Source organism: Chlorocebus sabaeus, chromosome 20 (assembly GCF_047675955.1).
Source record: "Chlorocebus sabaeus isolate Y175 chromosome 20, mChlSab1.0.hap1, whole genome shotgun sequence".
NCBI lineage: Eukaryota > Metazoa > Chordata > Mammalia > Primates > Cercopithecidae > Chlorocebus > Chlorocebus sabaeus.
Genome location: NC_132923.1, coordinates 127,858,519 through 127,929,648, shown reverse-complemented (window position 1 = coordinate 127,929,648; position 71,130 = coordinate 127,858,519). Strand labels below are relative to the sequence as shown.

The 71,130-nt window shown below is 47.2% G+C and overlaps 1 protein-coding gene and 1 pseudogene across 2 annotated transcripts; both read left to right on the top strand.

Annotated features, from left to right (window-relative positions):
- LOC140709326 (large ribosomal subunit protein uL11-like) overlaps positions 1 to 54 on the top strand; it is a 9,642-nt pseudogene extending 9,588 nt beyond the window's left edge.
- A 31,133-nt stretch (positions 55 to 31,187) lies between these two features.
- On the top strand, positions 31,188 to 70,219 carry CA6 (carbonic anhydrase 6). Of its 2 annotated transcripts, XM_007980656.3 has the most exons (10): positions 31,188 to 31,395; positions 37,587 to 37,727; positions 41,009 to 41,188; positions 50,670 to 50,818; positions 52,429 to 52,521; positions 56,722 to 56,791; positions 61,713 to 61,870; positions 65,243 to 65,357; positions 69,469 to 69,652; positions 69,742 to 70,219. In XM_007980656.3, the coding sequence occupies exons 2-9, from the start codon at positions 37,637 to 37,639 to the stop codon at positions 69,621 to 69,623; spliced, it is 1,011 nt and encodes a 336-aa protein (XP_007978847.2). In that variant the 5' UTR covers positions 31,188 to 31,395; positions 37,587 to 37,636; the 3' UTR covers positions 69,624 to 69,652; positions 69,742 to 70,219. The 2 variants fall into 2 exon arrangements, with proteins under 2 accessions (XP_007978847.2, XP_007978848.2); XM_007980657.3 differs by lacking the exon at positions 69,469 to 69,652.
- The last annotated feature ends 911 nt before the right edge of the window (positions 70,220 to 71,130 follow it).

The following is a 71,130-nucleotide window of genomic DNA, read 5'->3' as shown; positions in this document are numbered from 1 at the left end:
CTGTCTCTACTAAAAATACAAAAATTAGATGGGCGTGGTGGTGCACGCCTATAGTCCTAGCTACTTGGTAGGCTGAGACATGAGAATCACTTGAACCCGGGAGGCAGAGGTTGCAGTGAGCTGAGATCGTGCCACTGCACTCCAGCCTGGAGTGAGGCTCTGTCTCAAAAAAAAAAAAAGGATTTTTTTAACAACTAAAAAGAAGAAAAGATAAAAAAATATATATATATATATAGGCTCCAGGCTCCAGGCTTCAGACACATTTCTCTAGGTGCTTCTCACCGTTTCTGGTGCTGCTCACGTGGGCTGGGTCTGTATTACCTCCTGCCTGTGTCAGCATGATCGCTTGCTAACTTACCACCCTGCTTCTGTCCTCGGCCCCCACAGCCTGTTCTGTGCACAGACTGCCCAGCTTAGTGACACCATCAGATCACTGTCTTCTTCTGCTCAAAATCTGCCAATAACTTCCGGAGAAAATCCAAGCATCCTACCATGGTCGATAAGGCCCTCCAGTATCTGCACCTCCAGCCACACCCTGACCTAATTTCTTCTTCTTATCTTCTCATTGTCTCTAATGTTGACATATTTGAGGAACAGGAGAAAGGGCAGTGTGGCTGGTCCAAGTGAGTGAGTGAGTGGGAGAGAGGTGCAGGGAAGGGTTACACACGGAAGCGTGTCTTGTGGACCTCCCTCTGAGAAAGAACTGGCCATTCAGCTGGTAATTACAGTTAACTGGTGGACTACAGGTTTTCATCTTTCTTTGTCTTGTTTTTTTGAGACAGGATCTCATTCTGTACCCTGCAGTGGTACAATCGTGGCTAACCGCAACCTCTGTCTACTGGGCTCAAGTGATCCTCCTGCCTCAGCCTCCTGAGTAGCTAGGATTACAGGCACCTGCCACCATGTTTGGCTGATTTTTAAGAAGTTTTTTTTTTTTTTTTTTTTTTTTTTTTTGGTGGAGAAAGAAAATAAAATGTTGCCCAGGCTGGTCTGAAATTCCAGGGCTCAAACAATCTTCATGCCTTGGCCTCCTAAAGTGCTGGAATTGCAGACGTGAGCCACTGCACCCACCAGGCCTCGAGTTTTTGAGCCAAGGCCATGCTCTGTCGGGGCAGCCCCGAGACAGTGACTAAGTGTGCTGGGGTACCAGGCCTGGTCATCTCTGCCCAACAGGGCTGTCCTGATGGCCCCTATTTGCTCCAAAGCTTCCCATTGGGTTAGCCAAGATGGTTCTGCATCATCATCTGAGACTCTCCCTGATAAATCCCGCTCCCTCCAGCTGCTACCCCCAATACACCCTTTTATTTTAATAGTTTTTGGGGAACAGGTGGTTTTTTGGTTACATGGATAAATTCTTTAATGGTGATTTCTGAGATTTTGGTACCCGTGTCACCCAGGCAGCCCACACCATACCCAACATGAAGCCCCAATACACCTTTTTTTTCTTTTTTTTTTTTTTTAAGATAGAGTCTTGCTCTGTTGCCCAGGCTGGAGTGCAGTGGTGTGATCTTGGCTCACTGCAACCTCCACCTCATGTCCAAGCGTTTCTCCTGCCTCAGGCTCCCGAGTAGCTGGGACTACAGGAGAGCACCACCACGCCCAGCTAATTTTTGTATTTTTAGTAGAGATCGGGTTTCATCATGTTGGCCAGGCTGGTCTCGAACTCTTGACCTCGTGATCCACCCACCTTGGCCTCCCAAAGTGCGGGGATTACAGGTGTGAGCCACCACTGCCCGCTCCAATACACTCTTGCATTCCTGAGTCCACCTGAGTGCTCACTTCCTGGAGGACCCCACTGACTCAACCATCTGGAGAGGAGAGGTGGACGGGTATTGGATCCTATAGGGCCTTGTGGGCCATGGTAAGGGGTTTGAATTCTGTTCTGGTTCTAATGGGAAACCACTGCATAGTTTTAAGGAGAGAAGGGCAATGGGTTCACTTCTTTTTTTTTTTTTTTGAGACAGAGTCTCGCTCTGTCTGTCCCCCAGGCTGGAGTGCCGTGGTTCGATCTCTGCTCACTGCAACCTCTACCTCCTGGGTTCAAGCGAGTCTCCTGTTTCACCTTCCTGTGTAGCTGGGATTACAGGCATGCACCACTACGCCTGGCCTGGATTCACCTTTAGAATGCTTTCCCTGGACTGTAGAAAATAGGAGTGAACACAAGAACCTGGTGGTGATCTTTCAGGAGAAAGATCCTGCTTGGACTAGAGTTGCAGCAGCTAAAGTGCGAAGCGATAGTTGGATTCAGGACATGTTTGGAGGGAGAGCCAGCAGGCTTACTGATGCGTGGGATGACTAGTATGAGCTACTGGTGGTAGCATTTGCTGAGATGGGGAAGACGAGGAAGGGAATGGAGCTGGAGAATGAGGACGGTGGCAGGTTGGAGATGCCTGGTAGACCTCGGTGGAGGCTGAGAAGGTGGTTGGGATTACAAGTCTTGGAAGTGGGAGAAGAGGTCAGGCTGGAGACAGACATCTGGGAGGTGATATTTAAAGCAGCAGAGCTGGCTGAGACTGAGGAGAGAATGTGCCACCATTGAGCACAGAAGGAAATGGGCGATTTCCTCATCGATACTCTATTATGGTACATGCAAAATACTGAGTGTATTTCAACAATTAAAACAATGAGGTTTGACAAGTGTGGTGGGGAAGGTAGAGGGGGTGCGGCAGGGATCACTTTCATTCAGCAGTTCGAGACCAACCTGGGCAACCTGGCAAAACCCCGTCTCTACAAAAATACAAAACTTAGCTGGGTGGGCTTGGTGGCATGCCTGTAGTCCCAGCTACTCTGGAGGCCGAGGTGGGAGGATCGCTTGAACCCAGGAGGAAGAGGTTGTAGTGAGCTGAGATCATACCACTGCACTCCAGCCTGGATGTCAGAGCCAGACTCTGTCTCAAAACAAAACAAAACAAAACAAAACAAAACAAAACACAACACAACACCAATGAGGTTGATCTACAGTACAACATGGAAAAGTGTCCATAATACAGAAAGTGAAAAAATCAAACCTCTGAACCATGTGTGTAATAACCCAACTGCATGTGTGCGTGACTTTGTGCATCTGGAGGCTACAGAAGGGCATGACCACGTGGTTAGCAGGTCAACAGCGGTTCCCTCTGCAGAGGGAGCTGGAGGAAGGACAGGAAATGGAGGGATTTGCTTTTGCTTCTCTACACATTGCTTGGATATTTTATTTATTCCTTCATTTTATTTCATTTCATTTTGCTTTGTTTTTTACAAAAGGCATGTATTCCTTGTAGTGTACAATTTCCGGAACCCACACCTGTTTGCCTGTAGCTGGGACTCAGCTCAGATACAGTAAAGGGTGGCCAGGCAAGAGGCAGTGACATCCTGTGTTCCCTGGGGCAGATACCAGAAGGGGACCATGGGGAGCAGGAAGGTGGGGACTGAGCGGCTAGTGGTACATCTGGGTTTTCCTCTTCAGTTCCTCCCTCCTCCGCCTATGAACTACAATCTAGGTAGACCCCCTACAGGGGCCAGGAGGGTCCACTCTTCTTTCCCTTTTTTAAGGGGAAGGGTTTGTTTTGGGAGGAGTTCTCTCCTTAGGCAGAGTGGCCCCAGGGCTCCGGAGGTAAATACAAGTACTCCACTCTCTTCAGTCTCTTTTTACGTTGTCTTCCCCAGTGGGTGTTAAGGGCTGGCCAGGGCATGCTTCCAAAAGTTCCTTTGATTATTTGGAAAAAGCCTTACATAATTCAACCCGAAGGACTCCAGAGGTGAATCGAGTGTTCAGGAATCAAGTGGACAGTGGCTGAACAGAAAGTTCCAATTTTGTGAATAGTGTTGTTTTGATTAATTAATCATCTCCGTCTCCCGGTGAGGGGTCTCTAAAGACTGGGTGGTAAAAAAAGCAAACAAAAATAACAAAAACCTCCCAAAACTGTGCAGTAATGTCTCTGCCTGTCCTGGAGGGCCCCTCGGGTAGGTTTTACATGAGCTCGGGTGTCTTGAGTGAGTCCACAATCTGGGAGGCAGGCAGTGTCAACTCAGGGGACCACAGTGAGTGGGAGACTGGGTCGGGGTGACCCTCAGGGGACCCTGGTCCACCGGTTGGCCAACTTTGTTGTTGTCATCTCTGAGGTTCGGTTGATTGAAAGTGGCCCAAAGACACATGGTGATTAAGGTCTCTAGAAGGTTCTTGCTATTCTCACTGAGTATTTTAAAATTACATTTTATCAGGTGGGAAACTCCTCAGAAATCATCCCAGTGTTCTTCTTTCTTCTTCTTCTTCTTCTTTTTTTTTTTTTTTTTTGAGACTGAGTCTCACTCTGTCACCCAGGCTAAAGTCCAGGGGCGTGATCTCGGCTTACTCCAACCTCCGTCTCCCAGGTTCAAATGATTCTCCTACCTCAGCCTCCTGAGTAGCTGGGACTACAGGTGTGCGCCACCACACCTGGCTAATTTTTGTATGTTTAAAAAAATTACAAAAATTAGATGGGGTTTCACCATGTTGGCCAGGCTGGTCTCGACCTCCTGGCCTCAAGTGATCTGCCATCCTTGGCCTTCCAAAGTGCTGGGATTACAGGTGTGAGCCACTGTGCCCGGCCATCCCAGTGTTATTCTTATTGATTGCCCTGTGTGTGTGTATGTGTTGGGGTGGGTGGGTGTGGGTGTGTTTTCTTTAAAGAGTTTCTAAAATTTGAATCAGAGTCTTGCTCTATTGTCCAGGCTGTAGTGCAGTGGCATAATCATGGCTCATGGCAGCCTCAAACTCTTGGCCTCAAGCAATCCTCCCATCAGTCTCCCCAAATCCTGGAATTTTTTTTTTTTTTTTTTTTTTTTTTTTTTTTTTTTTTTTTTTGAGACAGAGTCTCGCTTTGTGGCCCAGGCTGGAGTGCAGTGGCTGGATCTCAGCTCACTGCAAGCTCCGCCTCCCGGGTTCACACCATTCTCCTGCCTCAGCCTCCCGAGTAGCTGGGACTACAGGCGCCCGTCACCTCGCCCGGCTAGTTTTTTGTATTTTTTAGTAGAGACGGGGTTTCACCGTGTTAGCCAGGATGGTCTCGATCTCCTGACCTCGTGATCCGCCCGTCTCGGCCTCCCAAAGTGCTGGGATTACAGGCTTGAGCCACCGCGCCCGGCTCAAATCCTGGAATTTAACAGGTTGGCCAAGAGCAGTGAGCCATTGCACCGGGCTGTGTGCATGTTTTCTAAAAAGTGCAGATAACTTACTCCCTGGTTTGTTTTCTTAGTGAGCTCATATTGTCTACCTTCTAAAGACCAAAGCGTCAGGACTGCAGAGCCCCATTCTGGCTTTGGCAAACACGTGGAGTGAGATTGGTTTCCACCTGAGAAATAAACCTGGTTTCCCTCCGGACATGCTCCTTTCCTGCGTGTTAGCTACATGGTAGGGAGATGGTGTTGCAGACTGCAGAGGCTCACCCCCTAGAGGGAGAACTTCCTAAACTGAGCTGAGTCCTGGTGTCCTGTGTTCCCTTGAAACACTCTACAGAGGCTGCCTTGGGGTGTCTCTCTCAGAAAAGACTCCTCCAGGCAGTGAGGAAGGCAGGACCTGGCAGAGGGAGAACCCAGTGTTGCTGGAACTGAAGCCGATTCTGCAATGAAGCTCTGGTCCCAAATTGAGACATGAGGTCTGGGCCTTTGCATCCCTGTTTCTTTTTACTTTTACTTTTAATTTTAATTTTCTTTTTTCTTTTTCTTTTTGAAATGGAGTCTCACTCAGTCACCCAGGCTGGAGTGCAGTGGCTTGATCTCAGCACACTGCAACCTCTGCCACCCGGGTTCAAGTGATTCTCCTGACTCAAGCCTCCCGAGTAGCTGGGATTACAGGCGCGGGCCACCACGCCTGGCTATTTTTTGTATTTTTAGTAGAGACAGGGTTTCACCATGTTGGCCAGGATGGTCTCGATCTCTTGACCTTGTGATCCACCCACCTTGGCCTCCCAAAGTGCTGGGATTACAGGTGTGAGTCATTGCGCCTGGCTTTTTTTTCTTCTTTCTTTCTTTTGAGACGGAGTTTCGCTCTTGTTGCCCAGGCTGGAGTGCAATGGCGCCATCTCGGCTCGCTGCAACCTCTGCCTCCCAGGTTCGAGCGATTCTCTTGCCTCAGTCTCCTGAGTAGCTGGGATTACAGGCATGCGCCACCACACCCGGCTAATTTTGTGTTTTTAGTTTTTCCATGTTGTATTTTTAGTAGAGACTGGGTTTCTCCATGTTGTCAGGCTGGTCTCCAACTCCTGACCTCAGGTGATCCACCCACCTTGGTCTCCCAAAGTGCTGGGATTACAAGCGTGAGCCACCGGGCCCAGCTCTTTTTACTTTTCAAAACCATTGCTACTTGAAAATTAAAATGACATCCGGGCTCACTGGATTCGCTCATACAAAGGTAGGGGCATCTAGACCGTAGACAGTAATCTGTGCTGGTTCAATGGCCTTGAACACTACTCATTTCATCAATGAAAAAATCATTCTTAGATCTCATTGTGCTAATTAACAAACCATCTGGTGTGGATTGGAGATAGAGCTAGAGTGGCTTTTGTTGAGTCTTTCAAATGTAGGTTCTAATCACCCCTGGAATTTTGCGCTCCCAATTCCGCAGCACTGACTGCCCCTAGAAAGCAGATTAAAGCTAAGTGACACGTACAGCTCGTGCTGAAGGGTTTTGAAGTAAATTACAGGCACCATAACACCCTTTTCAAGCTCTGAGCTCTTGAGAAGACCACTGAGCTCAAAGTTAGTCCAACAAATAATGTTCATCACACACAGCATCTTCTGTTTAAGGCGGCAGGACATTGGCCGGGTACAGTGGTTCATACCTATAGTCCTAGGACTTTGGGAGGCTGAGGCTGGCAGATCACTTGAAGTCAGTAGTTCCAGATCAGCCTGGCCCACGTGGTGAAACCCTGTCTTTACTAAAAATACAAAAAATTAGCCAGGCATGACGGTGTGTGCCTATAGTCTCAGCTACTCGGGAGGCTGAGGTATGAGAATTGCTTAAACCCGGGAGGCGGACATTGCAGTAGCTGAGATCATGCCACTGCCCTCCAGCCTGGGCAGCAGAGCGAGACTGTATCAAAACAATCAAGTAAAAATGTTTGTTATCAACATGGCAGGTAACATATAAACCAAACAAACCAGGAAATTGAGCACTCGGTTTTAGAAAATTTTTCATCCAAAATGGTTAACAGATTTATAATGAGAGTTTAAAGGGGTCATCTCGAGTTTTCTAGAACGTTCATTTATGCCAAGCAGCTCCTTCTCCACTGATGTCAAAGATATTTTACTGTAGACAGCACCAAATACACCCCTTCATTATTTTCTCCTTTTAAAGAAAACAGGACAAATTAGTGACCTGGAAGGTTTGGATAAAAAACACATCAGAGAAATCATTGTTTTGAGAGTTCTTTTCAGCTTAATTAATTCACATTGGCTGCTCAAATTCATTTTAGGTCTGGAGGCGATTTTCAAACAAAATGTTATGACAGAGATCATAACAAAGATTTGGAGCAAAGATTTCTGTTTGTTGAGCTGTCACTCAAGCTAAACAGATAGCAACAGGGACTCTTTAGGCAAATTAACTTTCCCCTGAATGGGTTCTTTTATCCCGTCCATCTGCATTCATTCCCGTGGGTACTTGGAGACCGAACTAACAAGTCAGATATACATAATAAAGAAAATTGCTCAAGGGAAAAAAAAATCAACTGTTCATTTGGGAAAATGCGGTGCTAGTCTAAATAAAAATCTCTATTAATTTCAAGGGATCTAAAAATCTATCACCAGTTCTTCAAAAAGTTAAACAGACTTATCCTATCGCTTAGCAGTTACATTCGTAGGTATGCACCCCGAAGAACCGAAAACAGGTAGTCAAACAAATACTTGCACACAAATGTTCATTGAAATACTATTCTCAGCAGCCAAAAAGTGGAAATTACTCAAAATTCCATCAACAGATGAATGGGTAAACAAAATGTGGTGAAGACGTATACGACAGAATATCATCCAGCCATGAAAACAAATTAACTACTGATGTGTGATATAATGTAGATGAACCTCAGAAACATGACGCTAAGTGTTAGAAGCCAGACAAAGGTCATGATCCCATTTATATGAAATAGATGAATGATCCCATTTATATGAAATATTCAGAATAGGTGAATTTATCAAGACAGAAAGCAGATTAGTGGTTGTCAAGGGATGGCGAGGGGGGAATTAGGAATGACTGCTAATGAGTACGGGATTTTATTTGGGGTGATGAAAATGTTTTGGAACAAGATAGAGGAACTGGTACACAGCATCTGTGAATGTACTAAATGTCACTGAAGTGTACTTTTAAAAAAGGTTAATAGCTGGGCGTGGTGGCTCATGTCTGTAATCCCAGCACTTTGGGAGGCCAAGGCAGCGGATCACGAGGTCAGGATATCGAGACCATCCTGGCTAACACGGTGAAACCCCGTCTCTACTAAAAATACAAAACATTAGCCGGGCATGGCGGTGGGTGCGTGTAATCCCAGCCACTCAGGAGGCTGAGGCAGGAGAATGGCGTGAACCCAGGAGGCGGAGCTTGCAGTGAGCCGAGATCATGCCAATGCACTCCAGCCTGGGAGACAGAGTGAGAATCCGTCTCAAAAAAAAAAAAAAAAAAAAAAAAAATGTTAATGTGGCGAGATGCGGTAGCTCACACCTGTAATCCCAGCACTTTGGGAGGCTGAGGTGAGAGGATCACCTGAGGTCAGGAGTTGGAGACCAGCCTGGCCAACATGGTGAAACTCCATCTTTGCTAAAAATACAAAAAAATTAGCCAAGTGCGGTGGCAGGTGCCTGTAATCCCAGCTACTCAGGAGACTGAGGCAGGAGAATCACTTGAACCCAGGAGGCAGAGGTTGCAGTGACCCAAGATCTCGCCATTGCACTCCAGCCTGGGCAACAACAGTGAAACTCTGTCTCAAAAGAAAAAAAAAAAAAAAAAAAAAAAAAAAGTGGTGAATGTGTCCAGGCACAGTAGGTCAAACCTGTAATCTCAGCATGTTGGGAGGCCAAGGTGGCAGGATCGCTTGAGCCCAGGAGTTCAAGACCAGTCTGGCCCACAGGATGAAACCCTGTCTCTAATAAAAATACAAAAATTAGCCGGGCATCGTGGCACACGCCTGTATTCCCAGCTACTTGGGAATGTGGGGCAGGAGAATCACTTGAACCTGGGTGGCAGAGGTTGCAGTGACCTGAGATTACACCATTGCACTCCAGCCTGGGATACAGAGCGAGACTATGTCTCAAAAAGAAGAAGAAGAAGAAAAAAAAAAAGTCCTGGCATGGTGGCTCACGCTTGTAATCCCAGCACTTTGGTAGGTCAAGGCAGGCAGATCACGAGGTTAGCAGTCTGAGGCCATCCTGGCCAACATGGTGAAACCCCGTCTCTACTAAAAATACAAAAATTAGCTGGGTGTGGTGGCGCGTGCCTGTAATCCCAGCTACTCGGGAGGCCAAGGTAGGAGAATCACTTGAACCAGGGAGTTGGAGGTTGCAGTGAGGCGAGATCACACCACTGCACTCCAGCCTGGCGACAGAGTGAGACTCCATCTCAAGAAAAAAAAAAAAAAAAAAAAAAAGTGGCTCATGCCTGTAATCGTAGCACTTTAGGATGCTGAGACGGGAGGATTGCTTGAGCCCAGTAGTTCAAGATCAGCCTGGGCAACATAGCAAGACCCTGTCTCTATAAAGCAGGAAAAAAAAAGTTAATGTTATATTATATTACTTTTATTTTACCCCAATACAAGTTTGTAAACGAATCAAATTCTCTGTAAACAAGTATTTGATGGTCTGGAAAATGGGATTTCCTCAATATCCAAACAACCATTTCTGGGTGGCTTCCTGACCATCTGGTAGGTTTCTTGGTCCAGCCCTGAGTCTCCTTGGCAATGCAGCAGGGAGTCACCAGGCTCATTCCTCTTTCCTTGTGGTCTTGTATCTTTCCATCCCTCAGCCCTCCACAGACCCAGCTGTTTGCAGTCACACCCTGGATCTTGTATGAAGCAAAACCCAAAAAACAGGGTCAGGAGTGGTGGCTCATGCCTGTAATGCCAGCATTTTGGGGGGCTGAGGTGGGCAGATCACTTGAGGTCAGGAGTTCAAGACCAGCCTGACCAACATGGTGATACCCGACTCTACTAAAAATACAAACATTAGCCAGGCACAATGGCTCACGCCTGTAATCCCAGTACTCTGAGAGGCCAAGGTGGGTGGATGACCTGAGGTCAGGAGTTTGAGGCCAGACTGACCAACATGGTGAAACCCTGTCTCTACTGAAAATACAAAAATTAGCCGGGCATGGTGGTGTGCACCTGTAATCCCAGCTACTTGGGAGGCTGAGGCTGGAGGATGGCTTGAACCTGGGAGGCAGAGGTTGCAGTGAGCCGAGATCACCCCACTGCACTTCAGCCTGGGTGACAGAGCAAGACTCTGAAAAACAAAAACAAAAACACAACAAAAATTCTGCATGGTATTTTTCTGACCACTGGGTGTCATGAGCGTACAATAAATGCTTCAGCTGGAAAAACTGCATATTTACAGGACTGCCTTCAATATGGTGGTGGTTCTCCTGACTGCAGGGGATGTGGCCTTCAATAATAATAAGCCCTTCAAAAGTTGCTTTGTTTTTGCAAGCATGACATTGAGAAGCAAAGAAAATGTAGACAATTGAAGATAAGCAAAAATACAGCACTGGCTGCTTTTTTGTGTTTTCCATAATATTTCAGTGGAGCAGCTGTTATGGGAGGAATATAAAAATCTAAAGTAAGGCTGGGAGCAGTGGCTCACCACTGTAATCTCAACACTTTGGGAGGCTGAGGCAGGAGGATTGCTTGAGGTCAGGAGTTCGAGACTAACCTGGGCAATATAGCAAGACTCTGTCTCTATCAAAGCAAAAAAGAAAAAAAAAAAATCTAAAATAAAGTATTCTTAGGGACACCTCTCAGGAATTGTAACTAAGAGATGGGCAAGGTGGTACATGCCTGTAGTTTCAGCTACTGAGTTTCAGGTTGCAGTGTGCTAGGATCACACTTGTGAATAGCCACTGCTCTTCAGTCTCGGCAGCATAGCAAGACCCTGTCTTTAAAAAAAACAGTTCTGAAAGAAAAATGAGCAACCTTGAACCCTTTGGCCTCAGACAGTACAGGGCTTGTTCACCTAGAAAGTTAAAATAAAGAAAGCAGGCTGGGCACAGTGGCTCACACCTGTAATTCCAGCATTTTGGGAGGCCGAGGCGGGTGGATCATCTGAGGTCAGGAGTTCAAGATCAGCCTGACCAACATGGTGAAACCCTGTCTCTACTGAAAATACAAAATTAGCCAGGCATGGTGACACGCGCTTGTAATCCCAGCTACTCAGGAGGCTGAGAGAGGAGAATCGTTTGAATCTGGGAGGTGAAGGTTGCAGTGAGCTGAAATTGCGCCACTGCACTCCAGCCTGGGCATCAAGAGCAAAACTCCTTCTCAAAAAAAAAAAAAAAAAAAAAGAAAAAGAAAAAAAAAGCAAGCAAGCGGTTGCTCATCTATATCCCAATGACTGGTCTTTTAATTTTATTAGAGAGCAACTTCCTTGTCAATCGCCCTGAACAGAGTTGATCTCACTTCAGAGCGGTATGATTATGAATTTTCAGCGATACCAAGTTTTGGCACCAGCACTTCCTCATTGATAAAAGTACTCTTGGTTTCTTCTCTTAGCTGGGGTAGCTCAGAGAGGCCTGAACGTGCAAACCGATACCTTTATTTATTCTTCTTGGCTGTGAAAAATCATCCATTATAAGAACATTGTTAACATTTTTTTGTGGGGGGCGTGGGGTCAGAGTCTTGCTCTGTTGTCCAGGTTGGAGTTCAGTGGCACGATCTCAGTTCACTGCAACCTCCACCTCCCAGGTTCAAGTGGTCTCCTGCCTCAGGCTCCTGAGTAGCTGGCATTCCAGGTGTCTGCCACCAGGCACAGCTAATTTTTGTATTTTTAGTTTAGACGGGGTTTCACCATATTGACTAGGCTGTTCTCAAACTCCTGACCTCAAATTATCTGTCCGCCTCAGCCTCCCAAAATGCTGGCATCACAGGCGTGAGCCACCGTGCCCGGTAACATTTTTTTATATAATGTGTTTTTTTGAGATGGAGTCAAGGCTGTCGCCCAGGCTGGGGTACAGTGGCCCAATCTTGATTCACTGCAACCTCTGCCTCCAGGGTTCAAGTGATTCTTGTGCCTCAACCTCAGCCTCCTGAGTAGCTGGGATTACAGGCATGTGCCACCATGCCCAGCTAATTTTGTATTTTTAATAGAGATGAGGTTTTGCCATGTTGGCCAGGCTGGTCTCAAACTCCTGGCCTCAAGTGATCTGCCTGCCTTGGCCTCCCAAAGTGCTGGGATTACAGGTGTGAGCCACAGTGCCCTGCCAACTTTTTTTGTTTTGTTTTTTTTAATTAGGAAGGAAGATCAACAAGTTAAGTCAGAAGTAAATCGGGGCTCTTGGTAGGTTAAATCTAACACTTCCAAGGACACCAGGGTCATTTATACCCATGGGGTCTGCCTACAAGTTATAAGGATTCTAATGTATTTTATGTTAGATATGGGGTCTCGCTAAGTTGTCCAGGCTATATTTGAACTCCTGGATTCAAGGAATGCTCCTGCCTCAGCCTCCCAAATAGCTGGGACTACATGCGTGTGCCACTGGGCCCAGCTTAATTGTTCTTAAAAGCCTATCTATGTTCATGAAGATCAAAGTGTTGAAATCTGGCTGTACAGGGTGGCTCACATCTGTAATCCTAGCACTTTTGGAGGCTAGGGTGGGTGGATCACTTGAGGCCAGGTGTTTGAGACCAGCCTGGCCAACATGGCAAAACCTCATCTCTACTAAAAATACAAAAAATTAGCTGGGCATGGTGGTGTGCTCCTGTAATCCCAGCTGCTTGGGAGGCTAAAGCAGGAGAATCTCTTGAACCTGGAAGAAGGAGGTTGCAGTGAGCTGAGATCATGCCACTGTTCTCCAGTCTGGGTGACAGAGTGAGACTCTGTCTCAAAAAACAAAAAACAGGCCGGGAGTGGTGGCTCACGCCTCTAATCCCAGTACTTTGGGAGGCCAAGGTGGGCCAATCACCTGAGGTCAGTGTTAGAGACCAAGTTACCCCTCCCTTCCCCTATAAGCCTCACAAACAGCTCTTGCAACTCCTCTATGAGGCTGCTAAACTGCTATAACTTCCTCCTTAGACTGCCCCCATCACCCGTCTTCTTTGTTCTATGCCAGTAATCGTTTTTGCAAAATTTTAAGAGGCCTGGCAAACAGACCCAGGATGTGGTCACACCTAGAAAATTCCCAAGCCTTTCCCCCTCTATCAACCCCCCACTTTGTTAGCCTGGGGCTGCCTTCTCTGACTGTAAAGGAGCAGCCCGGGAGGTTAATAAACTTGCTGGCCTGACTTTGGGTCTATTTGTCTTACATTTTAGTGCCGAAACCCGGGAAGGGGATAGGCTCTGGCTGGGCATCCTTAAAGGACTCTCCCTCTCTTTCTCTCTACTCCCCACTGCCATCTCCCCCTCTCCCGGCTGACCTTCCCTTCCCAAACCTGCCAAAGACCTGAAGGATCTCCTAGACTCTTCCATTGCTGGCAACTGCATCCACCATCAGGGCCTCCACAGGGGTGAGTAAGAGAGACCCTTGCCATTTACCTGGAACCCTTGACCAACTATTTCTTGCCTGAAAGACCTAACGCTGGACCAAGGGCTTCCTCCAGCCTCCAGGCCTTTGGTTCCTCCATCTCGGGGATGCCTGATTTGGGGGTTACCTCCCTTCTCCCAGCACGATCGGCAGGACAGGGACGCCTTCTCCCGCCGTTCTTGTCATTGGCAGTCTCTTCTTCCTCTACCCTCTCCTTCCCTTCACTATGGGAGCCTCTCAGTCTACCCCTTCCAAGACTATCCCCCTTGGGTGTCTCCTGCACAATCTCCATGCTCTCTGCCTCTGCTCAGAGGTCCGTCCTAAAAGGCTTATCTTTTATTGTAACACCACATAGCCTCAATATAAATTACACAGTGGTTCCCAATGGCCCGAAAACGGCACTTTTGATTTCAGTGTACTCAGGGACTTAGACAACTTTTGCCACCGCAATGGAAGCTGGTCTCAGATTCCTTATGTCCAGGCTTTTTTCACCCTCAGTTGCTACCCTTCTCTTTGCCAGTCCTGTTCAACCTTCCAAATCCTCCTTGCCTGCTCCAAGCTCGACTCATCTTCTGCTTCCCTCCTGTCAGCTCCAACTGACAACTCCTCTTCTTTTGACCCTGCTGACTTTTCTATTCCCCAACTGTACCCTAATCCTCCTCCCCATCACCCCGATCCTTCACCATGTGCCCCAGCTCCAGCTCTGTCCCCTTCTCCTCCTCTCTCAAACCACCTGGCTTCAGACTCTAAGTCCTCTCTGTCTCCACTTCTTACCTGCTCCCAGACCCAGCATGCCCAATAGCCAGCTTCCTTACTCCCACTCTGAGAGGTCGCAAGAGCTGAAGGAATTGTCCATATCCACGTTTCTTTCTCTGTTACTGATCTTTCCCAAATCAAAAAGCATCTTAGGTCCTTCTCCTCTGATCCAGATACTTATATCAAAGAATTTAAATATCTCACCCAGTCTTATAAACTTACTTAGTATAATCTCTATATTATTCTCTTTTCTACACTCCTTCGGGAAGAGAAGGAAAGAGTGTGGCTCTCAGCCCAGGCACATGCTGATGACCTCCATTGGCAAGATCCTACTAAGCCAGTAGGGGCTGCAGCAGTACCCCAGGAAGAGCCTTCCTGGGAATACCAACCCACAGACCCTGGCCAAGTGTCCCATAACCATATGGTTACTTGCCTCATTGTAAGCCTTAATAAAGCTGCTCATAAAGCTGTAAACTTTAAAAAACTCAAAGAAATTTCCCAAAGGGCAGATGAAAACCCTGCTGAGTTTCTTTCCCACCTTACAGAGGCTCTCCAAAAATATACCCATGTCGATCCTACCCCCTGTAAAAGGACTATTGTCCTCAATACTCATTTTATTTCCCAATCAGTCCCAGACATTTGGCGCATACTTAAAAAGGCTGAGGATAGCCCTCAAACCCCACAGCAAGACCTCCTTAACCTGACTTTCAAAGTCTTTCATAACAGGGTTGAGCAAAATAAATTAAATAAAGCCCAAAGAGATTGTGCTAAATACCAGCTTCTAGCAACGGCTATCCATCAGCCTAGGCATAGTACCCAAGGGCACAAAAGATCCCATAGCAGCATCCCTCCCAGGCCTCGTTTCAAGTGCGGCAAGGAAGGCCACTGGGCTGGGGCACGTCCTAGTTCACGAGGGCCAAAGAGCCCTTGCCCGGTTTGTCAACAGACAGGTCACTGGAAATCTGACTGTCCCCTCAACAAGCAGACAAGCCTGTCCCTCCAGACTTCCACCTCTTCAGCAACACAAAGGACGAAGAGCCGCTTGCACTCCCACAGCAACTTGACCTGGCTGCTAAAGATTGACAAGGCCCAGGGCCCCAGGCCCCATCTGCCATCACTGCATCGGAGCCCAGGGTAACTCTACTAGTGACAGGTAAGCCGATCTCTTTTTAATTGATACTGGGGCCACCTACTTGGCTTTGCCTGAATTTTCAGGACCCACTCGTCCCTTCCATGTCTCAGTTGTAGGGGCTGATGGACTAATTTCTCGTCCACATGTCACCAGGCCTCTCACCTGTTCCCTGTTTGAAACTGTCTTCTCACACTCTTTCCTTATCATGCCTCGCTGCTCAATCCCTATTTTAGGACGAGATCTTTTAGTCAAATTCAAAGCGTCTATCACTTTCTCCAGTCTCCTTCCACTAGAGTCTCTCCTGCTTCTCGCTGCTACTTCAGCCCCTGATCCCTCTCCCCAATACCCACTGCCTGCCTCCCTCGTTTATCCAATTGCGAAGGACACTACCACCCCTTCCCTAGTCACCCACCATGACCCCATCAAGATTTGGCTCAAAGACCCTTCCAAATTTCCCAGTGTCCCCCAGTACCCTATTTCTCTGAGTCACCAAAGAGGCCCACAACCCATCATAAACAAGCTCCATGCATGTGGTTTTCTTCAACCAACACATTCCCCATATAACACCCCCATTCTCCCTGTTAAAAAATCAGATGGCTCATACTGACTCGTCCAGGAACTTGGAGCCATCAATCAAGCTGAACTCCCTATTCATCCCATAGTTCCCAACCCATATACGCTTCTCTCTCTTGTCCCCTCTGACACTACCCATTACATTGCTATTAACCTAAAGGATGCCTTTTTTTTTTTTTTTTTTTTTGAGACAGAATCTTGTTCTTTCTCCAGGCTGGAATGCAGTGGCATGATCTCGGTTCACTGCAACCTCTGCCTCCCAGGTTCAAGTGATTCTCCTGCCTCAGCCTCCCGAGTAGCTGGGACTATAGGTGCCTGCCACTACATCCAGCTAATTTTTGTATTTTTAGTAGAGACGGGTTTTCACCATCCTGGCCAGGCTGGTCTGGAACTCCTGACCTCATGATCCACCCGCCTGGGCCTCCCAAAGTGCTGGGATTACAGGCATGAGCCACCACACCCGGCCAAGGATGCCTTCTTCACCATTCCTTTATACCTGGATTCCCAAGACCTCTTTGCTTTCACCTGGACTGACCCTGACATCCTCCAGTCACAACAACTCACATGGACTGTCCATCCTCAAGGCTTCAGGGATAGTCCTCATTTATTCAGACAAGCTTTAGCCCAGGACCTCACCTCCTTAGACCTCTCTCCTAGCCATCTCCTTCAATATGTGGATGACCTTCTCCTTTGCAGCCCTTCTCTAAAAGACTCTCAAACTCACACAGTCACTCTTTTAAACTTTCTTGCTGCCAAAGAGTATAGAGTTTCCCCTTCCAAGGCTCAGCTCTCCACCCCCAAAGTGACTTGCTTAGGAGTTCAACTTTCTCCTGGGGCCCGGGCTATGACCTCAGCCTGAGCAGCACTCATAAACAATCTGTTCCCGCCATCCTCCAAAAGCAAAGTCCTTTCCTTTCTAGGGCTGGCATGCTTTTTTAGAATATAGATTCCCAACTTTGCCCTTCTGGCTCACCCCCTCTATGAAGCAGCCAAAGGCCCCCTCAACAAACCCCTAAACCCCTCATATACTCCTCAATTTCCACAAACTCCAAACCATTCTTGTCACTGCACTGGCTCTGTCCTTATCTGATATCACCCAGCTTTTCACTCTCTATACTGCCAAGAACCGAGAAAGAGCCCTCGGTGTACTAGGGTAAGAGAAAAGAAATCCTCCTTCCTTTGCCCCTGTAGCCTACCTTTCTAAACAACTCGATAACACAATCAAAGGATGGCCTGCTTGTCTTAGGGCTTTAGCAGCAGCAGCCATTCTAGCTCTAGAAAGCAGTAAACTAACATTCAGCCAAAACACCACCATCCACAATCCTCATAATCTATAAGATCTCCTCTCTTCCCAAGCATTAAGCTCCGTTCCTCCTTCCCGGATTCAATCACTCCATGCTCTTTATCAAAAATATCGAATTCAGCCTTGCCAAGAGTGCTACCCTCAACCCAGCATCCTTCCTGGGAATACCTTACTCCCTGTATCCTCTTCTCCTCCTACTCATTCTTGCACTGACATCCTAGACCGGTAGCCACATTTCCCAAACATTTCCTCCGAGCTTCTCAGCGACCCTGATGACCAGCTATTGATAGATGGCTCCTCTTCTGGGTCCACTGGCTCCCGCAAAATTGCTGGATATGCAGTTGTTTCTCTTGACTGAGTAATTGAAGCCAAACCCCTACTGCCAGGAACCTCCTCCCAAAAGACAGAACTTACAGCTTTCACCGGAGCCCTAACCCTTTCCAAAGGCAAATGAGTCAACATTTATACAGACTCCAAATATGCCTATCACATCCTTCATTCCCATGCCACCATCTGGCAAGAGAGGGGATTCCTTACTGCCAAAAGGACCCCCATCACTAACAGCCCCCTTATTTACCAACTCCTTCAGGCTGCACACCTCCCAACTCAAGCAGGAGTTATACACTGTCAAGGACACCAAACAGGATCAGATAACATTTCAAGAGGGAACAGAAAAGTTGATGAGGCAGCAAAAGAAGCCTCCCTTTCATCTGCCCCTGCGTCTCTCCTCCTCATTGTCCCTGCAATCCAAGCCCAGTATTCCCTCACTGAGAGAGCTTCACTACTACAACAAGGGGCTCTGCCTTTATAGACAAAGCCCTCACCCTCACTGGAAACTATCCTACTGCCTTAGCTAACAGAGCTACCAACTGCCAACTACGACTGCTCCAAGCTCCCTCACCCTGCCATTCAGGGTCCCATAACCCTCGACACCACTAGAATTGGCCAAGTCCCCTTATGTATCTCTTCTTCCAACAGACACATACATATAGGCACCATCCCTCCTTCCACCTGTAATTCAACCCAAACCACCTCTCACCCTTCTTCCCACACCTCATTCCGAGTAGGTTGTTCAGTCTTTCCTGAAGCCAATGGTCTCTTCACTCAGCCCCTTTGCATCACCTCTCTCCCTGCCTCTCAGACACAGAAACCCCTTCCCCAAACAGGGGTTCTCAAAGGGGTCTTTCTCTCCTCCTCACTCTGGGTTGCTGAAGCCAAGCCTAGTCCCTCTAAATGAGGAATGTACATGCTACAGCATCTGTTCTCAATTCACTTGTGTGTTTGTATCAATACCTCGGGCATCTTTTTCCTCTGTGGATGCACAACCTACTTCTGTCTCCCTACTACCTGGACAGGTACCTGCACCTTAATTTACCTTACCCCTGATATTAATCTCGTTCCCTCAGACCAAGAACTCCCTATTCCCGCCATAGTCCATGCCTATTCAAAGAAGGCAATACAATTTATTCCTTTATTAGCAGCCCTCGGGGTCAGAGCAGGTGTTGGACTAGGAGCTGGAAGCTTAGCAACTTCATTCTCATATTTTCAGTCACTCTCCAAAGACTTTCAAGCATCATTAGAAGAGACTGCAGATTCTATCACTCACCTCCAAAATCAATTAGGCTCTCTAGCAGCAGTTACCCTACAGAACCGCAGAGGCATTGATCTTCTTACAGCCAAAAAGTGGGGGTCTCTGTGTCTTTTTAGATGAACAATGTTGTTTCTATCTCAACCAATCTGGGTTAGTATGAGACGCGGTGAAAAAACTCAAATACCGAGCACAAAAATTAAGGGACAGTCAATCCACATCGCCCCAGTGGTTCAGTAACTCCTGGGCTCCCTGGCTTCTGCCCCTCCTAGGTCCTGCCATAACCTTCTTTTTCCTTTTAGCATTTGGCCCCTGCCTCTTACGTCTCCTTACCCAGTTTTTACAGAACCATATCACAGCATTCACCCATGGAACAATAGAAGACATGACGCTGCTCCAAGGCTACCAACGGTTCCAAACCCAACCTCCACCATCCGGCCTTTCCCTTTAACCAGCGACCCTCTTCAGCTTGAAGTAGCCAAATGAGAACGGCGCCCCTCTTGTCTTATCTATTATTTATTAAAAGGCTGAAATGTTTGAGACAAAGCTACCCCTCCTTTTCCCCATAAGCCTCACAAACAGCTCTTGTAACTCCTCTGTGAGGCTGCTAAACTGCTATAACTTCCTCCTTAGACTGCCCCCATTACCCGTCTTATTTGTTCTATGCCAGTAATCGTTTTTGCAAAATTTCAAGAGGCCTGGCAAACAGACCCAGGATATGGTCGCACCTAGAAAATTCCCAAGCCTTTCCCCCTCTATCAACCCCCTGCTTTGCTGGCTCAGGGCTGCCTCCTCTGACTATAAAGGAGCAGCCCATCAGGTTAATACACTTGCTGGCCTGACTTTGGATCTACTTGTCTTTTCTCTTGGCAACACTTACAGTCAGGAGTTTGAGATCAGCCTGACCAACATGGTGAAACCCTGTCTCTGCTGAAAATACAAAAATTAGCCAGGTGTGGTGGCAGGTGCCTGTAGTCTCAGCTACTTGGGAGGCTGAGTTGGGAGGATCCCTTGAACCCAGGAGGCGGAGGTTACACTCCAGCCTGGTTGATACCGTGAGACTCCATCACACACACAAAAAAAAAAGAAAGAAAAGAAAAAAGAAAGTAACCTGGAGTTCATGCTAGGTTTAAGAAAACACTTCTAACCAGGGTTATTTACACCCATGGGTGGGTCCATCTGTAAGTCTTAAGGATTTTAATGATTCTTAAAAACTACTCCCAGCTGGGTGTAGTAGTACGTGCCTGTATCCCCGGCTACTCAGGAAGCTGAGGCAGGAGCATCAGTTGAGCTCAGGAGCTTGAGAGCAGCCTGGGCAACACAGTGAGACTCTGTTTCTTTAAAAAAAAAAAAGCCGATTCATGTTCATGAAGGTGGGAATATTGAAATCCCAGGCCCAATCCATTAACAGACCCTAACAGGTCTACCTTCAATGTATTTTCTAAGTTATGCTTAGAAAATATACACTGAAACAGTGTATATCTGAGGATGTATCACTTAGGAATGCTTTTGGATGCAAGTAACAGAACATCCAACTACCAGTGACCCAATAAAAGAGGAGTGGCCGGGCACAGTGGCTCAGCACTTTGGGAGGCCAAGGCAGGTGGATCACTAGGTCGGGAGTTCAAGACCAACCTGGCCAAGATGGTGAAACCCCATCTCTACTAAAAATGCAAAAATTAGCCAAGTGTTGTGGTGCATGTCTGTAGTCCCAGCTACTCGGGAGGCTGAGGCAGAGAATTGCTTGAACCTGGGAGATGGAGGTTGCAGTGAGCCGAGATTGCACCACTGTGTTCCAGCCTGGGTGGCAGAGCAAGACTCTGTCTAAAAAAAAAAAAAAAAAAAAAAAAAAAGAGGAGTAATTTTTCTTGGAATACAAGACATCTGGTGGCAATTGCTGGCACTGCTTCAGGTGCCCTATGAAGCTTTTGAGGACCCAAGCTCTTCTTCTCCTTTGCTCCACTGTCATCAGCATGCTGGCTTTTTATCTTCATGGTTGCAAGATAGCTGCCACAGCTCCAGGCATCAGACCTAATTTTAGAACCAAAGAAGGGAGAAGAAGCAATGTTGTCAGGCTCCCCTGCTCTCCTCTGGCTTGTTTTTTGTTGTTCTTTTTTTGAGACAGGGTCTGGTTCTGTTGCCCAGGCTAGACTGCAGTGTCACAATCACAGTTCACTGTAGCCTCTACCTCCTGGGCTCAGGTGATCCTCCTATCTCAGCCTCCCCAATAACTGGGACCACAGGTGTATGCCACCACATCTGGCTAATTTTTTTTTTTTTTTTTTTTTTTTGAGACAGAGTCTTGCTCTGTCACCCAGGTTGGAGTACAGTGGTATGATCCCAGCACACTGAAACCTCCGCTTCCTGGGTTCTAGTGATCCTTCCACCTTAGCCTCCTGAGTAGCTGGGACTACAGGCACATGCCATCACAACTGACTAATTTTTGTATTTTTAGTACAGATGGGGTTTTACCATGTTGCCCAGGTTGGTCTTGAACTCCTGACCTCAAGTAATCAACCAGCCTTGACTTCCCAAAGTGATGGGACTACAGGCATGAAATGAGCCACTGCACCTAGCATGCCTGGCTAATTTTTTACATTTTTTTTTTTTTTTTTTAGAGATGGAGTCTCACTTTATTGCCCAGGCTGGTCTCAAACTCCCAGTCTCAAGTGATCCTCCTGCCTCAGTCTCCTAAAGTGCTGGGATTACAAGCATAAGCCACCGTGCCCAGTTGCCTATCTTTATAAGAAAGCAAAACCTTGCCCAAAAGTGTCTCCAGCACCCTGTAGGTCTCATTAGCTAAAAGTGAATGACATGTCTACCCTTAGCCACAAGAGGGGCTGGGAAGGGGGCAAGGGAAGGGGATTGGTGTCTGCCACAGTTGAGTAAATGGAAGAGATTGATCAATAAAAGATGACACTTATATAAGGGACCAAAAAAGCCCAGCAAATATAGACTGAAAACTACAAAAGTCTTGGGAAGATCATTCAGCCATTTATTCATTCATTCCTGCTATTCAATCCTGTTAGGATTTTTACATCTAAGTTCATGAATGGCACTGGCTTATAACTGTTTTTCATGCTGTTCTTGTTAGATTTTGGTGCCAAGGATATATGAGCCTCACAAAATGAGCTGGAGAGAGTTCTCTGTTTTTGGCAAACTTTTCCTGTAAAGGGCCAGATGGTAAACATGTTGCATTTTCCAGGCCCTGTGTCTCTGTTGTGACTGCTTGAAGCAGCCGTTAGAGTGTGAGAGTAGCCACAGACGATACGTAAAAGCCAAATTGGGCCCACAAGCTGTGGTTTACCTAGCCCTGTCTAAGCTATGTTTTATGTAATTTTGGAATTGTTTGTTTCTTCAATGTTTGGGAAAACTTGCCCGTAATATGTTATGGGCTTGTTTTTGATTCATGAGAATAGTTTTCCACTGTTGGTTCAATTTATTTAATAAATACAGAATTATTCTGGTTGTCTCCTCTTAAACATTGTTAAGTTATATTCTTGTAGGAATTTGTCTATTTGATCTACGTTCTCAAATTAATGGATGAAGAACTTTTCATTATTCACTTTTTAAAATCATGGTAAAATATACCCAACATAACATTTACCATCCTAAACTTTTTTTTTTTTTTCTCCTCCGAGACGGAATCTTGCTCTTGTCGCCCAGGCTGGGGTGCAATGGCACGATCTCGGCTCACTATAACCTCCGCCTCCTGGGTTCAAGCAATTCTCCTGCTTCAGCCTCCCGAGTAGCTGGGATTACAGGCACCCACCACCACACCAAGCTAAGTTTTGTATTTAGTAGAGATGGGGTTTTACCATGTTGGCAGACTGGTCCCAAACTCCTGACCTCAAGTGATCTGCCCACCTCGGCCTCCCAAAGTGCTGAGATTACAGGCATGAGCCTCTGTGTCCAGCCTGTCCTAATCATCTAATCATTTTGATGTGTACAGTTCAGTTATGCACGTTCACATTGTGGTGAAACCAATCTCCAGAACTCTTCATCTTGTAAAACTAAACATTGAAGCCACTTATTTATTTGTTTATTTTTTGAGACCAAGTCTCACTCTGTCACCCAGGCTGGAGTGCAATGGCATAATTTCAGCTCAATGCAACCAATGCCTTCCTGGTTCAAGCGATTCTCCTGACTCAGCCTGCCACGTAGCTGGGATTATAGGCACCCACCGTCACACCCGCCTAATTTTTTGTATTTTTAGTAGAGACAGGGTTTCACCATGTTGGACAGGCTGGTGTCGAACTTCTGACTTCAAATGCTCCACCTGTCTTGGCCTCCAAAACTCCTGGGATTACAAGTGTGAGCCACTGCACCCGGCCTTATGCCACTTTTAAGCGTACAATTTGACGGCATTAAGTCCAGTCACTATGTTGTGCAGCCATCACTGCTATCTAGTTCTAGAACTTTTTCATCATCCCAATCTGAAACCCTGTATCCATCAAAAAATAACTCCCCATTCCCCTCTGTCTCCAGCCCCTGTTAACCACTATTCCACTTCCTGCCTCTATGAATGTACCCATTCCAGGTACCTCATATAAGTGGAATTATATAACGTCTGTTCTTTTGTGCCTGTCTTATTTCACTTAGCGTAATATTTCCAACTTTCGTCTTCATCATGGCATGCACCTCTCAGAATCCCATTAGCTCAAAGTGCATGACATGTCTACCTTTAGCCACAGAGGGGCTGGGAAGTGGGTGACCACTTTATTTTTTATTTTATGTTTATTTATTTATTTTTTGAGATGGAGTCTCCCTCTGTACCTCAGGCTGGAGTGCAATGGCACGATCTCAGCTCACTGCAACCTCCACCTCCCAAGTTCAAGCGATTCTCTTGCCTCAGCCTCCCAAGTAGTTGTGATCATAGGCACCCGCCACCATGCCTGGCAAATTTTTTTGTATTTTTAGTAGAGACGGGGTTTCACCATGTTGGCCAGGCTGGTCTTGAACTCTTGACCTCAGGTAATAAACCTGCCTCGGCCTCCCAAAGTGTGGGATTACAGGTGAGAGCCACCATGCTCTGCCATGAGCATTCTTTTTTTTTTTTTTTTCTTGAGACAGAGTCTCGCTCTGTTGCCCAGGCTGGAGTGCAGTGGCCGGATCTCCGCTCACTGCAAGCTCTGCCTCCCGGGTTTATGCCATTCTCCTGCCTCAGCCTCCTGAGTAGCTGGGACTACAGGTGCCTGCCACCTCGCCTGGCTGGTTTTTTTTGTATTTTTTAGTAGAGACAGGGTTTCACCGTGTTAGCCAGGATGGTCTCGATCTCCTGACCTCGTGATCCGCCTGTCTCGGCCTCCCAAAGTGCTGGGATTACAGGCTTGAGCCACCGCGCTCAGCCGAGCATTCTTATACATGTCTGTTGGCACCCAAATGTACAGATTCCTGTTGGATATATACCTATGAGCAGAACTGTTAGGTCATAGGATTTGGATGTATCAACTTTAGCAGATAGTGTTTTCCGAAGTGGCTGAACCTATTTCCTGCACCCTCACTAGCAATGTATGAGAGTTTGCATTGCTTTGCAATCTTGCTCACATTTGGTATTGTCAGTGTATTAGTCCATTTTCACACTGCTAATAGACATACCCGAGACTGGGTAATTTATACACGAAAGAGGTTTAATGGACTCACAGTTCCACCTGGCTGGGGTGGTCTCAAAATCATGGTGGAAGGCAAGGAAGAGCAAGTCATGTTTTACATGGATGGCAGCAGGCAAAGAGAGTTTGTGCAGGGGAACCCCCTCTTATAAAACCATCAGATCTCGTGAGACTTATTCACTCTCATGAGAACAGCACAGGAAAGACCCTCCTTCATGATCAATTCCCTTCCACTTGGTCCCTCCCACAACACATGGGAATTGTGGGAGCTACAATTCAAGATGAAATTTGAATGGGGACACAGCCAAACCATTATCAGGTAGTTTTTTAAATTTTTGCCTGCAGGGTGAGGGTGACTTTGTAGTGGTGTCACTATGGTTTTAATTTTCATTTCTCTTGTCACTAAAGAGGTTGAACCTCTTCAGATGTTAATTGGCCATCTGGAAATCCTCTTTTGAAAGGTACTATGAGTCTTGGCCTATTTGACTATGAGCTGGATTTTTTTTTTCTCATTTATTTGTAAATGTTCTTTATATGTTCTGGATATGGGTCTTTTGTTGGTTATATGTACTGAAAATATCTTCTCCTGCTATGGGGCTTGACATCTCACTTGGTATGATATGTTTTGATGAACTAAAGGTTTTAGTTTTTCTTTTTTGGGGGGTAGAGTTGGGGTCTTGCTATGTTGTCCAGGCTGATCTTGAATTCCTGGCATCAAGTGACCTACCTTGGCCTCCCAAAGTGCTGGGTACAGACAAGAGCTACCATGCCCCGCGAGTTTTTAACTTCTGTGTTGCTCATATAATCTCTCTCTTTTTTTTTTTTTTTTTAAGACAGAGTCTTGCTCTGTCGCCCAGGCTGGAGTACAGTGGCACGATTTCGGCTCACTGCAAGCTCCACCTCCATGGTTCACACCATTCTCCCGCCTCAGCCTCCTGAGAAGCTGGGACTACAGGCGCCTGCCACCACACCTGGCTAATGTTTTGTATTTTTATTAGAGACAGTTAGCCAGGATGGTCTCAATCTCCCAACTTCATGATCCACTGCCTTGGCCTCCCAAAGTGCAGGGATTACAGGCATGAACCACCATGCCCGGCTCATAATCTCTTTTTTTAATATCCTATTTAAGAAATTCTTTTTTTTTTTTTTTTTTTTTTTTTGATAGAGTCTTATTCTGTCTCCCGGGCTGGAGTGCAATGGCATGATTTTGGCTAACTGCAACCTCTGTCTCCTGGGTTCAAGCAGTTCTCCTGTCTCAGCCTCCCAAGTAGCTGAGGTTATAGGCATGCACCACCACACCCAGCTAATTTTTGTATTTTTAGTAGAGATGGGGTTTTGCCATGCTGGCTAGCTTGATCTCAAACTCCTGACTGCAGGTGAGCTGCCCCCTTGGCCCCCTAAAGCTCTGGGATTACAGATGTGAGCCACTGCACCCAACTCTGTTTAAGAAATTCTTTTTTCTTTTTTTTTTTTTTGAGACGGAGTCTCACTCTGTCACCCAGGATAGAGTGCAGTGGCACAATCTCAGCTCACTGCAACCTCTGCCTCCTGGGTTCAAGCGATTCTCCTGCATCAGCCTCCAAGTAGCTGGGACTACAGGTGCGTGCCACCACACCCTAATTTTTGTATTTTTAGTAGAGACGGGGTTTCACCGTGTTAGCCAGGATGGTCTCGATCTCCTGACCTTGTGATCTGCCCGCCTTGGCCTCCCAAAGTGTGCTGGGATTACAAGCATGAGCCACTGTGCCCACCCAAGAAATTCTCTAAAAAAAAAAAGAAATTCTTTAGTAGCACAGAGACTGAAGAAAAAAGTTCTTGCCAATTTCCTCATTTATTCAGGTATTGAATTTCTCTCAATAATCTTTGGCCAGGTGTGGTGGCTCACACCTGTAATTTCACACTTTGGGAGGCTAAGACAGGCAGATCACTTGAGCGCAGAAGTTCCAGACCAGTCTGAGCAACATGACAAAAACCCATTTGTACAAAAAATGCCAAAAAATTAGCTGGGTGTGGTGATGCACAACCATAATCCCAGCTTCTCAGGAGGCTGAGGATTGCTCGAGCCGAGGAAGTAGAGGCTGCAGTGAGCCAAGATCATGCTGCTGTACTCCAGCCTGGGCGATAGAGTCAGACCCTAAAAATAATAATAATCTTTTATTAGTTATTCATGGGCATCTGATATTTTCTGATGCCATTGTAAAATGGTAGAAGTTTTTAAAGAGAGACTTAATTTTAGTATAGTTTTAGATTTACAGAAAAGTTACAAAGACCGTACAGAGTTCCTGTAGTGGTATAATTTTTAAAATTAAAAAACTTTACATTTCATTTTCTAATTGTTGCCGTTTTGTAGAAATACAATTGTATTTTGTATATTGACTTTTTTTTTTTTTTGAGACAGAGTCTCTCTCCCTGTTACATCTTTTTTATTTTTAGATCAATATAGTGAAAGTTTGCTGGGTGCAGTGGCTCAGGCCTGTAATCTCAGCACTTTGGGAGGCCAAGGCAGGATGATCACTTGATCTCAGGAGTTTGGAACTAGACTGGGTAGCATAGCGAGACCCCATTTCTACAAACAATTAAAAATTAGTTGGGGATGGTGGTGCAAACCTGCAGTTCCAGCTACTTGGGAGGCTGAGGCAGGAGGATCACTTCAACTTGAGATTTTGAGGCTACAGTGAGCTTTGATTGTACCACTGTACTCCAGCGTGGTTGACAGAGGAAGACTCTGTCTCTAAGAAAAAAAAGTATGGGGCCAGGCACGGTGGCTCATGCCTGTAATTCCAGCACTTTGGGAGACTGAGGCAGGCGGATCACGAGGTCAGGAGTTCAAGACCAGCCTCGCAAACATAGTGAAATCTCGTCTCTACTAAAAATACAAAAAATTAGCCTGGTGTGGTGGCGAGTGCCTGTAATCCCAGTCATTTGGGAGGCTGAGGCAGGAGAGTCGCTTCAACCGGGAGGTGGAGGTTGCAGTGAGCCAAGATCACGCTACTACACTCCAGCCCTGGTGACAGTGCAAGGCTCTGTCCCCAAAATAAATAAATAAATAAATAAAAGAAAAAAATATGGTAGAAGTTTATGTGGGCACTAAGTAAAAGACTGCATATTTCTTTTTTCTTTTCTTTTCTTTTTTTCTTCTTTTTTTTTTTTTTCTCTTGAGACAGAGTCTCACTCTGTTGCCCAGGCTGGAGTGCAGTGGTATGATCTCGGCTTACTGCAGCCTCTGCCTCCCAGGTTCCAGTGATTCTACTGCCTCAGCCTCCCGAGTAGCCGGGATTACAGGCGCACACCTGGCTAATTTTTGTATTTTCAGTAGAAACGGGGTTTCACCACGTTGGCCAGGTTGGTCTTGAACTCCTGACCTCAGGTGATTCGCCCGCCTCGGCCTCCCAAAGTGCTGGGATTATAGGCCTGAGCCACCGCGCCCGGCCACAAGACTGTATATTTCTGATGTGGAGCTTCCCTCTACATGCCAAACTGTGATTCAGCCGAAAGTTGACTCTTGTATCTTGGGTGAGGGAGGCCACATTCAAGGAGTGCTGGTCCCACTAGCTCCTGGCAGGCTGACCACATTGGGCCTTTTTTTTTTCCTTTTTTTTTTTTTTTTGAGACAAGGTCTCACTCTGGTGCCCACGCTAGAGTGCAGTGGCGTGATCTTAGCTCACTGCAACCTCTGCCTCCTGGGTTCAAGCAATTCTCCCACCTCAGCCCCACAAGTAGCTGGGACTACAGGTGCAAACCACCACACTTGGCTAGTTTTGTTTGTTTGGTTGGTTGGTTGTTTTTTTGAGACGGAGTCTTGCTCTGTCACCCAGGTTAGAGTGCAGTGGCGGTGATCTTGGCTCACTGCAACCTCCAACTCCTGGGTTCAAGTGATTCTTCTGCCTCAGCCTCCTGAGTAGATGGGACTACAGGTGCGTACCATCACACCCAGCTAATCTTTGTATTTTTAGTAGAGATGGGGTTTCACCATATTGGCCAGGCTGGTCTTGAACTCCTGATCTCATTATCCACCTGCCTCGGCCTCTCAGAGTGCTGGGATTACAGGTGTGAGCCACCGCGCCCAGCCCCACCTGGCTAATTTTTGTATTTTTTGTAGAGATAGGTTTTCACCATGTTGCCCAGGCTGCTCTTTAACTCCTGAGCTCAAGTGATCCACCCACCTCAGTATCCCGAAGTGGTAGGATTACAGGCATGAGCCACTGAGCCCAGCTCACATTGGGTCTTTGACCCTGCTTCTCTCTTTACTGTTTTGCAGGTTACCAGGACTTTTCCAGTCTGGTCAGCTGACTCTGGTCATATCACTGTGACCATTAAGAGCTCAGAAAGGCCGGGCGCGGTGGCTCACGCTTGTAATCTCAGCGCTTTGGGAGGCCAAGGCAGGTGGATCGCGAGGTCAGGAGGTTGAGACCATCCTGGCTAACACGGTGAAACCCTGTCTCTATTAAAAAATACAAAAAATTCGCCAGGCGCAGTGGCGGGTGCCTGTAGTCCCAGCTACTTGGGAGGCCGAGGCAGGAGAATGGTGTGATCCCGGGAGGCGGAGCTTGCAGTGAGCCGAGATCTCGCCACTGCACTCCAGCCTGGGCAACAGAGTGAAACTCTGTCTCAAAAAAAAAAAAAAAAAAAAAAAAAAAAAGAGCTCAGAAAAGTTCCTGGCAATAGTACATTCTCTGGACAGGCTAACCCTTGTTCATTTGGCTCCTCTATGACCCTCTTCATTCCTGGTATATTTTATGATATTGCTGGGTTATTACTTCGTTATCTGAAGTCTAAATCCAATTTTCAGCAACTCATGGTTTAATTTATCTTGGTAATTCCCAATATCTTTGTGGCAGGCTGAATAATGACCCCCCAAAAATGTCCACATCCTAATCCCCCAGAACCTGTGTACGTAACATTACAGGGCAAAGGGGACTTGCAGATGTGATTAAGTTAAGGCTCTGCAGACGAGATCATCCTGGATTATCTGGGTAAACCCTAAATGTAATCACAAGGACCGTAATACGAGGGAGGTCAAGAAGACCAAAGGAGGAAGTGAGGGAGGGGGCAGTTAGGGGCTGGTTAGGCAGATAGAGAGGGAGGGTCTCTGGAGAAGGACAGAGAGAGACAATGTTCACAGGAACAACTGAAGAACAGCTGAGGGGAAGAAATGTGGTTAACAATTTCCCCTTGTGCCAGGATGTTGCTCAAAAGTGACTGTCCCAACTAAGGCGCAGGTGCAATAAATCAACCCAAATGTCCTTCACTTAACCCAGCTCATTATAATGTCATTAACATAACATTAGCATTGTGGTTTTAGCCCCCCTGTGGGTTTTGTTTAGGCACTCATGGATAATAACCAGGATGGAGTCACTCTGGCCAACCCCAGGCATAGGTAGATGCAACATCCCAGGAGGGAATTTTACCCCTCCCATTGCAGCAAAGCCCACTGAAGACTTCCTGGCTTTTGTGGCATAAAAGACACAGAACTCAGTCCTGTTTCTGGCAACCCGTTTTTGTTGCAGTAAACTGAGGAACGGAGAGACCAATATGAGAGAAACCGGAGGATCGTTTATTTTAGGTATGCACTGGCTCAGCGGACTCACATCCAAAAAGCTGAGCATTGAACAAAGAGTGGAGTTTTTTATAAGCGGCCTTAGAGAAGCAAAGCAAAAGCAGTTAATCATACGGCGGCAGGTCACGTAATCTATAGCATAACATAACTTGTGACCTTGCATGGCTGGTGGCCTTGTAGCTGCATTGAAAGAAAAACAAGAACTGGCTAAATACAGACATTTGTAAAACATAATAATGCTTAAGAAGCCTGAGAAAAGAGTAACAGTAAAAGAATCTTTCTGTCTCTCTCTCTCTTTTTTTTTTTTTCTTCAACCTTGCTCTGGAAGCGGGGGAGTGTCTGGAGCCCATTCCTTTAGCCTTGGCTATTTCAACAGCATTATAACTGTCCTTGAAATGAGCTTGCTAGGCAGAGGAAAACTTGTTCTTTTCTTTTTCTTTTGAAACCTTGCCTTGCCACATTCTGGGCCTTAGCTTTTGCTTTTCTTGGAGTGAATTAGTGCGGTACTTATTATTAATATTATTTTTAAATTTCTGCCTCACTTTCAGGACCCCTCTCTTTGCTGAGAGTTTTCCTTTTGTTTAATAAATCCTGTTCTATTCTACTCCCTCTCCACTGTCTGTGTGCCTTATTCTTCTTGGTCGTAGAGCAAGAACTCAGACCTAGCTGCACGAAGGACTAAGAAAACTACAAAGGAAGCAAGAGATTGGAGTGATTGAAGGAAGAGGCCATGAGCCAAGGAATGCAGGTGGCCACTAGAAGCTGAAAAATGCAAGGGAACCAGAAGGTCCCCTCAGAACCTCTGAAGGAGCCAGCTCTGCCCACACCTTGACTGTAGCCCAATGAAACTGGTTTTGAATTTCTGACCTTTAGATTTGTAAGAGAATGAACTTGTGTTGCTTTAAGCACTGAGTTTTTGGCAATTTGTTACAGCAGCAGGAAACCAATATAGTCCTCTGCTTGCCTAATGGGTCCCTTTGGCATGAGGGGAGGGTGAGGACTCATTATGGATTTGACCAGGAAGGGTGGATTTGACCTGCTTATTGACCAGGGAAGGGTGGAGCTGAAAGACATACGAACCTGCCTTGCAGATGTAAACTAGGGGTGGAGCATGCTGAAGAGATATAAGCAAGGCTCTGGTCTACTCTAGGAAGTAGAAGGTAGTGCCAGCAGGAGATACAAACAGAACATCCAATTCTCGTGGCAGGAGGACGGTGAGTTTGCACAGAGAAGGGGCACAGGATGTTGATGGCAGGCTGAGCTGTAAATATTTTTAGGTATTTGGTTCCTATTTTGCTTATACCTAAATTAATGATAGAAAAGAGGATTTCCACTAGGGTTTTGGTCTGATTGTTTTTGGATGTGGGTTACTGGTACCCAGTGGGGAAGAGGATTGAGACACAGGAGGAGATGCCTGTTGGGAGACACCCCTACCCGACAGGTGCTGAATTCCAGGAGGATGTGTGAGGCTGGAGATGCTCTCTAAGACTGTGAAATTCATCACCAGAAGGCTAGTGAGAGAAAGCAAGGGTACCCCCGTGGAGGTGGACCTGACTGTGGCTGGATATTCTGCAAGTGGGTTAGTTCACACAATGACTTACTTATGTTGATGCTCCATTTATATGGATATAACTGAAAGTCAGAAAGGAAATAGAAATCTGTGAGTTTAGCATCGAAATGCCGCAGGCATTTCAGAGTGTGTGTACTTTAGGTAGAGGACAGTCTCTGGGCTGTTGGCTTAGCTCTCTCCATTCTTCTTGTATATGTAATTCTAAGAAGTGTTGTCATCTGGTTTCTGCCAAACAGATGAGGAAGCCAGGAGATGAGAACAGACAGACAGACAACCCTAAGAGGCAACAGCTGGAAGCCTATGTTAGAAATGCTAACAGTGGGCCGGGCATGGTGCCTCACACCTGTAATCCCAGCACTTTGGGAGGCCAAGGCAGGTGGATTACTTGAGGTCAGGAATTTGAGACTAGCCTGACCAACATGATGAAACCCTGTCTCTACTAAAAATACAAAAATTAGCCAGGCGTGGTGGCGGGCGCCTGTAAACCCAGCTACTTGGGAGGTTGAGGTCAGAGAATCGCTTGAACCTGGGCAGTGGAGGTTGCAGTGAGCTGAGATCATGCCATTGCACTCCAGCCTGGGCAACAAGAGTGAAATTCCATCTAGAAAGAAGGAAAGAAGGAAAGAAGGAAAGAAGGAAAGAAGGAAAGAAAGAAAGAAAGAAAGAAAGAAAGAAAGAAAGAAAGAAAGAAAGAAAGAAAGAAAGAAAGAAAGAAAGAAAGAGAGAGAGAGAAATGCTAACAATGAAAAAACAAATCAATACACACACAATAGTACCTCCAGCTGCTTCTGCCACTCAGCCCTTCCCAAGAACTTCCCAATCTCCCTACAATCCATCAATCCAGAGTTAACTCCTGGCAGAGCAGGGAGCTTCCACACTGTCTTTCACAGCAAGTCTGGCTTCTGTTGTGATTGGTTATGCCCCGGCCCTATGGATACCCGTAAGCATAGATGTGCATTACTTTAGTAATCAATTAAGCTAGCTAACTTTTCCCTCTCAATACCTGCTAAAAGAAATCCAAAAACATCACAGTTACGGTCTTTTCTTCTTCCTTCCTTCCTTCCTTCCTTCCTTCCTTCCTTCCTTCCTTCCTTCCTTCTTTCCTTCCTTCCTTCCTTCCCTTTCTTTCTTTCACGACAGAGTCTCCTTCCTGAGCCTCCCAAGTAGCTGGAATCACAGGCACATGCCACCATGCCTGGCGAATTTTTGTATTTTTAGTAGAGGCGGGGTTTCACCATGTTGGCCAGGCTGGTCTCGAACTCCTGACCTCAGGTGATCTGCCCCCCCCCCCCCCCCCCCCGCCTTGGCCTCCCAAAGTGCCGGGATTACAGGTGTGAGCCACCGCGCCTGACCAGGGGTCGTTTCTTGCCGGGAGAATTATATATATATATATACACACACACACATATATATATATATATATTTATGTTATAGGCCCAGCGGACATCAATATATTACAATGCAGGAGAATAACTGATGTTCATATTAGTGGAACTCAGTCATTAAGAAAAGTTTAATAACATTCAGTTTTATCTATTTTAAAATGTACCATGCATTTTAGAGGTTTTAATCATTTTGGTGCTTACAAAGGATTGAGCCTGTAACCCTCAGAACTCACTTGTTCAGAGTGACTCATTCTTCAGGGTGAGCTCACCCTCCTGCATGAAACAGAACAATAGCCTTTGTGTGTTACTTACAGCCAAAATATGCATATTCTTGTGTAGCCAGACTCATTCTTTTTTGTTTGTTTGTTTCTTTGTTTTTATTGTTGTTTTTGAGACAGAGTGTCGCTGTGTTGTCCAGGCTGGAGTGCAATGGCACGATCTCAGTTCACTGCAACCTCTGCCTCCCGGGTTCAAGTGATTCTTGTGACTCGGCCTCCTAAGTAGCTGGAATTACAGGGACACACCATCACACCCGGCTAATTTTTGTATTTTTAGTAGAGACGGGGTTTCACCATGCTGCCCAGGCTGGTCTTGAACTCCTGACATCAAGTGATTCACCCATCTCGGCCTCCCAAAGTGCTGGGATTACAGGTGTGAGCCACCGCGCCTGGCCCACCAGACTCATTCTTTTATGCTGGTCCTGTGCAGCCTGGGCTAATGGTGCCTCCCTAGTCATTTAGTTCATCATCTGTCCTTGCTCACCTGGGCTGACAGTGCTTCCCTGCTCACCTGGGCTGATGGTGCCTTCTTGCCCACCTGGACTGGCCATGCCGCCCTGCCCCCTTCTTTTTCCTTGCCTCATTGGGCCTTATCAAGGGGCAGTGGTAGAACCAAGGAAGAACAAAGGCTCCTTTCTCCCTTTGACCTTATGTTGTAATAATGATACGCTTGTCAACTCATCTCGGACAGCCAATCCAACCATAGGCCCTAGAAAAATAGGAGTTTAGAATTAAAAAAACAACCTTGATCGGCCAAGGATGTGGTTGGATGAAGGCAGAAGGAAGCTCATAGCATAGAGAGACTCACTAAAAATAAAAGCAACAAAAACAGAGCGGACATAGGGCATGCACCTGTTGTCCCAGCTACTTGGAGAGGACGAAGTGGGGGGAGGTTGCTGAGGCAGGAGGATCACCTGAGTCCTGGGAGGCTGCAGTGAGCCATGATTGCACCACTGCACTCCAGCCTGGGCAACAGAGTGAGACTGTGTCTCAACAAAGAAACCAAAACCCAAAAAACAAAAACAAAAACCCACCACCACCAACAACAACAAAAGCAAACCCGAACAAACAATGTATCTCCCAAATCCAAGAAGAAGACTCATGTTCAAAGGTGATGGAAAATTTCAGGGTTGAAGTAGACAAGGAGTCAGAAAATAGGCAACCCTACTTACCATACCCGATTCTGGGTCCAGCATGTCCTTGGCAGGGTGCTGCACGGTGAAGGGACGTGAATGACCTTCTCTCTAGAAATGTGCCTTCGCTGGCAGATGGCGTTGCTACTCCAAGAGTCCATCATCTGATCTGACCCCCTTATTGCCTTAATCGCTCACTTTCACACCAGTTCTCAACACCAGCCAGGTCAACAGGTTGCCGGCCAGCCCAGGCTCTTGCCTGAGCGAAAGACAGGCAAAACCAGGGCAAAGCGTCAGATGTGATGGGTGGATACGCTGCACAGCAGTTCTGCGGCAGGGCTGCTGTCATCACAGCCGCACAGATGCAGTATGTGCACTGTGTTTTAAGGAGCTGTGTGAGGCAAGGAAAGTCCCAAGGCCTTCCTGGGAAGCCAGCCCCAAATGTTCACTGCAGGGCAGTGAGACCCCTGGGGCTGGGAGCTGCCAGGAGTGGTGGGCCCTCTCCATTTCACTATGCTCTCCCCCGAGCACTCCTCTCTCTGACTCTCCAGGGGCCTTTCCTTCCTCCCTCCCTCTCTGGGCAGTCTTCCCCTCCCCCGTGGCCCAGGCTTTCTCTGAGCTCCTTCCCGCTCCAGTCCCCCTCGCCTGGGCTCATCCAGTCCTCCCAGGCTTCCATGACAGCCTGACATTTCAGTCTCTGCCCGTCTGCTGCTCCCTGATTCTTTCTGGGTCTCCCAATTCAGATTCCCAAGAAAAAATTCAGATGACCGAGTTCGTGTTTTCCTGCCAGTTCGACGTCAAGGGTCCCGCCCGGGCTTGTAAAGGGTCTTGCTCTCCTCAGCAGAGGTGGGGTCTCGTGATTTACAAGGTAGCCCTTTCCCCAGGGCTGGGAGTCAGCAGGTGTGCGTCACTGATTTAGCAAGGACAGGTGAGTGGGTTTCTCATTTTTGCAAAGAAATGGTCCATAAGCTGGAGATTGCAGCATTTTTCCTCCTGTTCCCTCACTAACCAGCTGGGTGGCAATGGTAAGTCACTTCCTTTTCCTGTAAAATGAGGGGTCTGAATAGATGCTAATGCCATTTGCTACACACCAGGCACTGCTCCAACTGCTGCAGGCACGTTTATTGATGAATTTCCACAAAGGAGGTGCTATCACTAACTCCTTTTAAAGAAAGGAGGCGGCCAGGTGCGGTGGCTCACGCCTGTAATCCCAGCACTTTGGGAGCACCAGGTGGGAGAATCGCTTGAGTCCAGGAGTCTGAGGCCAGCCTGAGCAACATGGTGAAAACCTGTATCTACAAAAAATACAAAAATTAGCAGGGCGTAGTGGCATGCGACTCTGGTCCCAGCTACTTGGGAAGCTGAGGCAGGAGGATTGCTTGAGTCCAGGAGAAGTGAGCTGAAATCGTATCACTGCACTCCAGGCTGGGTGACAGAGAGAGACCCTGTCTCAAAAAAGAAAGAAAGAGAGAAAGAAAAGAAAGAGATAAAGGAAGAAAGAAAGAGAAAAAAAAAAGAAAAAAGAAAGGAAAGCTGAGGCACAAAGCACTGGGTAACTTGCCCAAGGTCACACAATTAGCAGGTGGCAGAGATCCTGTCTAGTTTCAGAATTCTTGCCCTTGACCATGCTTTGCTCTCTCTCTGAGATTATTTCAGCTCTTGAGCTTTAGAAATTGAAGTTTCCGGCCAGGCACGGTGGCTCAAGCCTGTAATCCCAGCACTTTGGGAGGCCGAGACGGGCGGATCACGAGGTCAAGAGATCGAGACTATTCTGGCTAATACGGTGAAATCCCGTCTCTACTAAAAAATACAAAAAAACTAGCCAGGCGAGGTGGCGGGCGCCTGTAGTCCCAGCTACTCAGGAGGCTGAGGCAGGAGAATGGCGTAAACCCGTGAGGTGGAGCTTGCAGTGAGCTGAGATCCGGCCACTGCACTCCAGCCTGGGTGACAGAGCGAGACTCCGTCTCAAAAAAAAAAAAAAAAAAAAAAAAGAAATTGAAGTTTCCAGCAAGTTCTTTGCAGCAGCTGATATTCTCTGTTAAATGACAGCGGGGAGTCTTTGAAATATTCGAGAGAGCCTGGGTTCACTGCTAACATCCTTGTCGTGAAGGCCTGCTGCTGTTTGCCATTCCAGGACCAAGTGGATAATGAGTTAAGCTAGGCCGGGAGAGGGTTCAGCTCCCCACAGGAAGGCAGGGGCAGCCCTTTGTGTCCGGCAGCACGGTAGCCCCCCTGCAGGAACTCCGGCTGCCCTCTGTGTTTGACCTTGTGGAAGGGCATGGGAAACGCTGGCCTGTCAGCAGGCATAAACTCAAAAGTTTCTCCTTCAGCTAGTTTCAGGGACGGTCTAGCCAAGTAGATACACAGGATGAGGTAATCCATGGATCCTGTGAGGGCAGTTGGCTGATTGACTTAGGTGTGCCCAAGTGCCTGTAGGTGTCAGAACAAATCTATTCAGAAACGCAGACACCCACACCAGCTCGGATGGCCTAAAGGCACGCATTGGAACGTGGCTCATGAGCTGGGACCCGGGATCAACCGCTGGTTTAAGGAGAGGACCATGAAATGCCCGAACGTGGATTCCAGGCCATCTCCCCGGGTGCCTGGCTGAGGGCAGCCACGTGTCTGCAGCGGTGGCATGTGTCCACGACTGAGACAGGCAGAGTTTGCAGGCAGTGGTAATCCATCAGCAGTCCCCAGATCTCTAACGTCAGGCGAAAGGGCATAGGAAGTCCCACTGTCCAGGAAAGTCCTTCATCCTGCTTCTCCCTGCCTTGGGCCTTTTCCCATTTCCGCGGTCACCTGTCCACAATGGCTGCACTGTGCGGCCCTGCAGGTGCTCCTGACACTGAACAACCAGACCCATGGACTGACCGGATATGAAACTGACGTGGGAGGAGATCAGGCAGGTGCTGGGGCTGCCTGGCCCAATGCACAGAGCCAGAAGGGCTGTTGTAGGGAGGGTGTTATTGTTTTAGTGGGTGCAGCAACGAGTGGCTTAGCCAGTTGGGCGGATCACTTGTAAATTGTTATTTACAGTTTCTGATCCTTTAAAAGAAGAGCTTCGCGGGAATCAGTCTTCATTCCAGATGTGCAGCACCATGAGGGCCCTGGTGCCTCTGTTGTCCCTGTTCCTGCTGGGTGGCCAGGCCCAGCATGGGTCTGACTGGACCTACTCAGGTAAGCTCCTAGCCCCTGCACGCTCCCTCAGTTACCCTCACACCCTTACAACAGGACAAGCGCCCTTCTTTTTTTTTTTAGACAGAGTCTCACTCTGTTGGCCAGGCTTGAGTACAGTAGCGTGATCTCCGCTCACTGCAACCTCCACCTCCCGGGTTCAAGTGATTCTCCTGCCTCAGCCTCCCGAGTAGCTGGGATTACAGGCACCTGCCATCATGCCTGGCTAATTTTTGTATTTTTAGTAGAGAGAGGGTTCCACCATGTTGCTCAGGCTGGTCTCCAACTCCTGACCTTAGGCGATCTGCCCACCTCCCAAAGTGCTGGGATTACAGGCGTGAGCCAGCATGCCCAGCCAAGAGTCCTCCTTTAGGGCATTTCCCAGGATGGCCAGGCAGCCCACCTGCCATCTGTTGGGGATCTGCTCATTGTGGCTTCAGATGTTACCTTTTCAGTGTCTCTGAAGGTATGGAGAACAAGCTGAACTGAAACTTCAAATAAGGAAAAGAAGGAAATAGCTTTCCCCTTCACAAACTCCTGATTTATTTACAGGCTTTTTGCTTTTTTTTTCCACTCACAGTGCTGGCTGGTTCGAAAGCACACTCACTGCTTCTCTTTGTAAAGACATTTGCTTTGTTGGTCTGTGTAAGTGGAAAATAAAGTTCTTAGAAAAGACTCTCGGTAACCTCACGGAAGGTGCTGTGGGGTTTAAGAGACCTTCTTTCTTGGAAATTTCATGGTAGGCAGTTTACCCAGAACATCTTGACATAAGAACCCAGTTCCCTTTGGTCTGTGGGCGGCCAAAACCAGACTTTTTTTTTTTTTTTTTGAGACAGAGTCTTGCTTTGTTGCCCAGGCTGGAGTTCAGTGGTGCCATCTCGGCTCACTGCAACCTCTGCCTCCCAGGTTCAAGCGATTCTCGTGTCTCAGCCTCCCAAGTAGTTGGAATTACAGGCACTCATCACCATGCCTGGGTAATTTTTGTATTTTTAGTAGAGATGGGGTTTTACCACGTTGGCCAGGCTGGTCTCAAACTTCTGACCTCAAGTGATCTGCCCACCTTGGCCTCCCAAAGTGCTGAGATTACAGGTGTGAGCCACCACACCAGGCCCCAAACCAGACTTTTAAAATGTGAAATGTAAAATCCTGGCATTCAGCATGGGTTCTGGTCCACATGTGAGCCAAAGCTAGAAGGCCGTGTCTGTGGGGTTTGTGGACACTAAATGGCCCTTTCCAGGGGCAGTGAGGAGAGCTTCTTCCCATGTCCCCCTCCTTTCTGTACGGGACCACGGACTGGGGTCCATGAGGAGTCTGGTGGCCACTGGCCGAGGCAGGAAGTGAGACAAACATCTGCTTCCTGCAGAGTCCGCCCCAGCTCAGCTGCTCCAGAAGCATTCCTTCAGAATGAACGGGATGATCTGTTAAGTCAAGGGCAACGGAATTAGGGACATCCTGGGAGGTTCAGAAAGTCCAGCCAGCTCTGACCGACCGCTGTGTTCCTGAGCACAGTGATCTTACACATGGCAGTGCCTCAGAAGCCTGGGGCATTCTGCTTCACTTGGCCAAGCAGTGCAGGCAGGTGGTTCAGAGGTGAAGGAAGAGAGAATTCGGACAATGAAGTGCTTGTCCTCCCCAGGCTCTGCCCAGCCTGAGACAGTGGCTTCCTGGAAAGCTACTAGGGACTCTGGGAGAACCTGAGAGTAGCATAGCTTTTGTAAATGACTTTCAGGGACACCTGAGAGATGTTCCAGTATTGACAGTGGCCTGGGCCAAAGCATCTTGCTCTGAGAAGGGGTTGTGCTAGAGGCCTCTTGCCTGATTACAAACCAAAAAGTGCTGAGAGGCCCCGGTACAAACACTTTTTTTTTTTTTTTTTTTGAGAGTTTCACTCTTGTTGCCCAGTCTGGAGTGCAAAGGCACGATCTCGGCTCGCTACAACCTCTGCCTCCTGGGTTCAAGCGATTCTCCTGCCTCAGCCTCTCAGGTAGCTGGGATTAAGGGCTTGTGCCACCACGCCCGGCTGATTGTTTTGTATTTTTAGTAGAGACGGGGTTTCTCCATGTTTGTCAGAGTGGTCTCGAACTTCCGACCTCAGGTGATCCGCCCGCCTCAGCCTCCCAAAGTGTGGGGATTACAGGCGTGAGCCATCGCACCCAGTCACAAACACCTTTCTTAAAACAAGCTGTGTACTCACCACACAGCTACCCCCGCACAGGGAACAGAGGAGAGATTCTCCATGTCACATGGCTAACACCAAGCTCCACAGCTGGTTGGGGGCCAAGTCACCTATGATAATGACTCACCTATGTTACTCTGTCCCCTATGATTATCAATCCTCTCTGAAAAGATAAACTTTCTCCTTATGAGTTCTAAAAAAGTACTCACTCTGGGTTGTCCTGGAACCTGATGCTTCCCTAGTTTCCCTGAATCCATAAGTGTAGACACCTAGATGGTCTTTACCATACTGGGAATCCATAAAAGGGGCTGGAGCAAGAAAATAGTGGTGGGGGGTTCCTGCAGCATGGGGAGGTGGGGGCTGTGTTCCTGTTGGGGGCATGGAAGGACAATGGGGCCCTTGAGAGGAAATGAGGAAGAGGCCTCAGGAACAGCACAGGAATGGCCAGCCAAGGATCCCTCCATGCATTCATCAGCTGGAAATAAGTCAAAGGAGAGCAAAACGTTCTGTATAAAAGATTCTCAGGCCGGGCGCAGTGGCTCACGCCTGTAATCCCAGCACTTTGGGAGGCCAAGGTGGGTGGATCACCTGAGGTCAGGAGTTAGAGACCAGCCTGGCCAACATGGCAAAACCCCGTCTCTAATAAAAACACAAAAATTAGCCAGGAGTGGTGATGCATGCCTGTAATCTCAGCTACTTGGGAGGCTGAGGCAGGAGAAGCTCTTGAATCTGGGAGGCAGAGGTTGCAGTGAGCCAAGATCACACCACTGCACTCCAGTCTGGGTGACAAAGCGAGACCCTGTCTCAAAAAAAAAAAAAAAAAAAAAAAAAAAAAAAAAGACTTTCATTGATTTCAAAACACTGTCTTGCTCCCAGGGCCAGCAGTTGCCACAGGAAAGTTAGAGGTTAGGACCAAAGCCCCTCAAACACCAGAGTCCTTGGAGTTGACCTCGTTGTCTTTTCGGCCTCCTTCTGGGGGCCCTGCTTCCGCTTTCTGGAAGGTGCTCCCATGGGTCCCTGCCCAGCGGGCCCTGGCCTCTGGCCCGGGAGGTTCCTGCAGAGTGGGCTCAGCCAGGCAGCCCCTTGAACTGTCTCTCTCCTGTCTCAGAAGGAGCACTGGACGAAGCGCACTGGCCACAGCACTACCCCGCCTGTGGGGGCCAGAGACAGTCGCCCATCAACCTGCAGAGAACGAAGGTGCGGTACAACCCCGCCTTGGAGGGCCTCAAGCTGACCGGCTATGAGACCCAGAAGGGCAAGTTCCCCATGGTCAACAACGGCCACACAGGTAAGGGGAAGGGGTGGCGAGGGGCTCCAATCCACGGGCAGCCCCTGGCAGCCTGCAGGGGAAGGCAGGTGACACGTGTCCCTGCCAGGAGTGGCTTACACAGAGACACAGAGCATGGCCTCAGAACTGGAGGCCTCGAACATGAGGGTCGAACAGGAGGGCTGACCGGCCCGGAAACCTGGTGGCTCTTCCAGAGAGGGCAGCATCCGTCTTTCCACTCAGCTCCCTGCTGGTCCCTTCCTGCCATGTTATCCTCTTACTCGAGCTCACCCAACCCACGCAGCAGGTGACAGGCAGGACAGGCCGTGCTGCTGAAGCCACCTTTCCCACGGGGACTCTCTGTCCATCAGCTGGGGTCAGCTTTTCCACAGTTCCTATTTCAGTCTATTCAGCTCAAAGCACCTGACAGGTAGGACCAGGGTTTCTCAGAGTTTTAAGAAGGAAGCTCTGGTTTTCTGCTCCCTACAAGAAAGAAGGTGAAGGTCACACAGAAAAAGCAGGGCCGTGGGGATGCCCCACTTCAGGAATCCAATATGAGAAACTGTAAATTTTTAAATTTTTTTTTTTTGAGACAGAGTGTCACTATCTTGCCCAGGCTGGAGTGCAGTGGCGTGATCTCAGCTCACTGTAGCCTCCACCTCCTGGGTTCAAGCGATTTTCCTGCCTCAGCCTCCTGAGTGACTGGGATTACAGGCACCCACCACCATGCCCAACTAATTTTTTTTTTGTATTTTTAGTAGAGACAGGGCTTTCACCATGTTGGCCAGGCTGGTCTGGAACTCCTGACCTCAAAGTTATCTGCCCACCTCAGCCTCCCAAAGTGCTGGGATTACAGGCACGAGCCACCACGCCTGGCCTGGAAACTGAAATCTGTGCTTTACTTGTACAGAACATCCTCCTGATTTTCCAAGTTGGCTCGACTCCTCTGAGCCTCATGACTACCCCAGGAGGGGGCATTTTTTAGGCAGGAAGTCTGAGGCCTCAGGAGGTCGAGGGACTCACCCAAGGCTACACAGTGTCTGACGGCCAAGATGGGCTCACACCCCCAGATGCCGGGTTTCTTGGCCACATCCTTCTTAGGTACTGCACTCTCTCACTCCTGCCTGGGTTGAGACAGTTCCCTGCCTGCCACACTGCAATACAACAGTCATTGGACTTGCCCAGGCATGGTGGCTCACACCTGCAAACCCAGTATTTTACGAGGCTGAGGTGGGAGGATCACTTGAGGTCAAAGTTTGAGATGAGCCTGGGCAACTTGGTGAGACTCCATCTCTACAAAAAATCAAAACGTTAGCCAGGAGTAGTGGTGAGTGCCTGTAGTCCCAGCTACTTGGGAGGCTGAGGTGGGAGGATCACCTGAGCCTGGGAGGTCAAGGTTGTGGTGAGCCGAGATCACCACTGCACTTGAACCTGGGCAACAGAGCGAGACTCTGTTTCTTTAGAAAAAAAAAAAAAAGGGTCACAAAAGGGTCACAGGACTTAGTTTTCTTATCTTAAACCTGGGCAACAGAGCAAGACCCTGTTTCTTTAAATAAATTAATTAAAAAAAGAAAGGTCACAGGACTTAGTTTTCTTATCTTGCACAATCAAGAAAATAAAACTGGCCTAGTGAGGTGGCTCATACCTGTAATCTCAGGACTTTGGGAGCCCGAGGTGGGCAGATCACCTGAGGTCAGGAGTTCGAGACTAGCCTGGCCAACATGGTGAAACCTTGTCTCTACTAAAAATACCAAAATTGGTTGGGCATGGTGGCCTGTGCCTGTAATCCCAGCTACTCGGAAGGCTGAGGCAGGAGAATTGCTTGAACCCAGGAGGTGGAGGTTGCAGTGAGCCAAGATCATGCCATTGCACTCCAGCCTGGGCAACAAGAGCAAAACTCCATCTCAGAAAAAAAAAAGAAAAAAGGAAAGAAAACCAATTGTCCTTTATAGGACTGGTGAAAGTTGCAAATTGGAGAATGAAGCTTTGTCTGTAAAAGGACTCAGGTTTATGTGGCCAAGAGCCCTGAAATACACAAAGAATGAACAAAAGCCTCATTTTCATCATAACATCAAGCTCTTGTTTCCAAAATTACTCTCTGACGCTTCCAGATTGGCAGGCTGAACTCTTCCTCCTCTCCTTGTCCTCTCCTTGTGGAGAACGGGTGAAGCACAAAGGCCAAAGGCAGTGGCTTTGTTCACCCTCCCTGGACAGCGGGCGGGAAGAAATCAGTGATGGAGGGATCTCCGTGGGCAGCCCCTGCTGAGTGCGGGGTTCGTGCTGAGGGCCCAGGAGAGGGAAGGCATAAGGAAGAGAAGAGCCCAGTTTCCCAAGGGGCTTGCAGTGGCTCGCTCCTCCCAGTTTCCAGAGGACCCTGTCCTTTCTTCCTTTGGGGCTGTGCTCAAATTTCTGTGGTCTGGAAGCCTGTTCCTTTGGGGTTCTCACCTCACACGACAGCATGCCGGACATTAGAGTGGACCCAAAGTTCACATTAATTATATATATATATTTTTAAAATTTTCTTTTGAGACGGTGTCTTGCTCTGTCGCCCCAGCTGGAATGCAGTGGTGCAATCTTGGCTCACTGAAACCTCCACTTCCCAGATTCAAGTGATTCTCCTGCCTCAGCCTCCCCAGTAGCTGGGACTACAGGCGTGTGCCACCATGCCCACCTAATTTTTGTATTTTTAGTAGAGATGGGGTTTTGTCATATTGGCCAGGCTGGTCTCGAACTCCTTGCCTCAAGTGATCCACCCATCTCAACCTCCCAAAGTGCTAGAATTATAGGCATGAGCCACCGTGACTGGCCATAATTCTATTTTTTGATGTAAAGGGTTTTTTTTTGAGATGGATCTGTCACCCAGGCTGGAATGCAGTGGCATGATCTTGGCTCACTGCAACCTCTGCATCCTAGGGTCAAGCAATTCTCATGCCTCAGCCTCCTGAGTAGCTGGGATTACAGGTGTGTGCCACCACTCCCAGCTAATTTTTGTATTTTTTGTAGAGATGGGGTTTCAGTATGTTCGCCAGGCTGGTCTTGAACTCCTGGCCTCAAGTGATCCACCAACCTTGGCCTCTCAAAGTGTTGAGATTACAGGCGTGAGCCACTGCACCTGGCCTGATATAAAGTATTTTGAAAGATTTTTATAATTTAGCTTTTGAAGTTATTTGGCTATTGCCACTGGCTACTTTTCGGCAAGCTCCAAGCACATTCAGGAATTCTACTGAAGGGGAAAAAAAATAATCTACAAACTTTGATTCTAATGAGATTTTGATGAATACTAAGCTTAACAATAAAGTTGATGTGATGTATTAAAGATTTGTTGACTTTTGGTTTTGCAAGATTCTTTTATTTGAGACAAAATCTTGCCCTATCGCCCAGGCTGGAGTGGGGTGGCACGACCTCGGCTCACTGCAACCTCTGCCTCCCTGGTTCAATTGATTCCCCTGCCTCAGCCTTCCCAGTAGCTGGGATTACAGGCACGTGCCACCACGCCTGGCTAATTTTTGCATTTCTAGTACAGATGGGGTTTCACCATGTTGGCCAGGCTGGTCTTGAACTCCTGACCTCAAGTGATCCACCTCCCAAAGTGCTGGGATTACAGGCATGAGCCATCATGCCTAGTCAGGTTTTGACAGGTTTCTAATCACATGTATCGAGCAATCATTTCAGTGTCATGAAAACCCTGTGGTCCACCTGTTCATCTGTCCCTTCCTTCCTAAACCCTGGCAATCACTGATCTTTTTATTTGACCTATAGTTTTTCTTTTTCCAAAATGTCACATAGTTGGAATCATACAACATGTAGCCTTTTCACATTGGCTTCTTTCACTGAGTAATATGCATTTAAGGTTCCTCCATGTCTTTTCACGGCTTGATAGCTCATTTCTTTTTAGTGCTGAATATTCTATTGCCTGGATGAACCACAGTTTATCCATTCCCCTATCTAAAGACATCTGGGTTGCTTCTCAGTTTTGGCAGTTATGAATAAAGCTGTTATAAAACCTGTGTGCAGGCCAGGCATGGTGGCTCATGCCTCTAACCCTAGCACTTTGAGAGGCTAAGGTGGGAGCATCACTTGAGCCCAGGAATTCGAGACCAGCCTAGGCAATGTAGTGAGACCTACGAAAGTAATCAAAAAATTAGCCTGGCATGGTGGCTCAAACATACAGTCCTAGTTACTTAGTAGATTGAGGTGCGAGGCTCACTTGAGCCTGGGAGGTCAAGGCTGCAGTGAGCTATGATTGCACCACTGCACTCCAGCCTGGGTGACAGCGAGACCTTCTCTCAATCAATCAGTCAATCAATTCCATGTGCAGGTTTGTGTGTTTTCAATTCATGTGGGTAAATACCAAGAGCTTGCTTGATTGTATAGTAATGTCAGAGGCGTTTGAATCAGAGTGACCCATCTTTTACAGGGGTGCGTAAAATAAGGCTGAGACTTACTGGACTGCACTCCCAGAAGGTTAAGGCATTCTAAGGCACAGGATGAAAGAGGAGGTTGGCACAAGACACAGGTCACAAATCTTGCTGATAAAACAGGTTGCAATAAAGAAGCCTGACAAATCCTACCAAAATCAAGATGGCCACGAGAATGATCTCTGGTTGTCCTCACTGCTACACTCCAACTAGCACCATGACAGTTTACAGATGACATGGCAATGTCAGGAAGTTACCCTATATGGTCTAAAAAGGGGAGGCATGAATAATCCACCCCTTGTTTAGCATATAATTAAGACATAACCATAAAAATGGGCAACCAGCTGCCCTTGGGGCTGCTCTGCCTTCAGAGCAGCCATTTTTTATTCCACTACTTCCTTTTTTTTTTTTTTTGGAGACAGAATCTTGCTCTGAGGCTGGAATACAGTGGTGCTATCTTGGCTCCCTGCAACCTCTGCCTCCGGTTCAAGTGATTCTCGTGCCTCAGCCTCTCAAGTAGCTGGGATTACAGGCGCGCACCATCATGCCGCCGTTAAGTTTTAGTAGAGATGAGGTTTCGCCATGTAGGCCAGGCTGGTCTTGAACTCCTGACCTCGAGTGATCTACCTGCCTCGGCCTCCCAAAGTGCTGGGATTACAGGCATAAGCCACCACGCTTGGCCTATTCCTTTACTTTCTTAATAAACTTGCTTTCACTTTATTCTGTAGACTCACCCCACATTCTTTCTTGTGTGAGATCCAAGAACTCTCTCTTGGGGTCTGGATCGGGACCCCTTTTTGGTACCATATAGACCAAGTTGGAAAGAATGGACGTTGAAATAGTATTAAGTCTTCCTATCTGTGAATATGGAATATTTCTCCACTTATTTAGTTCTTCCTGATTTATTTCATTAGTTTTATGATTTTCTGTATATAGATTTTGTTCATATTTTTGGGCAATTTTTGTATTTTTAGTAGAGACGAGGTTTCTCCATGTTGGCTAGGCTGGTCTTGAACACTTGACCTCAGGTGCTCTGCCTGCCTTGGCCTCTCAAATTACTAGGATTACAGGCATGAGCTGCTAGGCCTGGCCTCCTCATTTTAAAATTAAATTTAAATTGGATTCAACATTTCAATAAAGAGAAATTCAAATTGAAACACAGGCTGTTGAGACACACCAATTGCTACCAAATTTCTAAAACTAACTCCCAATTGATCTGTTTTGCTGTAGACTAGTAACAGTTGGTGGGCCAGTACTAATCCATTAATACATATTGCCCAGGTGCAGTGGCTCTCCTATAATCCCAGCACTTTGAGAGGCCAAGGCAGGCAGATTGCTTGAGCCCAGGAGTTTGAGACCAGCCTGGGCAACATGGTGAAATTCTGTCTTTACAAATAAACTTAAAAATTAGCTGGACATGGTGGTGTGTGCCTGTAGTCCTATCTACTTGAAGGGCTGAGGCAGGAGGATTGTTTGAGCCTGGGAGGTAGAGGCTGCGGTGAGCTGAGGTCACGCCACTGCACTCCAGCCTGGGTGACAGAGTAAGACCCTGTCTCAACAACAACAAAATATATATTAAAATTTTCCAAAATACATTTGATCGGCTCCAGAAAAGCTTAAATGCCTGAGGTACTGGGCCTCTAGTGTTCAGTGTTTTCTTAATATATACTATTTTCTTAATAATTGCTATTGGCTACTTCTTTTATGAAGTTCCTTGAAGATACGGATAATCGTGTATTCATCTTTTTCATCACGGTACTTCCCACAGATCCTGACAGAGCAAATTCAAAATGTTCACTGAATGGTGCATTTGAGCAGAAAAGACCTGAACATAAAAGGATAAGTCCTCAAACAGGCGCCCATGAGTGACACAGAATTCTACACAGGTTTTGATTTTTTAATGCTCCACGGGGAGGCAGGAGGCTGGTTGTTCCTTTCTCTTTTTCAATTTTATTTATTTATTTTTGAGATGTAGTCTCACTCTGTTGCCCTGGTTGGAGTGCAGTGGCTGTGATCTTGGCTCACTGTAAGCTCTGCCTCCCGGGTTCAAGCGATTCTCCTGCCTCAGCCTCCCGGGTAGCTGGGATTACAGGTTTGCACCACCATGCCCGACTAATTTTTGTATTTTTAGTAGAGATGGGGTTTCTCCATGTTGGCCAGGCTGGACTTGAACTCTAGACCTCAAGTGATCTGCCCTCCTTGACCTCCCAAAGTGCTGGGATTACAGGTGTGAGCCACTGTGCCCGGCCTCAACTTCTAGTGAAATAGCTTTTCACTAGAAAAATTTCAAAAGTAGTACAGAGATTTCCCACATGCTCTTTGCCCACTTCCCCTAACACTAATATCTTATAACCATAGTACAATTATTATTATTATTATTTTGGAGATGGAGTCTCATTCTGTTGCCCAGGCTGGAGTGCAGTGGCACAATCTTGTCTCACTGCAACCTCTGCCTCCCAGGTTCAAGCAATTCTACTGCCTCAGCCTCCTGAGTAGCTGGGATTACAGGCATGCACCACCATGCCTGGCTATTTTTTTTTTTTTTTTTTTTTTTTTTAGTAGCGACAGGGTTTCTCCATGTTGGTCAGGCTGGTCTCAAACCCCCAACCTCAGGTGATCTGCCCACCTCGGCCTCCCAAAGTGCTGGGATTACAGGTGTGAGCCACCATGCCTGGCCACCATGGTACAATTATTATTGAATTTAAATGATATAACACAGTTAACTCCAGACCTCATTTGAATGACATGACTTTCTCACGCCTATATTTTTCTGGTCCAGGGTCTAACCCAGGATTCCACATTGTACTTCGCTGTCAGGTCTCTTTAAGTCTCTTCCAATCTCAGTCAGTTTCTCAGTCTTTGACTTCCATGACCTTGACAGTTTGCTGATTGTTTCTTGAGCACAGCAAATTCTTGGATTATGTGGCTTTTCTCTTCTGATAAGAAACTGGTTACATTGGGTTCCCATAAAGTGGAGCAGCCTCTTCTGGAAGTTGAGTTGATTTGCAGATCTGGAAGTTTCAGCCAGTTGACTTTTGGGAACAGCCAGTTAACTTTTGGCCTTGCCTTTTCAAAAGCACAGTGATGGCCCGGTGCGGTGGCTCACGCCTATAATTCCAGCACTTTGGGAGGCCGAGGTGGGTGGATCACCTGAGGTCAGGAATTCAAGACCAGCCTGGCCAACATGGTGGAAACCTGTCTACACTAAAAATACAAAAAGTAGCCAGGCATGGTGGCGGGTGCCTGTAATTCCAGCTACTGGGGAGACTGAGGCAGGAGAATCGCTTGAACCCAGGAAGCGGTGAGCTGAAATTGCACCGTTGCACTCCAGCCTGGGCGACAAGAGCAAACTCCGTCTGAAAAAAAAAAAAAAGCACAGCAACAGGCTCAGGTTTGTGGCTCTTTTCCAATTGGGCCTGTGTGGGCCTGTCAGTGTAACCAGAAGTAACACATTCTGTCTCCCGGGGGCTGTGTTTTGGGGAAATTGTGAGGACCTCTCTCATTTCTTCTGTGGTGCTGACTGTCCATTTAAGGAGCTCTGCTCAGGTCCTCAGTTCCTCAGCTCCCATCCGCTTTTAGCATCGCTGACCTTGCATGCCTCCTTTTCTTGCAAGCATTGATTTTTGAGGCCAGCCACATCTCAAGCTCTAAATACCAAGCACTTGTTCTGCCAAACGGCCGGTGAAAACCTTTCAGGCCAGATTACTGCGTTACAGCACATTACGTTATGAATTTAATCATAGCTCCCTGCTCCTTTAGACAATTTGGAAAGGAAGAAGGGGGGCATCTGACGGGTTTTAAATACCTCATATTTGCTGTCTTTTAAGAAAATGTTCTTGTTTACAGCCACCACTGATGACTTTAAATAGGAAGATCTTGCCGGGCGTGGTGGCTCATGCCTATAATCCCAGCACTTTGGGGGGCTGAGGAGGCTGGATCATTTGAGGTCAGCCTGGCCAACATGGTGAAACCCCGTCTCTACTAAAAATACAAAAATTGGCCGGGCATGGTGGCATATTCCTGTAATTTCAGCTACTGGGGAGTCTGAGGCAGGAGAATCGCTTGAACCCAGGAGGCAGAGGTTGCAGTGAGCCTAGATCATGCCACTGCACTCCAGTCTGGGTGACAGAGTAAGATTCTGTCTCTAAATAAATAAATAAATAAATAAATGGGAAGATCTTGCTCTTGAGACACATGCTGCCTGGCCCTTTCCAACGCCCAAGTTCTATCCTCATAGGTATTTTTCTTAGTCACTTTTCTTAGTAACTGAGTCCATTTTTCCTTTTTGTGTAGTTCATTCCAAAAGACAGAGATTTCAGCTGGGTGTGGTGGCTCATGCCTGGAATCCCAACACTTTGGGAGGCTGAGGCAGGTGGATCACTTGAGGTCAGGAATTCGAGACCAGCCTAACCAATATGGTGAAACCCCATCTCTACTAAAAATACAAAAATGAGCCAGGCGTGGTGGCGGGCACCTGTAGTCTCAGCTACTTGGGAGGCTGAGGTGGGAGGATCCCTTGAAGCCAGGAGTTGGAGGCTGCAGTGAGTTGCTCCAGTAAGTCATGATCATGTCACTGCACTCCAGCCTAAGCAGCAGAGTGAGCCTGAAAAAAAAAAAAAAAAAAAAGAAAAGAAAACAGTTCTAAGAGACCCCATTTCCTATTCTTATACCTTCAGCAAATTCCAAAATCGGCCAGAGATAGAGAGTAGAATTCTAGTTTCCATGCCCATTGACCGTAAGTTTTCAGGACCTTCCCTCTCCCTGGGGCCAGCAAGCTGGACCTGCCACTATGTGGTCCTGCCTTTGGCCTGTTGGTTCTGAGTGGGAAGGTGTGTGCTGGGGAGAGGCACTTGCCCAGCCTGGTTTACTCAGTGCCTGGCCTCCATCCTGACCTCACCCTGTGCCCTGTGTGCAAACACCTCTTCTCCTTTGGTGACCCTGCTCATGGCATGCTAAGCCAGTCTATGGTATTGACTTGCCCTAGGCTCAGACAGGTGGGAGGTGAGCAGAGAAGCTACCCAGCCTGTAGGTCTGACCCCTTTGTGTTCACCTACTCTGCTCTCAGCCCCACCTTTTCTCTCCAGTGCAGATCAGCCTGCCCTCCACCATGCGCATGACAGCAGCCGACGGCACTGTGTACATAGCCCAGCAGATGCACTTTCACTGGGGAGGAGCGTCCTCGAAGATCAGGGGCTCTGAGCACACCGTGGACGGGATCAGACATGTGATCGAGGTACCTGAGGACCCCCACTGCGTCCTCTTTCCTTCAAACCCTGTAGTCAGTTTCCTTTTTATTTATTTATTTTGAGACAGAGTCTCGCTCTGTTGCCCCGGCTGGAGTGCAGTGGCATGATCTCAGCTCACTGCAACCTCCACCTTCTGGGTTCAAGCAATTCTCCTGCCTCAGTCCCTTGAGTAAATGGGATTACAGGCACCCACCACCATGCCCGACTAAGTTTTGTATTTTTAGTGGAGATGGAGTTTCACCATGTTGGTTAGGCTGGTCTCGAACTCCTGACCTCAGATGATCCACCGGCTTTGGCCTCCCAAAGCGCTGGGATTATAGGCGTGAGCCACAGTGCCGGCCGTCATTTTTCTTATTAAAATAGCCAAGGCTGGGTGCACTGGCTCACACCTGTAATTCCAGCACTTTGGGAGGCCAAGGCAGGGGAATTGCTTGAGCCCAAGAGTTCTAGATCAGCCTGGGCAACGTAGCAAGATCCTGTGACTAAAAAAAAAAAAAAAAATTAGCCAGGAGTGGTGGCGCACACCTATAGTTCCAGCTTCTGAGGAGGCTGAGGTGGGAGGATGGCTTGAGGCCAGGAGGTTGAGGCTGCAGTGAGTCCTGATCATGCCGCTGCACTCCAGTCTGAGTGACAAAACAAACAAAAACAGCCAAAAGACTTTGTGCAAAGGTAGCAGTTAAGTTATTCTGAAGTTGAGTTTATTTTTTATTCACTCAGCAACGGTTGATGGATCACCACTTTGTGACAGGGGTTCAGGCAAGGTCCTGCCCTTCAGGACTCAGGTGGGCAGGACTTCACAGCCCACAGGGTGTGGCAAGCCCTCCTTTGTTTCAGCCGGATTTTTATGTGTTTGATTTTCTTTTTTTGTTTTTTGAAACGGAGTTTTGCTCTTTTGCCCAGGCTGGAGTGAAGTGGTGTGATCTTGGCTCACTGCAACCTCTGTCCCCTGGGTTCGAATGATTCTCCTGCCTCAGCCACCCGAAAAGCCGGGATTACAGGCACCTGCCACCATGGCCGGCTAATTTTTGTATTTTTAGTAGAGACGGGGTTTCGCCATGTTGGCCAAGCTGGTCTCAAACTCCTGACCTCAAGTGTTCCACCCGCCTCAGCCTCCCAAAGTGCTGGGATTACAGGCATGAGCCATTGTGCCTGGATTGTGTTAGATTTTCTGAGTTCCCTCTTTTGCCAGAATCCATCCATAGGATGACTACACGTTAACAGTGGTTGCCTGGGACAAGGGGCACAAGCTCACTCTCCCCGCAAAGCCCCCAGACACCCCAGGAGAACCCTATGTCCTCATGTGACCCCTTCAGACTCTGCCAGCTTGTCTGCCTGGAGGGAGGTGTGGTTGGGAAATGGCCTGAAACTGCCATCTTCCAGAATCCCACTCTTGTTCTTTCCATTCTTTGGGAAATTTCTGCTCTTGATTCATGGGATTTGCAGCCCAGATGGAGGGAGATGGAGGTCCAAGTTGCTTGTGTGGAGCAGTCTGAGGCCTCAGATGGAGCACCTTCCTTTCTCTTCCTTCTTCCCTGGAAATCTTAAGCATCCAAATTTCTATGAACTGCCCTTGACCCACCCTACCTTGCTCTTACAGATTCACGTTGTTCACTACAATTCTAAATACAAGAGCTATGAGATAGCCCAAGATGAGCCTGATGGTTTGGCTGTACTGGCAGCCTTCGTTGAGGTAAGCAGAAACTACCCACGTGTGTCTGCAAAGTCTAGTTGAACAGTCTTCTTCATTATCACTCTCCATCTTTTCCTGAGCTCACAGTTCTTGGAAACATTGACTGGATGGAAGATCACTGTGCTCCTTCTGTGCTGTCAATCTCCAGACCTTAGTTAACATGGACAAGCTGACTTATAAGAGCTGGAATCCCAGAGAGGTTGCATAGACACAAATTGTTCGAAGGGCAAGGGGAAACCTGCAACCCAATCAGACAAAGGCAACACCTCTGCATTACCTTTTTTTTTTTTTTTGAGACAAAGTTTCACTCTTATCGCCCAGGTTGGAGTACAGTGGCATGATCTCAGCTTACTGCAACCTCCGCCTCCCAGGTTCAAACGACTCTCCTGCTTCAGCCTCTCAAGTAGCTGGGATTACAGGTGCCTGCCACCACTCCCAGCTATTTTTTTTTTTTTTAATTATACTTCAAGTTTTAGGGTACATGTGCACAACATGCAGGTTTGTTACATATGTATACATGTGCCATGTTGGTGTGCTGTACCCATTAACTCATCATTTACATTGGGTATATCTCCTAATGCTATCCTTCCCTCCTCCCCCCTCCCCACAATAGGCCATGGTGTGTGATGTTCCCCTTCCTGTGTCCAAGTGATCTCACTGTTCAATTCCCACCTATGAGTGAGAACACACAGTGTTTGGTTTTCTGTTCTTGCGATAGTTTACTGAGAATGATGGTTTCCAGCTGCATCCATGTCCCTACAAAGGACACGAACTCATCCTTTTTTATGGCTACATAGTATTCCATGGCGTATATGTGCCACATTTTCTTAATCCAGTCTGTCACTGATGGACATTTGGGCTGATTCCAAGTCTTTGCTATTGTGAATAGTGCCACAATAAACATACGTGTGCATAATTTTTAGTAGAGATGGGTTTCACTATGTTAGCCAGTCTGATTGCAAACTCCTGACCTCAGGTGATCCGCCCACCTCGGCCTCCCAAAGTGCTAGGATTATAGGCATGAGCTACCGCGCCCACTCAACATCTCTGCATTTCTAAGAAAGTCTAGACGGTGGGGCTGGGCACGGTGGCTCACATCTGTAATCCTAGCACTTTGGGAAGCCAAGGTGGGTGGATCACTGGAGGTCAGGAGTTCAAGACTAGGCTGACCAACATGGCAAGACCCCATCTCTACTAAAAATACAAAAATTAGCTGGGCATGGTGGCGGGTGCCTGTAACTCCAGCTACTTGGGAGGCTGAGGCAGGAGAATCACTTGAACCCAGGAGGCGGAGGTTGCAGTGAGCCAAGATCATGCTATTGCACTCCAGCCTGGGTAATAAAGCTAGACTTCATCTCAAAAAAAAAAGCTGGGCACGGTGGCTCACGCCTGTAATCCCAGCACTTTGGGAGGCCAAGGCAGGAGAATAACTTGAACCCAGGAGGTAGAGGTTGCAGTGAGCTGAGATTGTGCCATTGCACTGCAGCCTGGGCAACAAGAGTGAAACCAAAAACAAAACAAAACAAAAACTCCAGGCATGGTGGCTCACGCCTATAATCCCAGCAGTTTGGGAGGCCAAGGCGGGCAGATCACCTGAGTTCAGGAGTTTGAGACCAGCCTGACCAACATGGAAAAACCCCATCTCTACTAAAAATGCAAAATTATCAGGGCGTGATGGCACATGCCTGTAATCCCAGCTACTCAGGAGGCTGAGGCAGGAGAACCACTCGAACCCAAGAGGCAGAGGCTTCAGTGAGCCAAGATGATGCCACTACACTCCAGCCTGGATGACAGAGTGAGACTCCATCTTAAAAAAAAAAAAAAAAAAAGTTGGGCATGAAAAGAAATAGGAAAATGTAATCCATATTTAGGAGGAAAAAAATAACTCAAAACAATCAACAGAAACTGACCTGAGTGGACCCAGAGCGATTAGGCAGACAGGACTTTAAAACAACTATCAACGCTGTGACTGAGAGAAAAAAAAAAAACCAAACAACTATCATAAATGTTTGAAGAATGAAAGGAAACTATGTTCAAAGAATTGAAGGAAAATATGATGACAATGACTTAAAAAGGGACTCTCAATAGAGAAATAGAAACTTTAAAGGTGCACCAAATGGAAAGTCTAGAGTTGAAAAGTACAATAAACAAAATGAAAAAAATCACTAGATGGGCCCAAAGCAGATGTGAGGCAGCAGAAGAAAAAAAGAATCAGTGCATTTGAAGATAGAGCAATGAAATTATCCAATCTGAAAAACAGGGAAAAAAGATAGAAGAAAAATGAACAGCCTTGTAGACTCATGGGGACAAAATCAAGTATAGCAACACACACATACACATACACACATACACACACACACACACACATATAATGGGAGTCCCAGAAGGAGAGGAGAGAGAGAAAGTGGAAGAAAAAAACAAAACAAAACAATGGCCAAAAAGCCTCAAATCTGAGGAAAAACATAAATTTACCAATCCAAGAAACTAAAAAAACCCCAAGTCTGATAAATAAACCCCAAGTCTAGATACATCAAAAATCAAACTGCTGAAAGCAGCAAGAGAAAAGGGATTTATTATATGTAGAGAAATGACCGTCCAATTAATGGCTGACTTTTCAAGTCAACAGAACACCGTGGAATGACTGTCAATCAACAATTCTATATCCAATCAACCACCCTTCAACAATGAAGGTGAAACAAAGACATTCCCAGATATACAAGAGCCAGTATAATTGCTAGCAGGCCTATCTTACAAGTCATATATAAGGATGCTCTTCTGGCTGAAAGAAAATGACACCAGACAGTAACTCCGATCCACAGAAAGAAGTGAAGAGTACTGGAAATGGAGAACAGAGAAGACTACACACATTTATTTTTTGTGTTTTCTTCTTTTAATTTCTTTTTAAAAACCATCAAGATTATTTAAAGCAATGACTATACCACTATATATACCACTGGCTTATAATATATGTAGATGTAATACATATGACAAAGATAGAAGAAAGGACGAGGAAGAAATAGAGCTCTTTTGAAGCAAAGTTGCTATCTTTTACTGAAATTAAATTAATATTAACCTGACATAGATTGTGATTGAGTTGTATATGGTAATCACTTGAGCAACCGCTAAGAAAATAACTAAAAATGATTAAATGGTACATGAAAAGTATTTGCTTAACACAAAAGAAGGCAGTAAAGATGGACCAATGCAACAATAAAGGCACGAGACATCTAGGAAACAAATAGCAAATGCAGTCAGAAAGCCAAGAAAGCCAAATTAATGCACAGTGAAAGAGATCAACCACATGAAAATAGACCATTTCAATAGAAAAGAACCATTGAAAATAGACCTTTTTCACCCAAAGCAACTTTTCTGACTTTTAAAGCCAATACTCATTCAGAAAGAGTGATCTGGTGTTGGGGGAATTGTAGTCGTTCTGCCTTGGACATCTGGCTCTCTGTCAGAAGTCCTGAGGATGAAGAAGGGAGCTTGTGAGATCAAGCCCTCCTCATCACAAAGAATCTGACTGTGGCTGACACTGCCCAAAACAAGCACACAGGCTGGGTATGGTGGCTCACACCTGTAATCCCAGCACTTTGGGAGGCTGAGGTGGGCAGATCACGAGGTCAGGAGTTCCAGACCAGCCTGGCCAACATGGTGAAACCCCATCTCTACTAAAAATACAAAAAAATTAGCCAGGCGTGGTGATGAGCACCTGTAATCCCAGCTACTCAGGAGGCTGAGGCAGGAGAATAGCCTGAACCCGGAAGGCGGAGGTTGCAGTGAGCTGAAATCACCCCACTGCACTCCAGCCTGGGCAAGAGAGAAAGACTCCCTCTCAAAAATCAAACAAACAAACAAACAAAAAACCCACAAACAAACAAACAAAAACAAGCATGCAGGGGACTATTTTAGAGTAAGTGTTGGCCATTTCTGAGGGCATCACCAATGACTGAGAAGCTTCTTTCCCTGGAAGCTGCCAAAATACTTAAGATAGTGCCTTTCTGGAGGGACTCCTGAACCTGTGTGGTTGGTAGCAAAGAACAGTCAGACTGTCTCTGCCAAAACACAACAGGGCACAGGCTGCCTCTCCTTACTCTCTAGGCTCGGCCCAATCAGCTAGAAAGCTGAGCGGCTGGATGAGTAGAGATGGTGCTGGGGCCTCTTCTTCACTTACGCTCAGTGCTCTGCGCTTCGTTGCAGGTGAAGGATTACCCTGAAAACACTTACTACAGCAGCTTCATTTCTCATCTGGCCAACATCAAGTACCCAGGTAAGGGAAGCCAACTGTGGCTGCAGGAGGGAAAGGGAATGAGTGTGAGTGTGAGGTATGCCCAGGGCACAGGGGATTGATGCTGGTGGGGAGGGTGGCCAGTGGGCCCTGCCAAGGGAGTCCACCCCTCCCTGTGCCAGATTACTTGTTCCAGTGATTTCTGCTGTTGGCTTAGGCAGCAAACCTCTCTGACAAGGCTGTGCATAAATTCGATGTGTCACTTCCTATGATTGGAACTTCTGGCTGGGGTTGCACTAAGTGGGGATATCCTCGCTTCGATGACTGTCACCTCAGCTGGCAGTGACAGTCCTGGCAGCTAGAGAGATGTCCACCTGGCTCCAGGCTGAGATGAATGTCAAGAGGGAGGCCCTCGTCATCCCACTTGGACATACAGACACTCGGGGTGTTCTTCCGTCCCCTCTGCCTCTGAGCCATCTCCCACCCAAGGTCAACCCTTGACTTTGAGCTATAACCACATCAGCTCTGCATTCTCGACTTCACATGTCCCATTCCGCCCACACCTCCCAGCCTCCCAGTCCTCTGACTTCAGCACCCAGCCCCTCCTGCAACTCACCTGACCCGAGTCCTCCAAACCTGGGGCTTCCACATTCTCGCTCCTAGTGACGCCTGTGTTCTTTCATCTCTCTCCCAGCTTAGATTCCACCCCAGCACTCTCAAGTCTCCCTCAACACTCCCATGCAAACACCCTCTATGCCCTCACTCCTCCACCCCTCCACAAACTCACCTGGCAAAGCTCCAGACCAACTCAGAGCTGGCAGCCAAAGAGCTGAATGCAGTTGGACAGGAATCCATAGACATCTAACTGGCATTATTATCGCTATTATTTTTGAGACATGGTCTCGCTCTGTCGTGCAGGCTGGGGTGCAGTGGTGCGATCATGACACAGTGCAGCCTCGACCTCTGGGGCTCAGTTGATCCTCCCACCTCAGCCTCCTGAGTAGTGGGGACTACAGGTGCACCACCATGCTTGGCTGGTTTTTTGTATTTTTAGTAGAGACAGGGTCTCACCATGTTCTCAGGCTGGTCTTCAACTCCTAGGCTCAAGTGATCCACCTGCCTCAACTTCCCAGAGTTTTGGGATTATAGGCATGAGCCACCACACCTGGCCAACTAGTATTATTTTTTTATTTATAGCTACAAATATGAACAGTGCCCAGAAATCCTAAAGTACCACCCTGGGCATTTTCTTTCTGACCTCCTAAATTCTTGCCACACGCTTTCTCCTCTCTCCTGAAGCCCCTGTGCCCGGGCTCCAGCGACTCCCCTGGAGCTGATGCTCCCACTCCCACTCCATTGAGAAGGCAGAAGCCACGGGGCAGAAACACTCCGCTCCTTAACTCATGTACATCTGGACCAAATTCCACGTCCCTTTTTCAGCTGCAATGGATGACAAATCCCTCCTCTTGTCAACACCACCCCTCCCACGTGGGCCCCAACCCCACTCCTCTTCCACACTCAGGGCCTCCTTTCCTGCCATTCTCTCCCCTCTCTTCTGCATCACTGATTTCTCTTTTTTCTTTTTTGAGATGGAGTCTTGCTCTGTCACCAAGCTGGAGTGCAGTGGCACGATCTCAGCTCACTGCAACCTCCGCCTCCCAGGTTCAAGTGATTCCCCTGCCTCAGCCTCCTGAGTAGCTGGGATTACAGGCACACACTACCACGCCTGGCTAATTTTTTGTATTTTAGTAGAGACAGGGTTTCACCATGTTGGCCAGGATGATCTCGATCTCCTGACCTCGTGATCTGCCCACCTCAGCCTCCCAAAGTGCTGGGATTACAGGCGCGAGCCACCGCGCCCGGCCTGCATCGTTGATGTCTTACTCTTTATTAAAGCCTACTGTTCAGCACACACATCTGCCCTAATTCCTCCCACCTCCAAACACAAGCAAACAAACGTATCTCCTGACCTTACCATTCCCCAGCTGCCCCCCAGTTCTCTGGCTCCCCTTGAAAAGGTCATAGAATAGTCCTGTTCTCCTTTCTCACCCACCCCACCCTGAGCTGCCCCTGCTCCACCGAGCCGGAGTGGTGGGCAGATCTATGGGCCACTCTTCTTCTCTTGTCTTAGTTTACCTTCAAAGGTAAACTAAGCTCCGCCCACCCCAGCGCACCCCAGCTCCGCCCTCTCACTCTCTGGCTCCTGCTCTAAGCGTTGGGTGGAGTCAGGCTCTGTCTCATCTCAGTGACTCCACGCAGTCCCACAGCCTGAATTAAAACTTACCACTTAAGGCCGGGAGCAGTGGCTCACACCTCCCAGCACTTTGGGAGGCTGAGGCGGGCCCATCACCTGAGGTCAGGAGTTTGAGACCAGTCTGGCCAACATGGTGAAACCCCGTCTCTACTAAAAATATAAAAATTAGCCAGGCGTGGTGGCGGATGCCTGTAATCCCAGCTACTCGGGAGGCTGAGGCAGGAGAATCGCTCGAACCCGGGAGGTGGAGTTTGCAGCAAGCTGAGATTGTGCCATTGCACTCCAGCCTGGGTGACAGAATGAGACAACATCTCAAACAACAACAACAACAACAACAAATTTACAACTTAAACCATTTTAAATGTACAGTTCAGTAGCATTAAGTACATTCACATTGTGGTGCAACCATCACACCTCTCCATTGCCGGAACTTTTTTCGTCTTCCTAAACTGAAACTCTGTACCCGTTCAACAGTAACTCCCCATCTCCCCTTCCAGCTTCTGGTAACCACAGTTTCTGTCTCTAAGAATCTGACTATTCTAGATACCTCATATAAGTAGAATCATATTTGTCTTTTTTTTTTTTGGTCTGGATTATTTCACTTAGCATAATGTCTTTTAGGTTTGCCCACATTATAGCATGTTATCAGAATTTCATTCCTTTTTAAGGAATGGGCGAGGTGGCACACACCTGTAATCCCAGTGCTTTGGGAGGCTAAGGCTGGCGGAGCACTTGAGGTCAGGAGTTTGAGACCAGCCTGGCCAACATGGTGAAACCCCATCTCTACTAAAAATACAAAAATTAGCCGGGTGTTATGGCAGGTGTCTGTAATCCCAGCTACTCAGGAGGCTGAGGCAGGAGAATTGCTTGAACCCAGGAGGCGGAGGTTGCAGTGAGCTGAGATTGCGCCACTGCACTCCAGTCTGGGGGACAGAGCGAGACTCTGCCTCAAAAAAAAAAAAAAAAAAAAAAAAGCTGCAGGGAGTATGATATTTTGTTTATCCATTTATCTACTGATGAGCATTTGGGTAGCTTCCACCTTTTAGCGAGGTGACGCTGCAATGAATATGAATATGGGTGTACAAGTATCTCTTTGAGTTCCTGCTTTCATTTCTTTTGGGTAGATAGGAGTTGAATTGCTGAGTCATGTGGGAACCTATGTTTTTAAAAATTTTGTTTGTTTGTTTGTTTTGTTTTTTGAGACAGAGTCTCTCTGAGGTGGGAGTGCAGTGGCTCGATCTCGGTTCACTGCAACCTCCGCCTCCCAAGTTCAAGCACTCCTCCTGCCTCAGCCTCCCAAGTAGCTGGGATTACAGGCACGTGCCACCATGCTCAGCTAATTTTTGTATTTTCAGTAGAGATGGGATTTCACCATGTTGGCTAGGCTGTTCTCTAATTCCTGACCTCGAGTGATCCGCCCACCTTGGCCTCCCAGAGTGCTGGGATTACAGGTGTGAGCTACCACACCTGGCCGTATGTTTATGTTTTGAGGAACCATTATACTATTTTCTATAGTGGCTGCATCATGATTCTGGAATTCTTGGCTTTCACTTAAATATGTTACAGTTACAAAAATAAATCTCTACCACAGAGTCCTCTTGGAGGTTATGTCTTGAAATCTTCCAATAATGATAAAACTTAGAACTCTTTTGCCTACTCATGGCACCCTGAGACATCGTGGCCCTGGTCGAACAGGCCTATCTACGTATGTCTCAAAACTATATTCTCTGCCTTTAAGAAGCGCAAAAGCGCTCGGGGAAAGTGAAGCAAAGCCCAGCTCAATCCTGTGTTGCCTCGAGAATCTCGTGCTGAGCTCAGGGGCTCAGCGTTGTTGACATGAATGGCACAAGGGCCTCTCTGGAGCAGGAGCAGATGTGGCTCCTGTAGGAGCTTTGCAGGCCCTGGTGGGAGTGGCCCCTCCCTACGCCCCACCTGTGGCTGGGCTTGGTTCCCAGCGGGCGTGGCAGGAGGAGCTCAGGACCAAATGCCTACACTTGGACCCTGGCTTGGTTCTGATTCTGCATTTATTATTAAAAAAAAAAAATTTTTTTTAAACTTATTGTAGAGACGGGGCCTCCCTGTGTTGCCCAGGTTGGTCTTGAACTCTTGGCCCCAAGCAATCCTCCCCGCCTTGGCCTCCCAGAGTGTTGAGATTCCAGGCGTGAGCCACTGTACCTGGCCTGATTCTGCATTTACAACTGCTGTCTACCCACTTCTCAATGAGCCCAAACCAAGGCATTTTGGTCTTTCTTCGAGGGCACTTACCCAGAAGTCTCCAGGGGCCATATTTATTTCTTTCATTGACCATAAAATGTGTCCTCTGCCTAGCCATGATAATGGTGACCACAACAGTTACACTTAGGAATTCTTCCCTATGTAGTGGTTCAATGCCAGCTGCTTTCCAGACGTTACCTCCTTACCCTCACAGCAATCCTGCTGACTATTCCACAGATGAGAAAACGGCCGCAGAGCGAGCATGCAGCCAAGAGCACTCAGCCAGGAGGAGGTGTCTGAGTGCGTCTATCCCCAAAGTCTCTCCCCTCAATCCCTTCCAGGGAGAAGTAAACTGGGAAATTGTTTCCTAATCATCAGCTTCTATATTCTGCTGAACTCGAGAGATTGGAACCTGGAGAGGCCTGGGCCTGAGCTGTCCTCCTGAGGGGCAGCGGTGGTCGCTGACATTCTGTTACCTTCTGTCTTCTTGGTCAGGACAAACAACAACCCTGACTGGCCTTGACATTCGGGACATGCTGCCCAAGAACCTCCAGCACTACTACAGCTACCACGGCTCACTCACCACGCCTCCCTGTACCGAGAACGTCCACTGGTTTGTGCTGGCGGATTTTGTCAAGCTCTCCAGGACACAGGTAACGTATGGCATTGCTTTGCCGAAGCCTTCCCATTTGACTGCCTGGTTAACAAGGGTGCTCCCCAGCATCTCAACGAACGTCAACAACTGGGGGGTCCTACGGTATTTTCTGTGTGCAGGGCTACTGTGCCTCATCTATCCAACCTTTTTTTTTTTTTTTTTTTTTTGAGATAGAGTCTCACTTTGTCACCCGGGCTGGAGTGCCGTGGCACAGTCTTGGCTCACTGCAATCTCCGCCTCCCAGGTTCAAGTAATTCTCCTGCCTCAGACTCCCAAGTAGCTGGGACTACAGGCATGCACCACCACGCCCGGCTAGTTTTTGTTTTTCGTAGGGACAGAGTTTTACCATGTTGCCCAGGCAGGTCTCAAACTCCCGGGTTCAAGCAATCTGCCTGTCTTAGCCTCCCAGAGTGCTGGGATTACAGGTGTGAGCCACTGCGCCTGGCCATCTCCGTTTCTTAAACTTTTCATTTTCTTAGAGAAAGGTGGAAGAGACCCCTGCTCAAGGACACCCACACCCCAAAATGTTGCCAGTCAGGCTGGAAGTGCCCCCAGACACCTGATAAAAGCAAATGGTAAATTATCTCTGGAAAAAATGAGCTTAAATCCAGACCTAGAAGAATTTTCACAAAGCAAGTTACCTGAAATTAGCTCAATTAAGAAAAAAAATACAAAACATATGAGAAAAAAAGACATTATAAATGAGAACCAGCAGAATCAGACCTACAAAAATTTCACTTAGTGGAATTATCAGACAATTAATAGGACATAAGAATGTTTAATATATATAAATAAAAAAGAGGTTTATGAGCAAAAAACAAAAAAGTCTAAAAATGGACATCCAGACTTGGTACAAAAACACAAATAGAATTTCTAGAAATGGAAAAATAGTATCAAAAATTAATAATCCAGGTCACTCGCGGTGGCTCATGCCTATAATCCCAGCACTTTGGGAGGCTAAAGTAGGTGGATCACCTGAGGTCAGGAGTTTGAGATCAGCCTGGCCAACATGGTAGAACCCCATCTCTACTAAAAGTACAAAAAATTATCCAGTCGTGGTGGTGGGCACCTGTAATCCCAGCTACCCGGGAGGCTGAGGTGGAAGAATCACTTGAACCCAGGAGGTGGAGTTTGCAGTGAGCCGAGATCGCACCACTGCACTCCAGCCTGGGCAACAGAGCAAAACCCTGTCTCAAAACAAAAACAAAAACAAAAACAAAACAACAAAAAATTGGCCAGGCATGGTGACTCAACGCCTGTAATCCCAGCACTTGGGGAGGCCAAAGCGGGCTGATCATGAGGTCAGGGGTTCGAGACCAGCCTGGCCAACATGGTGAAACCCTGTCTCTACTAAAGATACAAAAAATCAGCTGGGTGCAGTGGCGCGAGCCTATAATCCCAGCTACTCAGGAGGCTGAGGCAGGAGAATCGCTTGAACCCAGGAGGCAGAGGTTGCAGTGAGCTGAGATCACGCCATTGCACTCCAGCCTGGGTGACAGGGTGAGACTCCATCTCAAAAAAACAAAAATACAAAAACAAAAAACAACTCAATGAATGGATTTAACAGCATGTTAGATACAGTTTGAGAGAATTAGTAAATTGGAGACAGCCAATAACATCATCCAGAATGCAGCACAGAGAAAAAGAGAAGGAACTATGAAAAGAAGTGAAGAGATATAGTGTACTAGAAAGGTCTAGTAAATGTCTAATCGAAATCCTAGAAGGAGAAGAGAGGCAGAATAGGGAAGAGTCATGATTTGACAAAATGTTGACTGACAATTTTCAGGAAGAGATACCAAGTCATATATTCAAGAATGCCAATTAGTTTCTCTGTCTCTCTCTCTCCAGGTGTGTATATATATGTGTGTGTTTGTGTACACAGCATCCTGCACTAAACACATCACAGTGAAATCATCAAAGACAAAGAAATAATTTAAAAATTAGCCAGAAAGAAAAGACAGATTATCATGAAGAGTCTTATTAGACAGAGAGTTGATTCAACATAGCGACAGTGAAAGTCAGAAGGGAGTGGAAACATAATTTCAAAGTGCTGAGGAAAAAAAATAGCCAATATAGAATTGTATGTGCAGCAAAAATGCCTTTCAAGGATATAGACAAAATACAGACATTTTCAGGCCAGGTGCGGTGGCTCACACCTGTAATTCCAGCACGACGGGAGACTGAGGAGGGCGAATGGCCTGAGGAGTTTGAGACCAGCCTGGCCAACATGGTGAAACCCCATCTCTACTAAAAATATAAAAATTATCTGGGTGTGGTGGCGGGTGCCTGTAGTCCCAGCTAGTCAGGAGGCTGAGGCAGGAGAGAATAACTTGAACCTGGGAGGTGGAGGTTGCAGCAAGTTGAGATTGTGTCACTGCACTCCAGCCTGGCGACAGAGCGAGACTCCATCTCAAAAACAAACAAACGAACAAACAAAAAAACCTCGATATTTTCAGAAAAACAAAAATTGAATTTGCTACTTGATATATTTCTGCTTACTTCTTTCTGTCCTTTCTACTATTGGACAAATACTCATATAAAAAGCTGAAAAGAGAGATTCTGTTGGAAGAATGCACGGATAGATTAGTTCTGGAATAATGCCTGACACACAGCACCCAGAACCTCCCCTGGACTTGAGATCTTCTTACAGTTGCTTCATCAGGGTTATATAAATCCGAGCTCTAGCCCAGTTGTTAATTCTTTTTCTTTTTTTTTTGAGACAGAGTTCCGCTCTGTCTCCCAGGCCGGAGTGCGGTTGCGTGATATTGGCTTACTGCAGCCTCTGCCTCCCAGGTTCAAGTGATTCTCCTGCCTCAGCCTCCTGAGTAGCTGGGATTACAGGTGCACAAGACCACGATCAGCTAATTTTGGTATTTTTAGTAGAGAAGGGGTTTCACCATGTTGGCCAGGCTGGTCTCTAACTCTTGAGCTCAAGTGATCCACCCACCCTGGCCTCCCAAAGTGTTGGGATTACAGGTGTGAGCCACTGTGCCCAGCCAATTGTTATTTCTTTTTTTTTTTTGAGACAGAGTTTTGCTCTATTGCCCAGGCTGGAGTGCAGTGGTGCCATCTTGGCTCACTGCAAGCTCCGCCTCCCAGGTTTACACCATTCTCCTGCCTCAGCCTCGCCAGCAGCTGGGACCACAGGCACCCGCCACCACGCCTGGCTGACTTTTTTGTATTATTAATAGAGATGGGGTTTCACCGTGTTAGCCAGGATGGTCTCCATCTCCTGATCTCATGATCCACCCGTCTCGGCCTCCCAAAGTGCTAGGATTACAGGCATGAGCCACCTCGCCTGGCCAATTGTTATTTCTTTTAAATTACCCAGTGCCTCTTCCCCTCCATAATGCACTCATGTTGCCCCCAGGTTTGGAAGCTGGAGAATTCCTTACTGGATCACCACAACAAGACCATCCAAAACGATTACCGCAGGACCCAGCCTCTGAACCACAGAGTAGTGGAATCCAACTTCCCGAATCAGGGTGAGTGAGATCGATTCTTGATCATGTTCTGCAGTTTAACTCCTGTTTTGCTCCTTCCTCTAGGTGGACCCATCTCTTCTGGCAATAGTAAGGGAAGGAGAGTCATTTCAGTAGCAGGAGGCTCAGGTGGGCCAAGCTGCACCGGGCTTGGGCAGAGGGTGATCACTTTTTCCCAGTCCAGGCAGGGATGCCAGTGAGTAGAACACAAGAGACAATCAGGAGAGACAGCTACGTGATTTATTACCTACATAGTCTTGGCTAGAGATAGCAGGAGAAGCAAAAAGACCACAACACCACAACATACAGAAGCTCTCATAAGAGTGTAGGTTCAAGTTAACCCTTTTTTTTTTTTTTTTTTTTTGAGACAGAGTCTCACTCCGTCACCCAGACCGGAGTGCAGTGGTACAATCTCGTCTCACTACAACCTCCGCCTCCTGGGTTCAAGTGATTCTCCTGCCTCAGCCTCCCGAGTAGCTGGGATTACAAGCACCTGCCACCACACCCAGCTTTTTTTTTTTTTTTTTTTTTAACAGAAATGGGGTTTTTCCATGTTGGCCAGGCTAGTCTCAAACTCCTGACCTCAAGTGATGTGCCCACCTTGGCCTCCCAAAGTCCTGGGATTACAGGCGTGAGCCACTGCACCTGGCCAAGTTAACCTTATTAACCCCACTGAGATTATTTCCTGCACAGCTTGATCATAGTCTGTGTTATGAACCCACCCCCAACGCCTCCTATACGTTCTCTCAAGGTGGAGTTAACTAGACCACATATTGTTCACGGCATCTGCCTGGGGCGCAGGCCCCAGACCCCAGCGTGCTGGAAGCAGGTGCAGGCCAGCCTCTGCTGCAGCCTCCAATTCCTTGGATCAGGCTCCAACTGTGTCCTTGGCTCACCTCGTTTCTGTGTTGGCAAGAATGTAAATATTTCACAGCCTCCTCATTTTTATTTTGTCTGCTTTCTGTGAAGTTGTGGTGAATCCATTGTCTTTACAGCCCATTCTGTTAACCATTCCTGATACTTTTATATTTTCCAATACACTAGAATCAGTATCCTATCAATATGGTTTACTCAATATTATCCCACTTTTTTTTTTTTTCTTTTTTGAGACAAGGTCTCACTCTGTTACCCAGGCTGGTGCTTAGTGGCACAATCACAGCTCACTGCAGCCTCAACCGTCCAGGCTCAAGCGATCCTCCCACCTCTGCCTCCCCAGTAGTGGAGACTGCAGGCACACACCACCACAGCTAGCTAATTTTTATTGTATTTTTTGTAGAGATGAAATCTTACTATGTTGCTCAGCCTGGTCTCAAACCCCTGGCCTCAAGCAATCCTCCCCACTCAGCCTCCCAAAGTGCTGGGATTATAGGCACGAGCCACCTCATTCAGCCTTATCCCACCTTTATATATACCTTTTAAAACTTAAATTTCCGCCAGGCATGGTGGCTCACGCTTGTAATCCCAGCACTTTGGGAGGCCGAGACGGGCAGATCACGAGGTCAGGAGATCAAGACCATCCTGGCTAACATGGTGAAACCCCGTCTCTACTAAATATATTAGCTGGGCGAGGTGGCGGGCGCCTGTAGTCCCAGCTACTTGGGAGGCTGAGGCAGGAGAATGGCGTGAACCCAGGAGGCGGAGCTGCAGTGAGCTGAGATGACGCCACTGCACTCCAGCCTGGGCGACAGAGCAAGACTCCATCTCAAAAACAAAAAAAACTTAAATTTCCACCCCCCACCCCAATAAGGCCTATTTGTGATTTTCTCCCCACCTTTCCTTCCTGGTTCACTTATTGAATTAACAGGGGATATAGGTGTTTTCTATATTGTTTCCTCCAACACAGTTCACTCCTCCAATACAATTCACTCCTCCAATACAATTCACTCCTCCAATACAGTTCACTCCTCCAATACAATTCACTCCTCCAATACAATTCACTCCTCCAATACAGTTCACTCCTCCAATACAATTCACTCCTCCAATACAATTCACTCCTCCAATACAGTTCACTCCTCCAATACAGTTCACTCCTCCAATACAATTCACTCCTCCAATACAATTCACTCCTCCAATACAGTTCACTCCTCCAATACAATTCACTCCTCCAATACAATTCACTCCTCCAATACAGTTCACTCCTCCAATACAGTTCACTCCTCCAATACAATTCACTCCTCCAATACAGTTCACTCCTCCAATACAATTCACTCCTCCAATACAGTTCACTCCTCCAATACAATTCACTCCTCCAATACAATTCACTCCTCCAATACAATTCACTCCTCCAATACAATTCACTCCTCCAATACAATTCACTCCTCCAATACAATTCACTCCTCCAATACAATTCACTCCTCCAATACAATTCACTCCTCCAATACAATTCACTCCTCCAATACAGTTCACTCCTCCAATACAGTTCACTCCTCCAATACAATACTAGCAGAGGAAAAAACTGACATCAGCTATAGTGATCGTTTCTCCATACTGTACTATATACAACATTAACAGCGAGAATTCTTTTTTCCAAAGGCAATGTCGTCTTTAACAGGTCCAACTGCAAGCAGGCTGACCAAAGGGAGCTTAGACTCATGCATCTGTCTCCTAATTCTTTTGGAGTCTCTCACTCTGTCGCCCAGGCTGGAGTGCAGTGGCACAATCTCATGGGCTCACTGTAACCTGTGTGTCCCGGATTCAAGCGATTCTCCTGCCTCAGCCTCCTGAGTAGCTGGAATTATAGGCATGCGCCCCCCTACACCAGGCTGATTTTTGTATTTTTAGTAGAGATAGGGTTTCACCATGTTGGTTCGGCTGGTCTTGAACTCCTGACCTCAGGTGATCTGCCTGCCCTGCCTCCCAAAGTGCTGGGATTACAGGTGTGAGTCACTGTGCCTGGCCTGTCTTCTTGTTCTAAATGTTGCCACGTTTCCCCTGCTTTCCCTAAAACAATTTTACGCTATTCTGGCAATAGGCACCAACAGACTGTGTATCTTTCTATATGCCACATCTGAAATGCTTTCCCCATTACAGGGTCACTCTAGCGTCTCCTCACGAGGGGGCTCAGATGTTCTAGGTACCGGCCCCAGACTGAGGTACTCCATGTGGTGATTTGTCTGTAGGTCCACTGAGAATCGCTGTTCAGGATTTATTACTTCAACTCCCAGTTCAGCATCAGAGGGCTTCCTTACCCCCAGGGAACCTGAATTGTGGCCTCCCTTTGCTCATTATAGAACAGAGAACTGGGCATCATCTTGGCCCACCTTCCCTCAGACCCAGATTCTCTTTCTTTTCTTTTCTTTTCTCTCTTTTCTTTCTTTCTTTCTTTCTTTCTTTCTTTCTTTCTTTCTTTCTTTCTTTCTTTTTCTTTCTTTCTTTCTTTCTTTCTTTCTTTCTTTCTTTCTTTCTTTCTTTCTTTTTCTTTCTCTCTTTCTTTCTTTTCCTTCCTTCCTTCCTTCCTCCCTCCCTCCCTCCCTCCCTCCCTCCCTTCCTCCCTCCTTTCCTTCCTTCCCTCCTTCCTTCCTTCCTTCCTTCCTTCCTTCCTTCCTTCCTTCCTTCCTTCCTTCCTTCCTTCCTTCCTTCCTTTCTCTCCCTCTTTCTTTTTCTTTTTTTTAGCAGAGTTTTGCTCTGTTGCCCAGACTGGAGTACAATGGCTCGATCTTGAATCACTGCAGCCACGACCTCCAGGGCTCAAGCAGTCCTCCTACCTCAGCCTCCCAAGTAGCTGGGAGTAGCATGTACCACCACACCCAGCTAATTTTTGTATTTTTTTGTAGAGATGGGGTTTGGCCATGTGGCCCAGGCTGGTCTCGCACTCCTGAGCTCAAGCAATCCACCCACTTCAGCCTCCCAAAGTGCTGAGATTACCCGGCATGACCCATCGCGCCTGGCCAGGCCCAGATTTCTATGTAGCGGTGATTGGCTCTGGTCAACACCATGACTCATGGTGTTGCACTGCCCTGTAGAGAACTGTACCCCAGCAGGGTTGATAGGATTCACCCGTCCACAAGGCATGAACTGAGAAACCAAAGGTCAGCTACAAAAACAAGACGATGGCCAAATATGGACCTCTTGCAATTTATTTACTAGAAAACACCTCTATACTATATCCCCTCAGGCAAGGGCCACCAGGCATCACGGGAGAAAACAAAATCCAAGAGTAAAGCTCACATCAACACGCCACCCCTTGGCTCCCGGCAGCCTAGAAGCCTGAGTTCAAACACAGTGAAGACGCATAAAGACAATGTACTGGGCACATGGAGAGCATTCTAAGGAATCAAAAGACTTCCCAAAAATACGATGTGGGTATGGTAACTGGCCGTCCCCCTTCTCTGTTTTTGTGAGGACTGAACAAGGTTTAACCATTTCCAACTAACTCTTCTTTTCACAGAATATACTCTAGGCTCCGAATTCCAGTTTTACCTACATAAGATTGAGGAAATTCTTGAGTACTTAAGAAGAGCATTGAACTGAGGAAAGCTAAGAGGAATATTCAATATTAACTAGCTTGAAGTCTGACCTAACCAGAAGAGGCGCCTGTCCCCTGCAGCCACACCCTGCCCTGTCTAAGAAACCATGTGTGTCTGAAACAGGCTGCTCCCCCTGGGGCAGCTGTTGAGCTTCTGATTAAAAGAGGGGAAACTGTCATCCTGGACAGGAAGTGAGATGCTATCATCCTGGACAGGAAGTGAGGTGGCTTCAGTTCACGAGAAGGGATCTGAGTTAGACATCACCAGTGGAAATTGATTGGAATAGAAAGTTAAAGGAAATAGAACCCTAACTATTCTCCCATCAAATCATATATGTTGACCTGTCTAAATTATAAACCAGCCTGACCTTTCCTTTAGCATTAGACGTAATAAAATAATTTTGGGAATTTGTCATTAAAAAATTTCTTTTCTATTATTTTGTATCACTTCAAATATCCCTTCTTTTGTCCTGCCACCCCCCACTGCCCCCCTTCTCCCCCCCCACTCCCTCCCCACTTCCCCCCCTCCAACACCACACACAGGTGAAGGCATAGAGATCAAGGTGGGAGGGATTAATAAAGATTAATAAATTAATAAGATTAATAAAAAGGAGAGAGGTGTTTTTTGTTGCTGTTGTTTATTTTTTTGAGATGGAGTCTCACTCTGTTGCCAGGCTGGAGTGCAGTGGCACTATCTCGGCTCACTGCAACCTCCACCTCCTGGGTTCAAGCAATTCTCCTGTCTCAGCCTCCCCGAGTAGCTAGGACTACAGGTGCGCACCACCACGCCCAGCTAATTTTTTGTATTTTTAGTAGAGATGGGGTTTCACCATGTTGCCCAGGATGGTCTTGATCTCTTGATCTTGTGATCTGCCCACCTCAGCCTCCCAAAGTGCTGGGATTACAGGCGTGAGCCACTGCACCCAGCCTTTTTTTTTCTCCTTTGAGACAGAGTCTCGCTTTGTTGCCCAGGCTGGAATCCAGTGGTACAATCTTACTGCAACCTCTGCCTCCTGGGTTCAAGCAATTCTCCTGCCTCAGCCTCCTGAGTAGTTGGGATTACAGGCGTGCACCACCACGTCCAGCTAATTTTTGTATTTTTAGTAGAGATGGGGTTTCACCATGTTGGCCAGGCTGGTCTCAAACTCCTAATCTCAGGCGATCCTCCTGCCTTGGCCTCCCAAAGTGTTGGGATTACAGGCATGAGCTACTACCCCTGGTCTAGGAAGATATTCTTACATTGAGAATTTATCAGTGGGGGAGTTTGGAGCAGGGGCTGTTAGTCAAAGAGAAACAGGAGATGAGAAAGAA

Bases quoted from the DNA above. Each gene is read 5' to 3' on its own strand.
- CA6 (XM_007980656.3), top strand. From the start codon at position 37,637: ATGTGCAGCACCATGAGGGCCCTGGTGCCTCTGTTGTCCCTGTTCCTG. The intron at 50,819-52,428 runs GTACCTGAGGAC...TTGCTCTTACAG, and splicing joins GGATCAGACATGTGATCGAG to ATTCACGTTGTTCACTACAA. The intron at 65,358-69,468 runs GTGAGTGAGATC...ATATCCCCTCAG, and splicing joins ATCCAACTTCCCGAATCAGG to GCAAGGGCCACCAGGCATCA.